Raw genomic sequence first — 72,089 nt, 5'->3', positions numbered from 1 at the left:
TAAAATAGGAGTCAGGAAAAACAGTACTAAAGCTTGTAGAGTATTTCAGTTTCCTTTTCTTTATATTGTAATTTATAGGCATATAGTGCAGATGTCTTCCTGTTGATTTAAAATGTTACTTTCTTGGGCACACATACAACAATAAAATTATATCAATGTCTTCCTCAAAGGCCGTTGTTCCCCTATGGCTTTAAGATATGAATTGGCAGTTACTTGCCTTAAGTGGATTGGAAACTTCTCATTTTACTGTAGGCTCTGTAAACTGCTCCCTTCCCTGTGTTGTTTTACATGTGGGTTTAAAATTCTTCTCTGGCAGGTATCTTTGTCCTTTTTTTTTGTTTGGATCTCAGCTTTCATAAGATTAAGTTGGTAGTGACTGCTCACTCTGTTGCTCTCTCTTGTTTGGTTGTGAATAAAGCAGAGGATCTGATGCTTTTTCTGAACTTGTAAAATCTTTGGTTCTTTCAGTTGTTTTGTTTCCATTGTTGTTGTGTCATTCCCTTCATATTCTGCACTCTGCCAAGAGCTATGATCTGTGAGTTCCACTTGGTAGCTGTCTGGGGCTGAGTCATGTTGTCTTGCAGTTCATCTGAGTACAGAGCCAGCAGGAGCAAGCAGCTTGGTTCCTTACATCCCTCTGCATCTGTATTGTGTTATTAAGAGTTCCCCAGTTCGATGGGGAAAGTGAGTGGTTTTCAAACAGTGTTTTTTTATGGCTGATGCTGTACAGTAAGTACAGATATTCTGGGAATTGCAGTCAGCGGGTCATGTGAGTGCATGTTGGAAGGAAGCCAGTAGGGAGAAGCAGGTGAAAGAGATACCTACATCTTCAGTATCAAGGCTATTAAAGATGGGTCAGGCTTTTTTGTGCTGTTTTGTGGAAGGACTACAAGATGCAGCATTGCTTTTGTGGTTTTAAGCACACATGGTGACAGGGCTGTTTAGAAGACAGCTGAGAGGTGAGGGTGAGAGAGGAGGAGCAAACAGCTGCTCTGTGAAGGTCAAGGCATGTGTTTCTTAGCACTGGAGATTATAAAGACTTGGCTTTCCCACTGGATCCATGGGGTGCATAAACATAAAGGGTGGTTGCTGAAGATCCTGGCCACCTGGAATATTTTGGTGCAGGCCAGCAGCAGTATGTTAATGTAGATGTCCAGCAGAACATGTGAGGATATTCCTACTGCCTAGCTTCAGGCTCTCTAACACGCTAAATTAAGGAGCTAGTCTGCCATGAATAGGTGCACTGAGAGGCCACAAAGTGTTTCAAAGCAGAAACCTAGGTCAGGTTCTTGGATTCTCTGAGAAAGAGCATCTTGCTGTTTGGTCTATATGCAAGGTGCATAGGTAAGTTTTGTGTCTAATTAGGCTCCAAAATTATATATATACAATTAAAATGCCTCCACAGATCTCATTTACTTATAAGCTCTCCAACTGTTTATTTTACTTCTCATTATAATAGAGAACATGACAGTTTGGATCTGTGTTTTATTCACTGTATGAAAACACTACAGAAGGGAAACAAGGTAAATCTGAGGCAACAGATTTTGAGAATTCTATGTTACATGAGACTGGTCCTCAGCCTAGTTAAGGTATTAAAGAGTCATGTAATGATGACATCATTAGGATGTCATCCAGGATTTGGTCAAATTCTGTAGTAAAATCTGTGGAGTGAAGGTGATTGTGAGTCAGGATGTGATAAAGGAATCAAGACAGTGTAAAAGAAGCCTTGTTTTGAACTCTTTAAGTCCCTTTGTAAAGTAGGAATTTCAGATCTGAGCATTTTAGTGAAAGGCAAGATCATGTGACTTCTTGAAAACCCCAGCTGCTTGGTAGGGAGAAAACAGATACAAGAGATTAAAATTGAAATAAGTTACATTCATCCATTGCAGTATTTTCCTATCTGTTAACTGGTTTGGGGTTTTTTTCCGGGGGGAGAGGGGGATAGTTGTTTGTGTTTTTGTTTTAGTTTTTGTTTGGTTTGTTTTTTTTTACTTTCCTGGTGACTCATTTCTCTGGAGTTCTTAGACAGCCTTATGAATGAAACTTCGTGTTGCTTCTCTTGAATGAATTCCATCAAAGAGCAATTGACAGTAGTTGGAAGCAAGAGGGATGTTTTGGTTTGGTTTTCTTTGTTCACCAGCTATTAAAATATTACTGATTTTCTGCAGTCTGTCAATACATGTGGTTTGGGAGCTTTTTTCATCTGTGTGTGTTTTTTGCTGTGGTACAAATGACTTTTTGCCCAAATACACTGAAACATAAGAACAATGAAGAGGTCAAATGTAGGTTTTATTTATAGCAACATAAATAAGATAAGGTTAATATAGTATACGATGTGCTGAGTTAAGGGATGTAGTAGCAATGCTTGTAAAAGCTTAAGTCATCTATTTCAAGGTTTGAATGGGAAGTGACTTCTTGCTAGTTTTAACACAGTAGTCAGGCTCTCGCAGCATCCTAAAAACTTTTAAAGTAATTTCTTTGTGTTTTGACTGAATGTGTACATATGTGATGAAAAGGCAGCTGTTCATGGGGGTGTAGCATTCTGCAGTGTCAGGCAGTGGTTTAATGGCTGAGCTCTGACAAGGTCACCCTCTTCTCAGCACCTGCCATCCCCAAGCAGAAAGCAGCTGGTCTCTCTTTGCTGGGAAGCTGAGACTTGTAAGGGCCACTGGAACCTGCTGGCATTTTGGTGCCCTACCTTCATCTGTTCTGTGAACACTTCAAACAAAACAACCAAACAAAAACAACAAAAAAGGAACCCACGTTCCACAACCCAAACAAAAAAAAAAAAAAAAGAAAAGAAAAAAAAGGAAAAGCTAACTATTGTAACAACAGATCTAGGACTATTTGCTTAAATACATTTTTGCTAGCCCATTTTTGATATGTATGTCTTGCACACCCTCTTCCCCTCGTATCCAATTATTTCATAGTCACCTGTAATAGTTGTTAAGAATATTCAAGTGGAGCAAATGGAAAATCCTTTCATGTTATTATTTTACAGTGCCCTCAAGGATGCTAGGCTCTTCAGATCTAAAAAAAACTCCTGTTGTTAAGCTGCAAGCCACTGTCATGGGTAACTTTTAATGTAGATTGCAATGTATTTACCTTTTTTTATTGTAGCAAACTGAGAGACAGAAAGCAAAACCAATCACCTGTGGCACTAAGTATTCTCTTACTGATAATTTAAGTTGCTATAATAATAGATGTTTTTCTTGCCTTAGTGGATAATTACTTACAGAAAATTGGTAGTAACAGTGGCAGTTTGTTGTCCAATAATTATCTGGTTAATTTGGCTACCTTTAACTATGTTTTCTCCATTTATTTAGCTTCTGTTTTTCATGGTCATCAAGTAGTCAAGCTTACTTTTGAAAAAATTTTGTTAGTAGTTTCTAGAAATGAAAAAATATTATTTTCACACGTGAAATGTGAATAGTGTAACAGTTTAACCCACTTTGCTGTTGAACTACTGTAAGAAATAAAAAAAAACATTCACTGCTTTTCAAAGTTTCCATACACTGTAAAAATCCATAATTACTCCAGCAGGCTGTTGTGGTACAACTGATGCTAATGCAGTGTTGCTGCGTTAGTTCCCTCTGCTGAGTAATTAAATCCTCCTTTCATCCTTGATTTGGAAGCTAAATTTAGCCCTGTCTGTACCTGTAAATAAAATGAACCAGGCTCTGCTCTCAGGCCCTGAGGCCTGGCAGGCTGGCAGAGGGCTGGTGGCCACCAGTCTTACTGAAATTGCACCACCTTCACCACCCCCTCACACCCCACATCCAAAACACCTGCATCCAAGGAATGACCTGAACCTCCCTGGGATTTGTTTAGGAAAACACCTGCTAACATGGGCCAAAACTGCTAGGGACTATCTTAATGATCTATCACCACATTCTGTGGTGTGCCTGGGTTGTTGTGGCTGTAGTAACCACACAGGTATAGTTGGAGTGCATATGAATAAACACGTGTGTGCATACACAGTGTAATAGGGGACGTTTCATCTTCATTAATTTTGGTTGGGCTTCAAATAATGAAATTATTTTCAACTGGCTTCTTGATGAGTGAACCCCTTAAGGGCATGCTGGCAAGAATTTTACTGACTAGGGCTCTTATGCTCACGTTTTCCAATCTTTCATTTGCACTAGGAGCAAATCAAGTATGATATTGTTTCCCATGCAAAATACAGCACAACCATTTGCTTGACTGTGAGTAATTAAAAAATGCATTCTCTGTTTGCAGAATGAGTATGAAAACTAATTGTGGGGCCAGGCCTGTGTTTGTGTATACACCTCACTAATGAGTTTGTTTGCTGTAAACTAGATAGCCCACTTCAAAACACATCTCCACCCTAATATATTGTATTAAAAAAGTGTGTCAGCTTAATTTTAAAACAACCTAACCCTCAGGGAGCAATTTTACTTGTGTTCTTCTGTCTCTTTTCTGTTATTAATTGCATCCATCTGCCAGAGCAGGTGCAAAGGCTTTAACTAAGTCCTATCATTTTAGCACTACCTCTTGTATTTACTTCATCTGTGTGATAGCATAAAAAAATCAATGTCTATATCTTTTTTTCTTTTTTTTTTTCATTATTCTCCTGTTCCTTTCAAGTGCAATGATCTTGGTTCTTCCCAGTCTTGATCTCATAAAACAATAGCAGCAAGCATTAGCTCCAACATCCTGTATAATATCCTGCCAGAATACAACCAGGTTTTCTTGTTCGACTTGAGAATTAGGAGGTTTTTGTTTTATTCCATTCAAATAGCTCTACTTTCTCCAAAATCTCTAAGTTTTTCAAATTGGGTTAGTGGTTGTAAAATACACCCAGGGACTTTGCATTGCCATCTTTCTCTGAAGTAACAGTTAAGCTTTGACAGGAAACAAGCCTGTATCTATGGAACACAGTTCAGCATCGAAAACACTTCCTCTGTGCTTTTGCAAGTTGAAATAACCTCAATTAGTGGGTTTGAACTCTATTACTAGCAGCTTTAATTGAAATAGTCAAATGAGATGCTGTCATGTAGCCTTTTTTTCAGTAAGCAATGTTTTCAGACAGCGTCTTATAGTTAAACAGGGAAATAATGCAGTGCGCAGAAATTGTAGCTTAATCATGATGATTTATTTCTTAAATTACTTTTTCTGTGACACTCGTGGTAGCTTCTAATGTTCTTGTCCATCCTTCTAAAATAGGACAACTTTTTGTGCTATAATCTGTTTGACTGTGAATTTGTGGTGTATCTTATTTCCTGTGTACTTCAAGGTCTACCAATATTGTTTGTGAGCAAAGACAGGAACCTTTTGTCTTTGACTGGTAAACATGTTGGATTTTTTTTTTCCCTCTGCTTACTTGCCTTCATTTAAAATAAGTTATTTTTTTCCATATATGCTTTTACGGAAAGTAAACCATATGTTTCGTAAGGCAAGTCTCTATTTTAATAGAACTGAGTAATTTTTGACCTTTTGCATAGGTCATTTGCAAACACAAACTGAATGCATTTGGTATTTGTAATTATTTTCTGCATGCTTCAAAGCATTCAGTTATTTTCAGACTGAGCTTATAAGATTTTTGCTGTTGCTCATTCTGCATAATGCAGTTGGTGACTGTATTTTGCTACTTCATTACAAGACTTTTTTAAAGAGGAAAATGAAAACAGTGAATCAGACTTCTGGGGAGAGGAATAAGTGATTTTTGCCTTTTGAAAATGTTCATTTTAATGCATCAAGAAGTCGTATTTTGAGCAACAGTGAATGCTACATCAAAATGTGCTTTTTCATTATTCTATTAATTGTGTTGTGTGAGAGAGTATAACATTTGTTTCCATTAAGTTTCAGATTAAGGCACGCTGTGTCAAATGAAATAAAAAGAGGTCAAAGTAAAGCTAATAATGAAGTGAAGCTTGAATTAATGTCTTTAGCTGAATTTCTTTCATTTTTCTGTCTAGTTTTCAATGTATCCAGTTTTACATGGATACATTGTAAACATTTACATTGTTTAGGCAGTCAGAAATTGTCAAGCAGAACACTGTGAACCTTGTATCAAAATGCACAAAAGTGGTTTTAATTAATAGAAGTGCGATTTTATTTTGGTTTGGGGTTTTTTCCTGTGCAGTTTTATTTACCTGTGTTTTTATTTTGTTCAGTTACCATTCACTTGCTGGTAAATGCAAAAGCAGCTACACTGGCTCACAAGCCTGTTGTGCCACTATTTTCCTCTCTCCTTTCTGTTATTCTTGCTTTTTTAGAAAGGGTCTGGTATTTTACAACTTTTCTTGAAATACTGTAGGGGACAAAAAAATGTCTTCTTATGTAGTTCAGTTCTTCTCCAACTCTTATTTCATCAGAACTGACGATGCTAAGACAATTTCTCTACCTATCCGCCAGTCATCCATGTTCAATGACAGCTCCTCATAGGCTTTATCCTGCTTTTGTGCAAATTAGCCAGACTGTGTTCCAGTGCTCACATTTTAAGGAATGAAGTACTCATGATTAAAGCCTTATATCTCTGAACAGCTGTATAATTTTGGCACCAGGTACAACACACGGTTGGTCCTCACTTTGCCACATTAAATGAAAATTTCTCTTCAGTTTTTCTATGTAGATATGAATAGAAGACAGTCTTCATAATATTTCCTATATTGTCCCTCATTTTGAAGTTTGGCTTATTTTTGTGTTTTTCTCTTTGTGAAAGAAAGAGTCTAAATGCCTTTTTTCACAAGAAATATTGTTAATATTCTTACATGTCAGCAGTGTGGATAGTGTGTCAGGCTTTACTTAGTCCTGTTAGAAGAGAACATCAGCTACTGAGTTTTTACTGTTTGATGTCTTTGTCCAAGACTACAAAGAAAGGCTGGAGGAAATAGGAAAGTCCTGTGTCTTGGAAACTTTTTTCATGTGTTTTTCTTTTATCTATAGCCAATGTATCCAGAATTTTGAAAAAAATATAGTGGTCTGATTAGATGCCTATTCATGAATCCTTGAAAAGGCAGGCTAAAAGCAGATATTTGGTAATTTCTGAAAATTTATGGTATTTCTCTTTTTGAAGGTGCATTGAGGTACAGAGTTGCTTGCTAATTCTAAAAACCTTGAATGCTTTCATCTGCTTGTGCCTGGTTTTCTGAAGTTGATCTGGAACAATCACTTCACTTCTGCCATAGGTACATCTCAGACTGTGTATTTTTCACGTGTAGCATGCTTAAATTTTGTCAGATTGAAGGGGAATAATATTGGCTCATTAACTCCTCAATTCCTCTGTACTGTATGAATTGGCTTTGGAATTGTTCTGTCAATAGGCTTTTGGATTACTCTTTCTAACTCAAGGCTATAACTGATAAGTGATGACATGCTCAGGGAGGGCTCAGTTGCACTGAGTGCTGGGGGGGTTGGGTCCATGTGCACAGAGCCTCAGCAAAACTCTCCCCATACTGTTCATGTGGATATAACATATTTGCTCCTTCCTTTGCTGTCTGACTTCACTAATACAGGTGAAGAGACTATATAGCTTCCAGGGGACAAAGTCCATATATTGGAAGGATTGATTGAAGCTTGGCTTTGGCTTCCAAAAGAGAACTTTAAAAGGCGTCTTCTGAAGAAGACAAATGCTTTAAAATAGAAAAGTTAATATATTCAGAGAACTTACTCCTTCTGGTGACAAACAGAGGCAAAGCGTAGTATTGTTCTTTTTTTGTACAATCTCAGTGCAATTTTTTGAGATGTATGGGAATTCTTACTACCTTTCTTCTTAGCTCTGTGGTCAGCTAAAGCAGTATAATGGCAGGAGTAATTCGCTTTGTAGACCCTGAATAAAGGCACATTCTGCTACTCCTAAATTCAAAGCTTTTCAACCTGATTTCTTAATCTTGCACAGCCTGATGACATAGTAAAGTCTACAGAGTTGCGCTGGCTTAGTTCAGCAGAGTGTCTGTTCCTGTACAACTGCCATATCTCCTGCCTGTGTAGAATATCTGTTTTAACTTTCTGGCACTGGAATTATAGGTTGTTGTGACTCTTATGGAAACTAGGCAGATCTGCACTTTTAGAAAGCAGAGCATGGTAGAGTGTTTGACAGAGTGCATACCAGTTCAAATATTTTAAAAATGTGGAACACTTTGTAAAGGAAAAAAATCATAATATGCATCTCTTTCTTTTTTTTTTCCTTTGGTCAAGGCTGAAAATATTCTCTTTTGGACTTACTTCCCTTGACTCTTTTGCTTTCTATATTTATTTTTCTTCCACTTGGCTAAATTATGCCAGTTGGATTTTAAATCTACCAAACATGATTATTGAGCACTGAAGCCTATGAAGAGTGTAGTTGGTTGAGCTGAAAAGCAGAAATACAGCAGGTAAACTGCTCAGAAATAAGATGATTTGGACAGTAAATAAATATTTTTAAAATCTTCAAGGAATGTAGTGATTATATAAACACTCTCTTGGAAAAAGTGTTCAATTCCAAGTCCTCTTGTGCTCCTGTGTGAAGGCAGAACTTTTATCTTCAGATGCAGTTGTACCCATGACCTCTGAAGGAGGATGAAAGGAATTGAAGATGGGGCAAAATAATGGGAGAGAGCCATCAGAAGATGCTCTAAACATCAAACCAAGATTGACATCTCTAGAAATACAGGGTTGTGGCTGTAGTTAAACACCTTGGTTTCACTGCCATTGTCATACGAACATCACCCTTGGGTCTTCTTCCAAGTACTCTCATGTGTTCATGATTTTGGATGAGTTGAGGGTTCCCTTCCACAGCCAGATGAAATGAGTAGAGTTGTCTTCAAATAAATGACATAGTATTTATACCAAGTACCTGTTCCTTATAGAGGTGTAGGTGAATAGTTTATTACAGATCAGCGTTGTGCTGGTAGCAGCAATGGTGTGAAAGCAGTATGTTGTGGAAGACTTCATACGGTTAAATCAAATGTATTTGTTTATTTTGTTTTCCAGTTTCTGAACCCTTCCTGGTAGGTACCACAGATAAAGCTAAACTGTATATACTAAGGTGTTGGTTTAATAAGATACCTATTTCTGTAAGAAAGAAATATGTGTTCTTCACTGTTTATGCAAATAGCACTTGATCTATTTCCAATTATTTCCAGCTTATCTGTCAGTCAGTTCAGCTTCTTTTACAAGATACTTTACCTTGATGCACTCTCAAGCTTTCTGCATTTTCACTTTGAGCAGCTTCTCTGGCATTAGAGAAGTCGCAGTTTACTTTTAAAGAATGCTCGGTTGCTGAGATAGCAAAATTTGATTGAATACTGGAGGCAATGCCTGGGAAGTGAGTTTTGAGCTCAAAAAATTTTATATTCTTTGTGAATATTTGCCTATAACTCCTTCATCCACTGAGTAGAACAGAAAAATGTCATGAGATTTTTTTGTTTGTTTTTTTTTTTTTTAATTGGGCCTCCCAGCCAAAATTTGAAATATTAAAATACTCTGTATAAGCTGCTTACGAATAAGAAGTAGAATAATAATTAGTCAGAACCTTGGCAATAGTTTAGAATCTAATCAATTAGCTGCAGTTACAACTCTTCTATGAAATGGTGTACCCACAAATGCAGTTGTTATGTGAAGCCTTGTTTGGATCTTGCTTGCGCAATTTTATTGTATTTTAGTGGAATTTTAATGAAATCATGGAAATAATCATGTCAGATTAGTCCAAACAAACAAGGAGTATTCTATTAGGTGGAGTTACTACAGGGTTATAGGAATACAAGTACCATTTGGTATTCACTCAGCTGATGTTCTTTTTCAGAACGATAATATTATAGAATCAGCATGAAAACCATTGCTACTAATTGCAACTACTATTTCACTGTATTGCATGAAGCATTTAAGCACCGTGTAGTCTGAGAGATCTAATTTTACATATTCTCAAAGCTTTTTTTTTAATGGTAGTCATTTTAATTATAAGAATATAATGGTACTATGATATTTTTAAAATATATTGAGCCTTTTCCAAGAGAGATATAAAATTAGAGTAAATTAACATTAGTGGGACTGTCTTAGTTTAAACCAAAATGTTAAATGTAGCTCTCCAGATCGTCTTGTAAATGGTCAAGTTTTGTGGATTTATGTCTTTAGCGGTGCTTAATCACTTTCTCTGTGTAGTGTTGTATTCATTGTCTCATTTTTCAGCTACTTATGTATGCTTAAGCTTCATCTGTATCCAAGTGTGTTGTTAAAATAAAGCTAAATTTTCCAAGGTGGTTAGCAGCATAAATGTAAAAATACATGTTTGCAAATTCTCAGTTGTTTGGGTCTCTCTGTCCACGTATGTATATGTGTGTGCAAGGTATAGAAAAGCAAATTTAGGCAACACCAAACATCTTGTTCATACAGGCAGAACTTTATCCTGTATAAAGTGGATATCTTTGGTTTCACAGTTTTTCCATGGATGAGCTTGAATGAACTTGCTTAAATTCAGCTTTAAATCTTGACTGCTTGGTTGTAGTTCTCAAAGGACATTTATAAAGTGGACACCGAGGACTGCCTAAAAATAAAACTAGTTCAATTTCTTTGAATTTTTTCTCTTTTTGACTTAAAATTTATCCATAGAGCCAAATAAGACAATTTCACCTTCTCCATGTACAGCAGGTGTGACGGAAAGAAATGATCTTTTTAAATAGCCATGACAGTCATAGTTATTGCAAAAGAGTGAATGAGGCAGAAAAATGAAAGAAATTAATTGGAAAAAAGACTAGGAACAACAATGACTAGTAGCATGATAACTTACAGTAAAGAGAAAATTACTTAAACCATTATATGAAAGCCATGTACTTATAAAAACTTGTAGTGGTAGTGCCCTACATTCTGTCCTTGCTCTACGTTATACTGGCATGAGAACTCAAGTCTGTGTTCACCATTAAAATGAAATTAAACCCCCTTTACTTATCAGACCTAACATCAGATCTTTGACACTTTTTGAAATCAAATTTTTTACTCACGAAAAGATGAATAAACCTTTTTTATAAATATACAAATCATGTAAGAATAGAAATCATCACTATGCAGATCTTTACATCTTGTTTTTAAGATGAGGAAGTTTACTTGTATCCTTAGGGTGCTGTATTCCTGTATTTGCCCTTCCTGAGAAGCCCAGTGAAGTCTTCTCCATAATGACTTCACTGATTATAGGATCATGCCTAGTTTTTACACAGATCAGAAAATACCATATTTCAAGTGCATCTAATTTTCTCATATGCTTTTGAACTGCACAATTTACTAAGATCTTGAGTCTGTCAAATTCCCACCAGCATTCTTAGTTTGTCTTGTTCATTATTTTAATTAAACCTATTTTTCATGACAATACAAGGGACAAGGGGGAAATAATTGCCCATCAAAGTGAATTTTTTTTAAGTAGTTAGACTCAGCAATAAATAATTAAACTGTTTAGAAGAGAACTTCAGTAAAAATCTAAATCCACTTTGAAGTATTGGAAAAGGCATAGAAGGAAGGTCTGCCCTTTGTTTCTGTCACTGTTTGTTCTTTTTTTCTTCTATGCCCTTTTCTTCTCGGCTCCCCAGAGGCCTTTGCTTACAGTGTGATGGTGACATTGTGTGTATCACAGAAAAGCAAATACAGTAGTTCAGTTGTAATCTTTGCTCCTACTGCCCACGCAGATTCATGAGCTCTCTTCCCTTAACTTTGTGTATTCGTAACTGGAAAGCTTGGAAGGACAAATAAGATAGAAAAGGAAGCTATGTGCCATATTGAGTGTCTGATATTCCTTGTTTTTCAAAGGTGACAAAAAAATGTAACCCTCCCCCATAAAAACAGAGTTGAAATGGTCCCTGCCAGGTTCCTAATGATTTTTCCTGGAGAAATGTTCTGGCTTAGGTTTTACTTCTACTCGTCTGTTGTCTTCCTGCCTAGCCCCCCTAATCTCCCACATCAGTCATAGGCAGAAAGTGGTGAGCTTTCTGTTCCCTGAACTGGATTATGGAATTATGCACCTGCTGAACAGGAGGTACTGTATTGATATTGTTGAATAGGAAGCAAGAGACTCAACTATGACTAAAGGCATTTCTGTGGGTGGGCTTGCCTCTGTGTCTTCACAGGGCTTTGGATTCCATAGCAGTATGTCTAATGAAAAAGAAGAATAAGCAGGAGAACTGAGCTCACTTTTCTGCAGAGCATTTATCTGGAGCACCTTTCTTGGGTGAAGCCCTGCTGTGGGCTTGCAGCTCCTAGGATGCATGCTAAATGGTGGTGGTCATTGGTGGTCAGACACAGTGTGAGAACTTCACTGTGCAAAACCTGCTGTCTCTGATTGTTTCAGATCATTTTGGTATTAGTCAACTGGCTGTTCAGGACAACTCAGATAGAAAATCTAATCTGCAAAAGATGTTTACTGTAACATCCTGGGAACCATCTCAATGCCCAACACTTAGTGCTTTCTTTTTGTGTGTGGTCAAAGTTTCCAAAATATATGGGTCTCTTCAGGGGGCATATATTTCTATCCATTATTTCCTGGTGCCAGTGTGAATGCTTTAGCTTCAGAGGGACTGAAAAGCCTTTTTACCCTAGTGGGTGACATTTTCATACAATTGAATATGCAAAGCTGAGGTGTTGCATTGTACAAGAGCATCTAGATCCACAGAAGTCTGCTGGAATGAATAATAGAGCATGTCCACTGTGGACTGTGATGAGACAGTTGCTTGTTATTGTGTGAGACTGGATGTACCACTTTCTCCACTATGAACCTGTTTACTAGGCACTTTAGGCATCAGAAAGAAATGCTATAAGCATGATTGCAAACTGTCACTGCAAAGTGTCTGTTAGAGTCCAGAAAATAAAATTAGAAAGAAATTTTCTTCATGTTGAAGGCAAGGGCTATTGAAATTCATATAATGTAACCATTCTAATACACGTGGTTATTGAGAGAGAAGGATTGTATAGTCATGCTATTTCTAAGCTATTTTCAAACAAGTCTGTCTCCGTTTCCTGACTGCATGAGTTTGAGAGAGCCTGTAAATAGGTTGCCTGAGGTGGGGTGCTTGTCTTGTGTCTTTTTACTTGCTGCTTTCACTGGTCAGTTTAGCTGTAACCCTATGAGTTCTTTAAAAACAGGAACAAAAAAGGGCTCTCGCATCTGTATCTGCAGTTCTGCACTGTCTACCTCTGCCGCTCCAAGGCCAATACAGCTGGCCCATTGAGAACTGCTCCAGGGAACTCTTCCTCTAATACTCTGCAGTCCTCAACCAGCATGAGTTCAGTATTTCCTGAAACAAAACTTCTTTGCTCATTTCAAAATTAATCTGTTTATTTTATGGGTGATGGATCTTTGAACCAACCGCAGCTGATAACAAAAATGAAGAAAGCCCAGATACTTAGCATCATATTGCTGGTTTGCTGTGTATCTGTTCCTGCACTTTTGAAACACATGAGCACCTTCTATTCACTTAGCCGTGGTGAAATTCGCTTCCAGGAGAGACCTTTCTCACTTCCTTCTGGGCTGGCAAGAGTTTCTGAAGTTACTATCCTCAACACTGCTGCTCTGTAACAAAGGCAGGTGTGTGGGTGGCTGACTTCTGTGAAGAGGGAAGCAGCCCCTGGTAAGGTAACTACGTGTGTGCTTTCAACTGGATGCCCCTGGAAGGCATTCATGGGACACTGCCTGAGAGTAACCTGCTCCATATACAGGCAGACAGCGGGGAATGAGAGAGGTGCTCAGTTTTGTTGTTTAACAGTGTTGTCTCTGCCAGTTTATGCAGGAATAGAACAGAAGGTTGTCTTGAGAGAGCTACTTTTTCTTCAAGTTTCTATACTAAGCTGAACAGCTATCTTTGATTCCAACCATCTTTTTTTTTTTTTTTTATGACACCTAGAGATAAGGATAAAGTGCATTCCCAAAACAGAGGAATTGTGCGGTGCGTGTTCCAGAGCTGTAAAATTTCTTGAAAGCTTTGGGATGCTAACCTTGTGAAATCTCAACTTTGGTAAAGTTGAATGCAGGAACTTGCCAGCATTCACTTTTTCAGTTGTTATTGCTCTGTTTATTGATCTTTTAAGTATTGCATATTGGATGCAATCTGTTTAACTTTTAACCTCCATGGGGTATGATAGTGTTTAAATCGCCCAACTTGCTTAACAGGAGGACAAAAGAAGAGAGGGGAAAATGAGCTTGAACAGCAGGGCAGGCATGAAGACAACAAATTTAGCTGACTTCTAGAATTGCAGCTGGAATGTTGTGGAATTTGATACAGATGGAAAATAGAAGTCGAAAAGCACAAAATTTCCAGTGTGGGTGCCATTTTGAGTAGGCTGTGTGGGTGGAGAATGGTGCTAAATGCCAAGCAGGCAAGTAGAACCGAGAGTCTTTCCAACTAATAACAGACAGCTAGCAATGGGGGGAGAGGGGGCTGGGGAAGTGGTTTAAATATCTCAGTGCAGCTGTTTTGTCATAAATCACTAATACTTACCGGTAAAGCTCAGCTCATCTGCACTTGCTACTTTCTTGTCCATAGAGTTCTTTTCCACAGTAGTTTCAGCATTATTTTTATCATATCCCTGTTTAATGTCTTGCTGTGTGTAACCAGATGGTTCATGTGGCTCTAAATCTTTTTTTGGTCAGACTGTATGACATACAGCAGGTCAAAAGTGGGTTTGAGTATTTTGGTTAACTACCATTCTTCAGTATGAAAGTAGCATTACTTTTAAGAATGAAGTGCTGTTCCTTACAGAGTGGGCACATAATATTAGTGTTAGTGGACATCTCTGTTCCTGCTTTGTTCTCAGATTGTCGGTCCAAGTTCTGATGCTTTGTTTTGGCATCAGGCCTAGGTCCAGGAGCAGATATTTTCATTTGCTCCAGATGTATTTCCTGTATGTTCACGTGACTCTCCTTTAAAAAAAGAATGAACATGCAGCAAATAATTCATAATTTTTAAAAAAGGTTTTCCCTCCAGTAACTTTTAAGAGGCAGTTCCCTGCCTTGAGACACATGACAATATTTAAGCTGTCTGATACGTTATCATACAGAGGAAAATGAGAAGGGCAAAGTTATTCTGCTTGATAGTCACTAAGTATTGAGAGTATCCTTGTCTACCTGTCAATTAAAGATGGTTCCCAAATGACCTGAAAGAATCTGTTGTTCAAAATGGACTTGTGCCTCTTTGATGGCAGAAATCCTTTGTAATAAATGGTCCAAAACTTTTCTTCCCTCATGTTAGGTTTTAGATGAAGCTGCAAAAGGTTTTGAATATTTGTATGAATAATAGTTCTGGATCAATTTGGAACTAAGTGAGGGTCATTATTAGCAAAAAAAGTGTTCCTTAATTTTTCAGAAGAATCCTACTGATAAAATGCAGAGCACTTCTGTTGTAATGCAAACAATTTAACTCTATCTGTGTGTGTAGGAAATGGGGTATAAGGGTTGTAATCACTTGGTTTTATCATTCTAGGAGAACCCTTTTGTTAGTTTCCAGCTTCTGAGAGGAATGTTGTAGTTCCTGCAATCCTGTCCTCTACAAAAGACTACAAGAATCCCACAGGGTAATATTTAAAAATCTACTTTCAACTACAGCTGGAAAATACTAACTTTTTGCATACTAAGTATGCTATATGTAGTGCATACCAAAAGTGGAAATGACTCAGTTCAACAAAGTTCCCAAGTTTTTTGGTGGTTCCCTTCAGAGAGAACTGACACTGCAATGTATGTGGTAATTACCTCTGTGAAAGAAGCAGACGTGTTCTTGTGTTTGAAATTTAGTATTTGAGAGCAATGTTGGGTGTGAGGTAGTAATTGGGAAGCTATTTGGGATGCAAAAGCAGGAAATGGGGATGTCTTTATATAGGTAGAAAGCATAACCATGTGTTGTTGTTCATAAATAATATTAACATCAAGTTTTCATTTCACTGAATTTTAAATTATAACTAAAGGGCTTCAAGAAAGGAGGTCGTTTCTTCTTTTACCCTACACATATGTAAAGGATTTGGAATGCAGTCCTGGTGCTTGCAAGTTTTCCCACTGCAGCTGGGGGAGAGACGTCATAATGCTGATGTCTGTTCACAACTGGTTGTGTTTTGAAATCATAGCCCAAGCAAAGGGAAATGCATAGTTTTACCACCTCTCCCAGCCATCGTCACAAGAAACACTGACTAAGACACACCTGTGAGTCAGAATTCCTCTAACTTCCTTCCTGCAGCCTCGTAGTAGTAATTTACCTCTTATTTCACCTATAACCTTTACTGCTGTTCTCAACCTCTGCATTGTCTCTCTTAATCTGAACAGGCAGCAGAAGTGAAACTAAGCTATCTCTTACTGTCCTCATCCAAACCATCTATTCTGAAAAGAGGGCAAACAGTCAGAAAAGTACTCTGTTCCTCTGTGCTTGAAGGCAAAATTTGAGTAGACAGTAAAGAATTATAAAGGGACTTCTCTTTTTCTCTGAACTGATAAGTAACCAGGTCATAAGCTACATAAACAGGAACTGTACTGAAGAAAATCAAAGGTCACAATGTTTCTTAAATGCAGTGGAGAATCTTACACAAGCTGCTTTGCTGAAGGATAGTCCTGTGGTTTATTTAAATTAGTTTCCTTCCCTCTTGTTTCACAGGCAGTTGTGCTGTTGACAGGGCCTCTGTTGTTGCATTACAGTTTTACTTTTCAGAACATGATCCACTATTGATTTTTAATATCCTCTTAAAAGCAATAACTCTTTCAGCTTATTTTTTTTCTAACATGAGCCATTTATTTTGGTGGTTTTCTTTTTTGGTTGTCTGCCTTGGTTCCTCTGAGGGGCCTGATAGAAGTGCTGAATTACCTGTTTTGCCGAGATGTTTCAAGCTGCATAACTGAAATAAGAGATAATTTCAGAAGAAAAATAACATCTTTGCATTGATTATTGCAATGGTAGAATACCTAATTAGACATGCAGACAATAATCTCTAATAAGTGGAAAAAAAGTCCACTCTACAATATGTTTAGACATCAGTAAGAAATGAAATGAGTTAACAACAGGAGAAACAAATGGTCTGTGGTTAATTCAATCACTTCCTTTGCTACAGAAAAGCAATCATCATGTTTTAGAAGGCTTATTCAGATGTGACGGGGACAACCCCTAAGCAACAGTAGCAGGAATATCCACCGCTAACCATTTCCCTTTGCCAGTTTTTATTCCAGTCCTGCAATTGTTCTGCTCACAAAAAGGAAATATGAAAGACTGTTTTGTTTGAGCAATGACAGTTGGACTAAATGTTCAAAAGTACAGCTGCTGAAACTTCTTAGAGATTTAAATTTCTATTAAAAATACTCTATAAGAAAATGCAGCATATGTAAGATAACTGGCAAACCTTGTGCCAAAGTTGTCTTTTGCTTTTCTGTTATTAAGCACAACCTGCTTCAAGCTGGGGAATACTGGAATAAGAAGTAAAGGTGTTAAAATGCTAAGCACCTTTTGTTTTAAGAGAACAGTGGGACAGAATAAGAGAATTCTAGGCAAGTTTTGGTTTCTTAAAATTCAGCATGGTTTCAGCATCCATAACATATGGATCTGATTTTGAGTCAGATGAAGAGATCAGAAAACTCAGTTAAAAAAAAAAAAAGAAACATTTTATCATCTAACCCAAAATCTAGTAATTATAGTCTGAGGGTTTGGTCCTGGCAGATCTGAAACAACTCTGATCCTGTTTCAGTATCAAGTCTGAATTTGGCTGTTGTTCAAAATACAGATTAAGAGAGTCCATCTGTGGCAGATTTTTCATTTTAAACAGCTTATTCATAACTTGATAAGTAGAGTCATTATTTCCTCTTCACCCCACATGCCAGGGGTTTTGTATTGTGTGGACATTTCATTGTGCATTAACTTTTTGGACACGAAAATGTCCTGTTTAAATTTGTGAATTCACTATGCAGAACTGTTCTTTCTCTTTTTAACCAGTTGAAGCATCTCTGCAAGCATTTAGGAGTAAAACCTTAAACTGTTTTTCTTTGTAAACACTTAACTCTTAACAGCTTGTTGAAAAGTTTGGCATTGTTGAGCAAACAATTCTTCGATATGTTCTGCTTAGGTTGAGAGACAGTCTGCCTGGATTAGATATTAATTCAGGACTTCTTGCCTTCAAAGTCTTGTCTTCCTGAGCAGTTGATACAGTCTTTGCTTACCTGATATCATCATCAGTGGGCAAGAAATTTTGCAGTAGGTGATTGCAACCCATTCACCAATGACGCACACTGAAGTGGCTCAAGAGGAATAGACCAAAACTACGCAGTTTTCAAGGTAAAAAGGGCAGAAGAGTCAGGGACTAGGAATCCCAGAGCAAAAGTAGCTTCTGTAATGCAACATGATGTCTACTGCTGTGGTGCTCTGTCAGTGGATACTAGTCACATCTTTATGACATTTAATGAAAGTTTTCAAAGAAGCCTCTTAATCTGATTACTAACAAAAGATCAGCACTTTTGCTAATGGTAACAGGCTTTCAGTGTAGCATCTATGCACTGCAAGAAGAAAAATGCATTGTTCGGTAGTCTGTGTTATAGATATGTATAATTAGCTGTATTTCCATCTTTGGACAGAATTTGGATCTTTATTCTCTTTAATCCCTCTACGAGATATTTTTGCCAGTTACATTCTATGATGATTTATGATAAGCTTCTAGCATTTGTAGAAACTCTTTTCTTAAGCACCTAGTTATTGTCTATAGTTAAAATGGTTTGGTTTGGTTTTGGTTGGATGTTTTTGCCATAAGCCATGAAAATCTGCTAGGACAGCTACTCAAAAGCTGTGAAACAGAACTAAATTCAGGGGAAGAAATAGAGTAGTTTCTGGTTTTTGGGTTTTTTCAAGTTACATTTAATTTAAAGGCTAACATACCGAATCTCCAAGTGTAGGTGGAAATACTGAGGGCAAGTGACATGAAGTAATAGATCATTATCATCTATAATCTCTTCCAAGCACATCTTCTGTCAGGTGAGTAATGAGTTTGCAAGAAGTCTGTCAAGTGCAGCATAAACTATGAACATGGTTCAGTTAAAAGGAGGTATATTGTATTAAAGAATACATTTCACATGGGTATTTATAAATATATTTATCAGATTATATTCCTTTAGTAAGCTATTTGTAATAATTCATCTTCTATGTTATTGCTGTTTGTTTTATTAACAGACTGTCTCTACACCTGACCTCATACACTCTGTTAAACTGAATAAGAGTCTGCATTACTAGCAGCAGGAGTGGGATTGATAGTCCATTCTCTCTCTTCCCCTTTTTTTGACATTTACCACTAAAATTTATATGTTTTGTAAGCACCTCAGATATAAGTTTTTGACTGCCTTCTGGCCAGTCTACTTTCAAATAAGCCTCACAGGATCTGTAATCCACATTACATAGACCATTAATGGATGGAATTCTTTTCAGAAGCAGGAAATGGTAGCAGCTGAATAGGAACATATTTTTCACTATACCAGAGGTTCAAAGCATACTTTCAATGCCCTAGCATGTTTTCCTGTTTGTATTTTTATTTCTGTAATTTATTTACATGCTTTTGAAATGAGCTTGTGCATGATTTTCTCCAAGAATTGAGCCACCAACTATTTGGGTCAAACTCTTACCTGTAGAAAGTATTTCATCATGGCTGCATCCTTTTCAGGATAGGTATATACAACTTAGCAGGCAAATGTTTAAAAACCCTTAATTTTATTGCATTTGGAAATATAAGTCTCTGTGAAGGTGACTTACAATCTCGAATGATTAGAAAGTGGCAATGGTAATCCACTGAAAGTAAGTGTAGCTCATTTTTCTATATATAGAAATTATATATATGTAGTATTTTGATGACTCTGAATATCTTAAAGTATCTGACAACTGTGGAAATCTTGTGGTTTCTTTTGCCACATATGTTGGACAGTATCCCTAATGAGGATTGTAGTCATTGCAAATTCATGTTCTAAATAATTTAATCAATCTCTAGCGGTGTGGCTTCATGAAGATCTTAACTTAGATTTTGAAAGATGCCTGTGGTTACTTTTCAGAAGTTGACTTAAATTTGAGAGCCTCAGGTTGCCTTTACAAATAGGAGTTAGAAGCCCCTATTGTGTCCTTTCTGTTAGGTGGTTTATAGGAAGCCATGCGTGGGTGTTCCAAGCTAACCTTATAAAAGAATTTTCTATGATGTATTCCAACTATGTGCATAAGTTTGGACTGGGACACTTAGATGCAGGAAATCACTGATGTGTTTGCAGGATTGACATCTAGAGGAAACAAGAAAATTGGGAACATATGGTGAACATAGTTCTAGCTCTTTGCTGGATCGTTCCTGTGAAAGATTAATATGTCAGTGTTATTTACAGGGAAGAGAGTGTTGCCAATCTCTCTTGGTCATCCAGTAAAACAAAGCATGTCTGTCTCTGTGCTATAGAGGTGAGTGAAGGAATTTTGCAGCCTGCACCACCAAACCCAATCCAACTGCAATACTACAAATCATTTCCACTGCTAAAGTCTTTGCTTCTTTCAAGGACTCTGTTCCAGTGTCACCTTAAGCATAATAAGGCCTGAAAAACATAACTGATTCTTTTCCAATAAAAATGTCTTGTTGTCCCTTTTTTGGGAATGCTATAAGGAAGTATGCTGTGTATAAAAGGACTTCCTTCCAAATTTAAGCAGGAAGAGAAGTACAAGTTTGTATACAAGGATGGAATTAACTGCAAACTTTCTTTTCCTTTCTTCCTCCCCTTTGTTTTTTGTTGTTTTGTTTTTAATTCTGTAGCTGGCATCAAAATGGCAGCAGGAGCAAACACATGTTTCTGTGTATTAAGAAAAAGGGAATGGGAACTTGAGGCATCAGTGTACATTCTTCATAATTTATCAAGACAAAGATCAAGGCAGTTTAAGATCTGTGTTCAGTCTTTAGTGCTCTTCATGAAGCTGCTTACAAAGGGCTTCCTTTTGTTTTGCTGCAGTATAATTTTTAATGCTGCTGACACACTTGGATGCTGAAATTCAACCTCTGGTCATTCACAGAGCAGATAGACAGCTGCAGTTGTGTTTTCTTGAGACTGTTCCAGAAGTTATACTTCTCCCTGACCTTTGGGGACCACTTATTTAAGAATGTGGAGAACTTGGTGTCAGTATTTATACAATCCTTGGACTCTTTTCTAAGGTTATGCAAAATGTCTTGGCAGCATTGTCATAGCAGCCACCTCTCACTTGGAACTGAACAATGATCATCAATTTTACACACAGCTGCTTTTTCTTTCAGACTTGTAGAGATTGGAACTGGTGACCTGTGGGTAGAAATGCTTTGTATGCCAGTATTGATGTGCTTATCTAAAAGGTAATTTTATTAGAGTATAGTTGGCAGTGGCAGTGCAGGGAGGTAATTTCATGCTTAATTTTGACAGTTAAGTTAGGTGCCTATTTCTTTCAAGTCAGGTGGGGAGGGGAGCTGGGCTCATTAATTTAGTTTTCTGAATTGTAACAAAGAAGTTGAAGGTAGCTTAATCCTCTTAAATCTGTACACTGTACAAATCTGTAGCGCTTGTGAGTGAAGGTGCAGCATAAAGAAGTCACTGAGTATCTATCTATGCCATCATCACTTTAACTCCTTTGCCATAAGTAAATGTGCAGTCACTTTGACTGTAAGTTCTTGAGGATTGGGAGACATTTAAATATTGGTATAAGTATTGGCATATTTTTTTCACTTTAGGCCATATTATTCCACTTTTGTTGAAATGCAGGATCTTAGAATCTGGTCTTAGATAGTGAACAGGTATGAATGCTTATGGTGCTCTGCAAACATTTGATTTATTTAGTAAAGGAATGCAATTGAATTGTTTTAGCAGTATTTATAGTTTTTAAGAGCTCCTGGAGAATAATAGGTGAAGACAGGAGAAATTAAGGTTTTACAGTAATCGTGTTCCTTCTTGAGCACTTTCCTTATCATCTATACTAGTATATTATAAGTAACCCTGTATGTATTCCAGCTCTTAATGAATCATCCTGAACATAAAAAGTAAAGCTTCCACTTATGTAGAAAACTGAGTAATTTCTGAAACTTTTAAGGGTTTGGAATTGTCCAACAGTGTGGTTAATTCCCATGTGGTGTATATTTCTATTCCTTTTTTTGGCGAATGAGTATATTTTGGTTCCTCCTTAACATTTACAGGAAAAGGAAGCAACAATGCTATTAGTGCTCTGAGTCTGGCTTTTTGTTTTGTTCCAGACAGAGTTGCTAGCCATGAGAGTGAGTATGTCACTTGGCAATTTGAAAGGCTTTACCTCCTTGAAAAAGTACTTACTTGCAGCACCCTATAAGGACATGAGTTCTTTCTTGTTGAGCAACAAGTTTTTGCTAATAGGGACTGTTATTTTTGTCTCTTGGAATTTTCAAGTTTTACAACTTTATACTTTTTTTCACAGCACTTTTGTGTACAGAGAAGTTGGGCTCTTCCTAATCTGAAAATTTAGGGATCAAAACTGCATCAGTAACAGAATAGGAAGCAGCTCAAGCAACAGAAGTATTTTATCATTGCCTCTGTAAAACAAAACAGTCAAACTGGGTTCATTTCTAAGCTGTGTTAGGTTTTAATTAGTGAAAGAAACTAGTGATTTTCATTCTTGTTTATTTGTCTATAGTTATTTACTATACTAAACATGCATAGGTACATTTTAGGTTAGACTGTCACTTCAATTCTAATTCAGTGTTTACAGTTTTTCAAGTTTTATTTTATTTTAAAAATATATTTCAACTAGTATCAGTAATAAAACCGCCTTGATAACTAAAGTTTTCTGTCTGAATTAATCACATCAGTGTAATAAAAAAATATAGGGTTTATTTACTTAAATGCCATTCCATCCTTTAATACAGCAGTTTTTTAGTAACATCTCAGCAACTATATTTTGTTCTAGGGAGGTTCTGAAGTCCTTTTTCCCCCTCCGCCCTTGTAATATTTCTTCTTTCCCCTAAACTCAAAGGATATAAAAAAATAGATTAAAAAAATTTAAAACAATCCCTCTGAATCATCCTTTGTCGGACAGTGACTCCATAGTTCTGGTTTTCCCCATTTTAAAATTACTAAGGACCATATCATACTGTCCATTGCAAGGAACACTAATGAATTTTCAGAAACCGCGGCTAATTGGTGTTGTAAGAGGAAGGAAATAGCAACGTATGAAGCATTCTGTCTTAGTAGAAATCATACCACATTTTCTCAATATAGAGAGTCCTGTGTGATTGAGGGGGGGGGGAGGTAGATTTCTGCCTACCTATACAAGGAGCAGCATTGTCTTCTCTCTAAATTTTATTACATGTTCTATAATGCCTGATGTAGTTACCTGTGCTCTGAGGTCCAGCTGTGCTGATTCGTGTGATTACCTCGGGAACCCCTGAGTTCACTGCTAAAAGAAGCTTCTGTCACAACAGTAAAGAAACACCTGAGAAATGCATCTCCTAATCACCCCTACAACAGAAGTCTGTTCATTCTTGCAACTGATTATTAAAAATGGCAGCTTCAAACAAACCTCTGGTAGTTGCATGTTTGGGGCTGCCTAGGGCTGTCTGTTCTGAAACAAATAAATTAAACCCAACATAGAGGTTGAGATGGTTACTTAGAGACTTTAAAAGTCAGGTGGCCACAGAGCCTGTATTTCTTAAACAAAGTATCTTGCAGAGCCTAAATTTGGTCGTGCATGTCATATCATGAGCTAGAGATTGGGTCTCAAACTCTGATTTCAGCATAGCTGGCTCAGAAAGTTAAAAGTCTGCAGAAACATGCTAAAGGGTGACTTACATGCTTTATATCTCTGCATGCCTAGCATGTGGTGGTTTCAAAACAGTCTGCATTGACAGCAATACCCTATAGAAACTAGTTTTGTAGCAATGCAATGAATTTTTGGAAGTTATCTTGTCCTTTTATATATCCACCTCATACATTCCCTCACTCTCTTTCCCCATTAAAAGGAGACATTATAAAGTTTTTTGGTTCTTACTTACTCTTTTTTACATACTTTCTATTTTAATATGAACAAAGGTTTTTCCTCATGGTATATGATTCAAAAGAGCAGTCAACTGTTTCTTTAGCTCTAAAGTTGTTAAAATGGATTCTGGGTTAAAAAGAACTGGTTCCCAGCCCATGTCTATAAACAGTTGCTTCAGGCTAAAACTTGAGTTTCCTTTCTTGAAGGAGCCCAGGGGAGGGATCCTTGTTGCGGCCAGATGTGTTACATGATTATCTAATGAGGCTCACCCTCTTCCCTTCTCAGTTGAGTTCAGTGCTACCTGGTCTCAAGACTCTCAGCACTCAACCGCAGGCTGTCATGTTTTGAGAGTGACTGTGTTCCCCATAAATTATATATGGATCCCATTTTGCTGTCTCAAAATGGGTCAAGTGGTGCCAGGCATTTAAATTGTTGCACAATGTGGATGCTCGTATCATCCCCCCGATGATACGAATAAAATGAAAGCCATGCTAATGCCATGAGCCACTTTGTCTTGCTTTTCTTTTGTAGTCTGGTTGTTACTAAATGCTACGTATTTGGTGAAATGTCCTAATAGAACACATTGCTTTTTAATTTAAACAACTGAATTTTTTGTAAGTCCGTCAGTAGCTATTTTTATTTTTATATGCACACTGGATCAAGCAAATTGCAGCTTGAAGTGGTTGTTGAAGTCTCTATGATATCAGCAAATGACCTAAGTGTAACTTTGGGAAGTTTTTTGCACAAGTTCCAGGAGCTGAAGGGCAACTGAAGTAATAAGTAATGATGACTCATAAGGAATAAAAGGAGCTGAAGCAGGAAATTACGGGAAAGACTGTAAGCTATGGCTTTTCCCCTCTGTGATTTTAGGACTATTTTTGTTGGAGTAAAGGAAACTTTTGCATGTCTAGAGAGAAGGCGAAATGACCAGGCAAATAGACATCCTTAGAGAACAACGTAGGTGAATGAACCACTAATGACTCCCAAATTCTGGTGCAGAAAGAACCAGGAACTGGCTTTTTTATTTTCTTTTCTCTTTTTCTTTCTCTCCCCCTTCCAGTAATCAAATGCACTGAGATTAGAGTGCATCCATACTGCCTTCAATTGAAGTTATTGTTAGTTTGCCACCAGATTCTTCAAATTAGAGCTACTGAAGGAGTTCAAGCTGCCCTCAGTATGACTGGACTGTGAAAGACTGTGAAATCTGGCTTTATAATTTACTGTATCTGGGGTGAAAGATGCAAAATGTTATGACCAGTGTCTTCCTGAGCCCTGTTACATATAGAGATATGCAAAAGCTCTTCTTGAAATTAGGATAAAAGAAGACATTACTACTTTCAACAAAACAAACATAGAAATAACAAAAGCAAGCTAGATGTAATTTCTCGTTAGTATAACATGTCTTCCCTTCTAATATCTGTCAGATTTTCAGAAAGCTCTTTTTGAGATGGGCAGAACTGCTCTATATAGCTGGCTGAGTTCGAGGTGGATGTCTGTGCTTGTGCATCTGCAGAGACCTAGCAGCCAAGAAAGATTTAAGCATTTGAAAGACAGAATGAAAAAAAAAGTATTTTGAGGACCCTCATAAGATAATTCTTGTATTACAAAAGCTCTCTTCCTGCTCCTCACTGTGAAAGCAGCAAGAAAACATTTACCTGCACCTTCCCTGTGCGTAGCCTGTGTTAGCATAACTCATCCACGCCCGCAAAGGCACACAAAACTGTTTTGCTTTGTGCTGGAATAGTGCCATCCAGGAGTAACAGCCAAAAGAAAAAATTCCTTTCAGTGACATTCATTGCCCTAAGCCAAAAACAAAGCAGAAAGATACACTTTTCTCTTTACCGCTTGTGAAGGTAGAGGCAGTGCCAGTATAAACCATGACTGAGGCTCTGGAATGATGCAAGTCCATGTCACTACTACAGTGCAGTGATGCAACCTGAGTTAACATTACTAACCTAAGGATTCAATCAGTTTAAAGCTTTTGGATAATGAGAATTATCTTAAAGTATCTTACTGGTTTGTTTTCCTCATTAACATATGTTTCCTACCCACGTCTCATTCAAAGCAGACAGTCCTGGTTTGCTTCTGTTTGCTCTGTAAATTTGCATAAGGACCATTGTTTGAATCAGCACTCTGATCTAACACTATAATGAAACACGTTGCACTCCCCCTTAGAAACTGGGGAGGAAAATACTGATATGTTCCCATAATATATATTGATATATACTAAATTAACTGATGTTAACCTTTTAAGGTGGGGGAAAAAAAAAGCTTATAAAAATGAAAAGCAATGGGTAATTTCTATGTCATCTTTGGGGAGAATGTGCTGTTCTGTATCTTGCTTCTCTACAAAGTGCTCAAACTTTTAGAGTTATGATGTCAGTCATTAACCGCTCGTTCATTGCATTATGTGTTCCCCCCAAAATAGATTAAGTACTGAGCATGAGACGAGACAGGGAAATAATGCTAACATGTCAAATTAACTTGTGAATAATTTTTTTGGCTGTTTTGTATGTACTTTGTGAGCCCTGCTGTACTTCAGTGAGAGGAATATCTTTCAGCCTGGACTGGAAGACCTACTACAGCATCTCCCTTTTTCACAATACCTTATGGACACCAGAAGGAATTGCAGATTTGTAGTTAATACAAAGGCTCTTGTTCTTCTCCATCTCCCCCCTTATTTTTTTTTTTTTTTTTTGCCATGCAGTCTTAAAGTGAAGATCACACTTTTCTGGCCTTTAGCAGCTTGCATGGTGTTCTGGGCAATTGGATATGGAGAGCATACTGGAACATCACTTGTGCTGTCATCTGGACAGGCTGGATTGATGGGTCGAGGCCAATGGTATGAGGTTCAACAAAACAAAGTTACAGGTCCAGCACTTGGGTCACAATAACCCCATGCAGAGCTCCAGGCTTGGGGCAGAGTGGTTGGAAAGCAGCCCAGTGGAAAAGGACCTGTGGATGCTGGTTGACAGCTGGCTAAACATGAGCCAGCAGTGTGCCCAGGTAGCCAAGAGGGCCAAGGCATTCTGGCTTGTGTCAAAAACAACGTGGGCAATGAGAGCAGGCACTGGTGAGGCTGTACCTTGAGTCCTGTGTTCAGTTCTCAGCTGCTCATTACAAGAAAGACATTGAGGTTCTGGAGCATGTTCAGAGAAGGGCAATAGAGCTGGTGAAGGGTCTGGAGCACAAGTTTCATGAGGAGAGGCTGAGGGAGATGGGGTTGTTTGGCCTGGAGGAAAGGAGGCTCTTTCACTCTCTACAAGTACTTGAAGGGAGGTTGTAGCAAGGTGGGGGTCGACCTCTTCTCACAGGAACTTGCGACAGGACAAGAGGAAATGGCCTCAATCTGCACCAGGGGAGGTTCAGGTTGGACATCAGGATGATTTTCTGCACTGAAAGGGTGGTTAAGTATTGGAACAGGTTGCCCAGGGAAGGGACGGAGTCACCATCCCTGGAAGTGTTCAAGAAATGACTGGACATGGCACTTAGTGCTATAGTGTAGTTGACATGATGGTGTTTGGTCAAAGGTTGGACTTGATAATCTTGGAGGTCTTTTCCAACCTTAATAATCCTATGATTTCACATTATGTATATTACACTACTTATAAATAATTTCATAATTATAGTATGCTGCAGGCTCAGAGTAGTCTGTGCCTCAGGTACTATGTTTTATGCCTTTTTTGATTACTTCCTTGTAAAGCTTCAAAAGGGAAATGAGATTATGCTACAATGAAGGAACACTGCCTACCTCCAGATTTTAGGGTCTTGTACTTTTCACTCAAAACAAAGGTAAGAGTCTAACTGACTTGAAGAAAGGTGTTTTAATTTATCCCAGATGGTATAGCAATGAAGAAACAAGAGAGATGTGTGTCTTTGTATCTGAAGAGAAGGCAAAAGAACAGTTAATTTGAGGAAAGTGAAAATCAGTTGGGACAGAGAATTTTAAACTGTGTCTGAATTTGGAGACTCTGATCATCTCAACTTCCAGATCTGGATAAACAATAAACATTTTATCTGCAGTCTAACAGACAGGTGCACACAAGCCAGCCAAACTTCCCATGGCTTGACATCAGAAATGCATGCACAAATTCAAAAAAAAGCCTTAACTTTTATCCAGGTTCTTGACATGAATGATGAGTGAAACAGGAGCCAGAAGTTTATACGTTTGTATACGAACAACTGATATGCAACCTACATAAATACTGTGGGTAGAGGTCATGGAGTCAGATTTTGAAAGGTTCATGATAGCATTTGTCAGCTGTGTTCATTCACCTAACTTGGAAATTAATGCACAGACACTGCTGAGAATGTGGAGACCTTTAAACACCAATAAACTACGATTAGGGTAGCACACAGCAGGGGAATTTGATTGGGAATGCTGATGTAGGGCAAACGGTTGCAGATCAGGAAAAGTAGCACTGACAGTCACTAACATGAAATAGTAACAAAAATTTAAGCTGATTTCAGAGAGGAATGAGAAAATATTTAAATTCATACATTTAGGAATTTAAAGTAGAACACTTCACAATGAGAACTATTAAATGTATTAAACCAGAGCTGGTCTGTGATTTATGTAATGCTTATTTAAAAAAAAATAAAAAAAAAAATTGGTCTCTCTCTTGACAAAATCAAAGCTAACTGCTTTTTCTTTGTAGAGTTGTCCACTTTTTGGCTAACTGCATTAAAGATAAAAGCCAAGAAACTTAAAACTTATATTAATTCTCCAAGTAGCAATTAGGTCACTAAGGGGAATGAAACTGCAGATGCCTTTGTTCATTATTTACAAATTTGGTTCAGCATCAGACCCCTATACTATTTCTAAGTACCTTGATATTCTTCTCTGAAAAAATATAAAATTGCATATGTAGCATTTTTCTATTGCTGAATTAATTCCTTTTGGTTGGATTTCTTGGATAATATTGATGCTGCATTTTTCTAAGACCTTCATCTTGTTTTATAAAAGCATCCACAGTTCAACACCAGTGAATGCAGCCTCTACAATCAGCATGTAATCTGAGAATCTGGCCTGTCCTTTTCAAACCAGACAGTACCTACTATCTCACAGCACATTTCTGTACATATTCGGCCAGCTCGTTATAAGCACCACAGCTTTTTTTAACACTGAAAGATTTATGGCCTAGAAGCCATAAAAAAACAGAGGCCACAACTGTGGCTTAAATGATGACTTCCACCTGGGGCCACTGCAGAAAGCAGAGGAAGAGTCAGATGCAGTCTTACTCCCCTTTTTGCTCTGGGTGGTTGTTCTGGAACGTACCTACTAGAGAAGGTACAAAGGCAAAGTTTTAGATAATGTAACAGAGTAACAACAAAATTATCCTATGAGTTCTGGCCACAAGGTAGAGAGGAAGACTGTCAGAGAGAGCTGAACCTAGAGAGTTTCTTCAACTCCCTCTTCCTAGCCATACATTCTAATTGTCTCTTATATTGAAATAATCCAGAAGAAGTATGAGTTCTTGTCAAGTTCATGCAAATATTAATTATTCTCTTTGGAAATTAATTATTCTCTGTTTGGAAAAAATCCAAACAAAGGCTTATTGGTGGAGAAGATGCAAGCAAATTTTATGTTTTAGAGGTATAGATCACCCCATGGTTCTACCTCTTGCTGATGTTATTCTAATGAAGACATATTCAAACTACTGTCTTTTCAGGTGCTTCAGCAGCTAAGTGAATTTTAGTATGTTTGATGATATACTCCACCCCTCAGAGCTGCCAAACACTCAAACAAGGTGCTACATTGAGGAGGGGGGGGTCAGTATTTTTTTCACAGGTGATGTAGAATACACCACATTTGCAGTAATCTGCCACCTGCACCTGTTTCTCTCAGTTGAATTTACCTCATCCTCAACTTTAGAAATTTATGTAAATAGATCAGTATTCTATTCCTACAGACTAGCTATTTGATCTTTCAGATTTTGTCTCGTTACTAACTTCAGTGAAATACTTTTCCTACTAACTTCACATTATTTCTTGCCGTTTCTGTCATTTTTTCTCTAAGTAGATCTCTGGTTCTACGCTATAGGAATGCAAAGAATATTCCCAGTCTCACAGCAGTAATTTCAGAAAAGCAAATCTAAATAACAGGAATTTCAGGAAAAGTAATTCTAATTGGTATCTCATTTGTCTGTTATTCTAGCAGAGGAAAGCCTGTGATGATAATTTTGCCATTCAGGTCTCTGATTTGCCATAGGCTCAGAGCTTAGGCTCAGTGCAAAATTTCATTACCAAGTGACTAGCAGAAGTATGACTCTTGTGTACCTTTTTGTAGTGAAATAATTTTGTCAACTTTAACCACTAAGCCCCTTCTCAGGTTTATTTCTATTGGTGGCAAAAAGCAATCACTCAGCCTTGAATACTTTGAAGCTAAATAGATGGGCCCATTCCCAAGGTATCTTGGCCCCACCCTTGTTAAATGAAGTCTGCTGGGACTGGCTCATCTGACCTTTGCCACGTAGGAAGCTACATAGGAAATGTGAGAACATGGGGTTTATTAACACCAGTGGAACTTGAAGCTTAAATTAATTGTTTTGTGGGTTTCCTTCTGTGGTGAAATGATCTCAGTACTCTCTAGTGGTTTTACTCTTTCCTCATGCTTTCTCTAGGTGCTGTGAAATAGTTTTTGAGTCTTCACTCCATTATGCATGGAATGTTGGTGTCTTCCAAGTGCAGCAAGATGCTGTTGGTGCCACTTAACTCTATAAACTGTGAGCTTTTTGGAACTGACAGATGTTTGAAAACTGATAAGTAAGTATTCTTATGTTCTGCAATTGTTGTTGAGGAGTACAGGCTTCCTTCATCTTGTCTGTTTTCAGGAAAATAACTTAGATTGATTCTGAACTCTGTCCCCTAGGTTTTCTTACCTCTGAAAAAAAAGTTCCAGTGCATATGGGTAGACTTGATCCAGAAGAACACTGTTAAGTGTTTATTAAGATTTAACAACTCCCTCTGTGAAAAATATACCTTCATGTGAATTCAGTGTTTCCCTCATGTCTGAACTGAATATTTGGATCCATCCTTGAGCTTGAATGCATTTTTAAAGTAATACCTTCTTATTTGAGACATGTTAATCCTCTCGTGCAGCTAGATTACTGTAGGGAATGAGGAGACAAATAACATGTTGGGTTGAAGGAGGGGAGCTAAAGTGAATGGGGAAAAATGTAGAGCAAATTCAACAGTTTACAAAATGCTGGATTTTTCTCACTGTCTTTGCAATTTGTTTTCTGAATTTACTGGTTAAGGGATTTAATTAAGTCATTGAACTTGTTTCCCTGTTGGACAAAAAATCTTAAGTGTATTTTTATTTTCCCTGTCTTTCTCTTTTTATATATCCAGTAGTACAGACTTATGAAGTACTGAATTTTTTCTTTTTTTTGAGCAATGCCAAGTAGGATTATCACATTTTCTTTTTGGTTTTGGCAATTATAAAATATTCTTTTCCGAAATAGTAAAGGAAGTTTAGAACATATGGTAAAAAAAAGAAAGGGTCATTTGAAGTCATACCTTGAAAGTGATGAGAGATGTGTCATTTTAGGATTTTTATCTTACATCATGTTCATTCTTAAAGGATCTAGGATTTAAATGCTGCTTTATCAGATTTTTTTGTCCCTTGCTAATTTTGGAATATGCTAGTTTGAAGTGACAAATCTTGAATTTTTTTCAAAAGTTTTTTTCAAAATTTGAATAAAAGATATTTGGTTCTGAAAGGAAAAAAGTCACAGTCACTGTTATTGATGCTCTTGGCATTTTTAGTAGAATGTAGAAGAGAGAACATGCTAGAATTTATACTTAGTTTCAAAGTCTCAGATAACTGTATACTTATCAGTGTGAACTTCTCAGACCACAACAGTTATTTCCTTAGTAGTCAAGCTGGTTTCACTATCTTTACAAGCTGTTTTCAAAGATTTGGGATAGGAGGGATACATCATCTGAAATATCTTAAATGCAAGCAAGAATCTCACCAACTGTTTTGAGCTGTGAGTAGCAATGCTTCTGGAACATTAGGTCGCTTTTGCTTAGCTGCTTAGTTGTGATAGAAGATCTAGTCTATGTTTACATGGTTTTTTGTTTGTATAACATTTAAAAAAAAGTTGCCATTAAAAAAGTAATGTAAGGATAGTAACTGCAAGGGCCTAAAAATTACTGATTTCTGATGCGTTACAGTGACAAATCCTTTCTTTCGTTTGAGGGAATGAGTATAGACTTGGGGAAAAAGATTGTGTTGTTATTATATCAGACTGTGACAATGCACAATGGTTAGAGTGAGTATTGCTTAATTAACATAATTTAAAGGGTAATAGTCCAAGTCTTTTATGTTTAGCTTGATCTGTTGTGTTAGTGTGTATTCAAGACATTGAAGTGTTTCTATTTTAAATTCCTTTACTTTGTAGAGTACTCCCCTCAAGGGGTGCTCATGCATAAAGAATTTGTGGTTAATTTCTAAAGTAGTTTTTTGGAATTAAAGTGTGCATGCAAATCCTTGTAAGTAGAAAGGAAATTGTTGTTGTACTTTATTTAATGTTACTTTCTATGGGATATACTTCAGTAACAAGTTTCTGTGAGTCTGTGTATGTGGCCTTAGCTAAGATTTACCATTCTTGCCTTACCCTAAGAGTCTTGTCAGACAGAAGGAGTCTTGGTAGAAAGGTGTCATTTAAGGGGATGCCTTTTGTTGCCTTGCAGAAAAATAAAATGATCTAGTAGTATCAGTACAAATAAATGTTTCATAAATTTTGTCCTAGCAATGTGTACACAAAGGAAATCCTGTGCAGAACTTGTCAGAAACTTGTCTTGATTGCCCAAAGCTAATGATGGTAGAGCAATGCAAGCTCATGCACAGGGATAACTGTGGTCTTGTGTAGTTTCTGTGACTGTGTGGATTTGCTTCTATTGTTACCATCTACACAATTTGTTGAGCATGGAGTTTAGTTTTCGTATCTATAATATGGGAATAATCATCCTCCCCATTGGTAATGCACATCTTATGATAAGTAGCTGCTTGTTATGTTGAACACCAGCTGCAACCTATTTTCATTTGTTGTCTTTGGTGTGATTGATCACAGCAGAAGCAGATGTTAGGTCCTACGCAGAGGGGATAATTCAGGATGTGCATCCTTTAGAGCACTTTTTGTTAAGCCTGGGAGAACTGGCAATAGTAAATTCAAGCAGAGTTGCAGACCAGTAGCACACATTGTAATATGCTATTCTGTACTTAGAGCAAATAGGTGCATTAGTCCCAGGATATTGCATGTTTTAGACCATTAAATAGCCATAATGGGGTGATGTATTTGTATAATTACAGCTAGTGGCAGGAACAGAATTTGGAACCTGTGCCTGGGCACTTATAAGGGCTGTGCCTGAGGCGGCTGAATAGAACCAGCTACTTAAGACTGTGATAGGTACCTCAACTATACTTTTAAGACACCTCCAGCAGCTTCTGCTTCCTACTGCTGCTGTTCTGTCAAAAACTGCTCCTCTGGAGAGCAGTGGTTCCATATTATCTTGTTTCCAACTTCTTAAAATTCAGATTTAGTCTTTGCTTTTGAAACTGGTAGTTGTGGTAGTCTGTAGTGTTATATTGTTGATCTAAACCACATTTTGGGTCTTTAAATATCAGACAACAAGATGTGTCTCTAATAAGCTGTTTGTTTTTTTTTTTTCTTAAGAGAAAGAAATAAAATAACCCCCAACAACAAAATAAAACCCCTACAACTGAATACAGAACTTAGCAGCACAATTTTCCATTTATAAGTAAATAATGGATATCAAAAATACTATTGCATACTTATTCCTGACTTGGTCCTTTTCCACTCCCTGGCCTCTAAAACTGCTCACTGCATTTAGTCTTTGCTGAGTGTATACTTCCAGTCTCAGTCACAAACTGTATTTGGACAAGTGGGCTCAGAGTGTGCAGATCTGGTGGTGAAATACCAGGTGAAACCATAATTTCTAGACTAATTAGATGTCATTTCTAAACATTCTCTTTTGGTTTCTCATTCCCCTGTTGGTTTTAAACCTGGAAGGTGAACTGTCTTTTAGAGCTAGTAACTGATCTGTAGTGATTTTGTGAATGTCTGTCTGGAGATTATTCTCTCATAGGAAATCCCCTCATCTCCTTTAAAATTGAACTGTTTCCTTGGACTAGATACAAATGGGTGGGTTTGGTATAAGACTCAAGGGGACATTAATTTTGTATGTGTATGTGTTCCTGTTGCAGAGAGGCTGGGAGGTTATTATTCATACTACTATTGTTTCTGCTGCCTTTGACAAAATAGCAGCTGGTTCTACTAATGAATGTTTAAGGTGCCCATTTTTTCTCTCCAGTCTCATCCATGCTGCAGGGAAATATACTCTGAAGGGAACATTTCATGACACAATTATTCATGAAATGACAAAATAGTTCCCCAGGTGTAGTACCTGCTTTATTTCTTTGACAGAGGTCTTTCACTCTTTCCTTCTCCTGTGGTCAGCCTTGTGAAGGATAGGGATGAATAATGATGGGAATCAAACCACCTTGAACTTTGGACAGATTCACATCTGAAAAGGAATAGTGTAGTTTCCTAAATGCAGAGGAGGGTTTGCAAAAATCATTTGGTATTCCTCTTAGCTTGCCATTGGAAAAGTCAGTAGTAAAACTCCTAGAGTTTAAGGAAAACCTAGCTATTGCTAACATTTAACCTTTGTCATTCAGGTTAGAAATGGCTTATGTAATAAATACGTATCCATCCAGTATTGGCCATGATACCAAATTGTTTTCTTGGTCAGTGCAGGCTGTTGAAATTTAAACTGTTTCTAAAAGCAGTTGACTGGCTGAAGTATTAAAAACTGAAATTAATTTCTTTAAAGTAGTCTTATTGAAACTGTAACTTCTGGTAATTTATAGGCTTTTGATTTATATACTGTGAAAACAACAGTTACTTACAAACAGTACATTCACACACAATTTCACTTATTTTAATGAAAATAACACAAAAGCTCCCCTGGAATAAATATAAAGAATAGATCACTGCTTTAAACTGCAATAATTATAACTTCACAAGTTCACAAAACCTAGGTTAAGAAATAAACACTCCAATAAATTATTGGTTTTGACTTTTTTTTTTTCTATTGCGTTCATGCTTTAACATTTTTTTCCAGAGGTCTTATTCCTTCTACTTTATTTATAAATATACAAAAATATTCAGTTCAGCTGTGTGATTTGGTCAAGATTTTCTGAATATTATGTTACTACTAATGAAGGTTAGAAAATCCGATGTGACCTGATACTTATACCTTCCATTACAAATTCATTCAGTATCTTTTGAACTTTTGTCCTGCTTGCTCTTATGAGTCATGTTATGGTAGCACCTGTAGGAAATCAAGTACTGTATTAGGACTTTGTACTGTAAGAGAACACCCTCTCTTAAACTGCCTGCCAATTCCAGTGTAGATTTACACGGTTAGTTATTGTTTTCTTCTCTCCTTCTCCCAGCTGTCACCAAGAGCTAAGAATTTAGGTATTGTTTGCTTATCTTTGGTGTAAAAAAAACCCCAACCAAACAACCAAGCAGAAACCACACCAAAAATTAGTTTATCATAAGGGATAGTATGAATCAGGGAATCAGAGGGAGATATACTAATAAGGAGGTATTGGCACTTCTTTGTGTGGCATGTATCTCACAACAAAGCAGCAGGTGAAAGCAATGACACTGCCACCATTGGCCATCCATTTCTTGGATGTATCTAATGGTGATGCATAGTTTGAAACAGGCCTTACTGGCTGATAAGCTCCTGAACCACTGCAGGTGATGCAAATGATGCTTTTTATTTGAATGAATGCCTATGTGCTTTTCAGGTGTTTTTGGATCATCTCTAATTACCTACAGCCCTTTCCCATTTTGCCTTCTTTAGTGCCTTGCTAAAACCAAAAGACCTAGAGGATCCATTTTCATGGTCTCTCCTGGAGTTTCCATGCAACAGAGACACTAGTAATGGAAGCTGCTTAGCATTATCCATCTCTTAACACTTGGAAGCATTGGTTCTGGGTTTAGTTTCCTTCCCTCCTGTCCACCTTTCACCTTTTTAAAGGATATGGTATCAAAACAGGTAATGTTCTTTTGAGTTAAAATCACTGATGGGATAGAACAACAATACAGATTTTTCATGATCCCTTCCCTGAAACGAAGAAGTAAAAGGAGACGAGGGGCTTATATTACCTATAATAAATCTGCAGGATCCATAGACATCTGTACTGCTTTTATGAGCACATGTGCAATCACAAACTGAAATTAGAGAGAGTTAGTAATGCTGTGCTATACAAACACCTCTCTCCTTTATCATTTTCAAAGCACTGTGCAAACACTACATGTAGCTGCAGTGGTCAGTGGTAATTTTACCTAGCTCTTTGTTTTGCAGTTTGAACATGCATTTACCTATTTTATTGATCCATAAACGCAAGCTAAAAGTGGAAAAAAGCCCAAGCTATCTCTACTAAAGCCAGTGGGGAGGGTCTCTACGTCTTTTAGAACAAATTGGGTCATATTATGAGCATCTTGCCTGAGGCCATGTAATAAATAGTTTATACAGGTAGGAGTGGAACAAAGTCACCATGTCATCCTATAATAATGTTCTAACTGCTCAAAATCAAAAGCATAGTGTTAAATGTGTCATTTTTTTAATGTCAACTGTGTATTTTTCTATGAAGCAATCATATTTTAATTTTTTTTTCTTTTGGTTTTCTAATATTTAAGAGATTCTTAAAGATATATGGTCAAATTTTGTCCTTTGTGCAGCTGAAAATTAGGTGTGTCCATAAATGGAGTAATGTATCATGCATTTTCCCTGGTGTATCAGAGAGAAAAGTTTGCCTCTTTTGATGTTACAAAACCCTCAGGTTCTCTTAGATGGCCGTTAGACTTCATCCATTTGTTTATTAGTGGTTTTAATGCTGAGCTGTAGATTTGGAAAGAGTAAATTATTCCTGATTTCCATAGTGCCATAAAGTAAGTATTTAAGAAAAGATAAACAAAAAACAACACAAACCCCCAAATTTTTTTTTCTTCTTTGTATCTTTTTTTAATCTGCCTGTGAATTTTAGAGGAAAGAACTTTAGATGGTAGGGATGATTTTGTGTTTGCTTGTGACAGCCAAAGTGGGTTGAGCTTTTGATTCCATCTTTAGACTCCAGCAACGTGCCTGAGGCAGCATGAGTAGGAGATGGAAAAAGAATCTCTTCAAAAAGATTCAGAAATCATTTTGATAAGTCTGTATTTCCTTGCTTGACTTGACAGTTTTATTTCTTTGTAGTGCCACTGGCTATTGCTCTCTTTGATTCTTCTAATTCAACATACTGCAGTAAAGCATTTAATACCTTACAGAATCTGAAATTGTTTTTACTAAGGCAAAGCCAGGGGGGTGAGGGTGGGGGAGTGGGCAGTGAGAAGCAGCAAAGATGGTGGGTTTAGTAACAGCTGCAAGTAGCTCATTACAGGGCTTTGAGTTTTGGTTCCTGTTGGATCCCTGTGGTAATTCAGCTTTAGGCATCAGAAGTCTTGGGAGATGGTGACATGGAAGCCTCAAGGAAGAACAGGAAAACAAGCTAAAGCAGGTTAAACAGTAAGAAGAAGCATGATAATCCTTGTCTACATCAATATACTCATTGAGTGGGTTGGGTTTTTTCCTCTCCAAAACCACATATAATTATTTCAGGTATGATACGTGGCTTTTGATGCCATGTGTTCAATTTGAGCTGCTCTTTTTCCGATTGCACAGTAGTGTGGGAAGTACTGTATCAGAGCAGCCAGACTATGTCCCTCTCTTTTAAAATAGTTTGCAAGTATGTGTAGAGTCCTGGTTTGTGCAAAGGAACCAGAATAGAAAAAAGTGCTTTCATTGTTAGTTTCAAGATCTGTACCTTCTGACTTGTTCCTTATAAAACGAACCAACCAACAACAAAATCCTCCTCAGAAAAAAACCCAAACAACAAAACCCAAACCAATAAAAAACCCTAAACAAATAAAAAACCCCAAACAAACAAACAACATACCCCCCCCAAAAAATAACCAAACATAGCAAAAACAAAAGCACCCCAAAACAAACACTTGTAAGTCCTAGGCCAAAAGGAGGTGGTTATGGTAGCCATGAAGCTGGTCATGAGCAAAAATAGTGGTAGTTCTTTGTTGCAATGGTAACTATTTGTGCCTGGAATTGCTGTTTTCTGTATTAATAGAGGGATGCCCTCCTAAGTGGAGGTGGTGAAAGTAAATTATTAGTTGCTTTCTGGACTCTTACTGGAGTTTATGTATGGAAAAATTTAATGGAATAGAAATGTGCTCACTAGGCTTTGGGTTTTTCTATTTTTATTGAAATAAGAGTGAAATTTTATTTTATTCTTCCATCAGCTCTATATTCCTCAAGGAATCAGGAGAAAGAGGAGGGGCACTAATTTGGACAGAACAGTGGCAGTGCTGGCTGTATGGATATTGCTCATATGCTGCTTAAATTTGTACATCAGCAGTTTTGACAATGATAACTGGAATGGGAAAAGTCCTCACATATCACTGTGCTGGTGGGATGACAGTCAACAAAGGGTTGCAGTACCAGACCTTTTTATTTTCTTATTCTATGTGTTGAGCAGAGAACTACGGGGTGTGTCCAAAGCTTTCTGAGGAGCTACTCCTGTGTCTGACCCTGTTGTCTCATTTACATACTTTTTTAAGAGTTTTGGCAAAGCTCTTAATAAGGTTCGTGGCAGGGTTGGAGAGGAAAGAAAGTGAAATTCATGAAACAGCAGAAAAGGCAGAGAGGCAAAGCCTAGAGGGAAGAAAAATATGCCATTTGGGGATTTTTGAGACAAATGGCCTTCTGAGGGAGATTGTATTCATCACATGCTTTGCTCAGTTGCTTATAACTGAGAACTATTTTGAAACTACTAGCCTATGTCATATGCCTGTGCATACAACACGTCTGCCCTGCTGCACTTGCGTTTACTTGAGGGTCTGGTCACCTCCTAACTAAGCAAAACACATGAAAACAATGCAGCTAGTCACCACTGCCAAATAACTGTAAGTTTTGAAATCAGCCCATATCTTCTCTGTAAGTCACTCTGATTTAAACCTCGTGCACCACACAAAGACATAGCAATGCTTCTCTTTGCTTAAATGAAGTGGTCCATTAAGTGGATCTAGCTATGGGTCTAAATCCAAGCCTACAGTACTGGGGCAGTAAATAGCTTTGGATTTCTCTACAACCTGGTAAAGCTTTAATTGGGGGGGGGGAGGGGTGTGTTTCCTCTCTTCCATGTGGGAATATGGACTTGCAAGTATGCTAGAAATCAAGATGACACAAACTTGCAATTGATTCCTGTTGTGTGGCCTCTCACCAATTCTCTTGGTGATATCCACAGACTCTTCTGCCAAAATCCTGACAATTACAAGCTGCTGAGACTTTAAAAAATGGAATTCCTGTAGTTAGTCCCTGAGTCACTAGGTACCTTAAATGCATGTAACAGCCAAACTTTAGATATGAGGGCATTAAAATTCATGCTGCTATTTATTGCTGTCAGTGTGTACATATGTGACACGGGATATTACTGAATAGCTAGAGCAAGATAATGAATTCTGAAAAGTGCTAGGATAAAAACATGGGTGCTTCCCTGTTATCTTAAAAGCAATCATAACTTTTGCCAAGAAAATAGACTTTTCTTTTAGAATATATCTCTGCTCTTGGAAGTAAGAAGAGAGAATATATAAACTATATATAACAGTCCAGGGGCTTGATAATCAGTTTTGGTACAACAGATTTGTAAGTGGTGGGGAGTGATTGGGGGGAACATTCTGCTGCTTTTGCTGTTTCAGAGTTATAACTTTGGAAAATGAAAAACTTTATTCTTTTTGCTGTAACGCTTTTGGTGTTGGCACTGCTGGGCAAGAGTAATCTTCACTTACCTGCTTCATGCACCAGTGAAGTTTTTCATGGCACTGTGTGTGCAATTAGATAATACTTCTGAAATCTTCAGTGTCCACTGGTGGGACACAAGGGAGAACTTGTGAGCTTAAGAAGTGCAACAACAGGTAGAACCCCAGTAGATGATCTGTGAATTAGAGAAGCAGTTTGACATTCAGATCAAAGGGAAAAAACAGGCAGCAGAAATGTGAAAAGCTTTTCCTCTGAGACACTGAAGTGAATGAAAGCTAATTTGAATCTCTTCATTAAAGTAATGATTTGCAGATGACATTCAGCCTTCTAGGCTATGCAAAGCTTGATATCAAATGTAACCATGTTTGATTCTGAAGAGGTCTTGGATTAAAGGTCCTGCCTACAGGAAACTGTCTGAACAAGAAGGCTTCAAGCTATTCAGAGGTGGTGATTGTCCTGCAGGCTACCCTGTCAAAATAGGACCAAGAGAGAGACAGAAAGTGAATGCTTTGTGTCCTAGAGCAGGGGGAAGGAGAGAAAGAAAGGATGGGAAGAGATACAAAGGTTTGGGGAGGTGTTGATGCAACCACTGCTATAGGTACTTGTTTTTAAAATGAATGCCTTGGAAGGCTGGAGGGAGAACTAACAGAGAGTGGGTGGAGAAAGGAGGACTTGCTGTTTTCTGTGGACAATACATCAGTCATTCCTCATGACCTCCGCATTTCCTTGTCCTGCCACTTATTTTATTTTAACTGAAATGACTAAATGGCAGTTACCCAACTGCTTCAGGAGTGAAATACTGCCAAAGCAGGGGAAAAAAGTATGGTTGTGACATACTCACATCCATTCATCTGGCAAAAGAGTGTGACAACCAGTCTCTCAGCTGCTTCAAAGCGGGGTGCTCATAAAGGCTGACGAATATAAATTTTCCAAAAACTTATGAATATGTCTGTACCCATAACATAAGTTAAAGATTCATTATGAGAGATCTGATATATTCTTTATGCAGTTATTTTTCCCCACCCACATTGGGACAGCTTCTGCTGCTTAGAAAATGAAAGTGAGAGTGGCAGGTCAGATGGAAGAGACATTTTATATATCTGACACCTAGTTAATTTTTCACATCTAAAAGTCATGTACATGTTTTGAGTGCTTTATTCCTTGAAAGGTAATTCATCAGCTAGGCTATTTTAGTAACTGCTTCCCACTAGGAAGATTTAATAACTGGTGCTTCCCACCACCCCTACTCCCCACCTTTTGTACCCAGTGTACTTGGAGGTGACAAGTCACACTCTGTGCTCAGCCTAAAGTTTGAGTAGTAATACTGGGAAATGTCTGTTTTATATAAGGCATGGCGAGTGTCTATGAACCACTCATAAAAGGTGCTTAGGATGTAAAGCAAAGAACCTTTTCAGTACTGAATACTACCCCGTGTGCCTGTCAATGAAAATGCTTGCATTTTCATCCAGGCAAGCAGTCTAGAAGTAGGAAGAAGTAATAGAGGCCTTCTTAGACAACTGAAGCAAGCCTCATGTTTCAGGCCTTAAACTTCATGGGAACTTTAACCATGCTGACATCTGCTGAAAGGTTAACCTAGAAGGGCACAAGCAGTCGAAAATGTTTCTGGAATGCACTTATGGTAACTTCCTGATGCAGGTGCTGAGGGCTCTAACAAAATGTGGCACTTTGCTGGGTCTGATACTTAAAAATGAGGAAGAACTTGTGAGAAATAAGAATGTCAGGGCAACCTTGGCTGCACTGAGCATGGGATGCTGGAATTCAAGCTCCTGAGAGAATGAAACAAGGCAGGATTACAATCCCTAGACTTTAGAAGAGCAGATTTTGGCCTTTTTAGGAGTCTCCTTGGAAGAATGCTGTGGGATACAGGCCAGCAGAGCTGCTTGGGTGGTTTGTTGTTGTTTTCTTCTTAAGGATTGCCTCCTCTGAGTTCAAGAATAATCCATCCCAACATGAAAAAAAATGAAGGAGACTTGTGTGGATGAACAACAATCTCCTGATGAAATTATACATAAACCAAAAGTGTACACAAGGTTCAAAAGGTCAGGTGGCCCAGGAGGAGCATAGAGACCAAATGTGCAGGGACAGGGTGAAATATGACCACTACAGGAACCAGAACCCCACTGAAGTCTCATGAAAATGTTACTAAATTATAGCATTTGAACATAAAGTTATAAATAAAACTAAGTGATGGGTTTTCCATACTTTTACAAATGAATACGTGTTCTGAATTTTTCAGTCAATAGCTGAGTCACGATGTGTGCCTGTGGATGGACTAGTGAACAGTTTGCAGAGCTAGCAACACTGCAACCACTTTGAAGACAAGAGAGAAAAATTCCCACCCCATCAGAGACATCCTACCTTTATCAGGGATTTTTTTAATCTAACTTGTAGCTACAAGGTAGAAATTCTCATTATAGGCTTTTTGAAGATAGTAAGAGAAGTTAAAATAAAAGAGTTAAAACAGTGTATCACATAACAGTGATACAATAAAATAACTTTTAAAATGTTAAACACTTGATTTTTTTTGTCTGTGCATCATGGACCGAGAACTGTTTGATATGCACATGACACTCTCGTATGAACTGAAATGCTAACATTTTGGTCAGCATGGTCAAACTGGTGATGCTTGTCTTGGGTCTAGTCCCTGGGACTCTTTCTTGTGTGTATAGTTTTTCTGACAGAAGGTAGGAAATGGTTACTTGGGCAACTAGCCCATACTGCTGGGTTTTAAATGCCTGGCCACATGTAGACAGAGATATTTCTACATCTGTGGGGTTTGAGAGGGGGAAAGGAAGTGGTATTGTAGCCAAACCTCTTCTGTATGACTGCATGAAAACATTGTCTACAAAGAGAAGTGACTTTACTTGTCTAGATCCTTTTAGTCATGAGACTCTTCTGTGTGTTCTTCTACCTCTCACAATTATGATCTCTTCTGACATTCCCTTCCTGTGTATTTTCCTAACTCGAAAGCTCCTATAGGTGTAAGGTAAAAAGGGGAAACTGAATAGTGGGCACCTCATGTCATGGGAAAAGTTCTACACTTTTCTTTTATGCCTCTACCACTGTCACCAATACTTTGGCTCTAAACTATTTCATCCCCATATCAAGTTTAAATATTAATGCCAAGTTGGTTTTGCTTTTTACTGGCTCATCTGGCTATTGATTTGGTTGATTCTTACTATTTTTTGCTCTGGCAAATCTGATCAGCTGGAAGGACAGGACACGTCTTCAAGTCTGAGAGGGGCACCTATCCTCTCCACATCTGGTTTTAGGGAACTGCTATATAAGACTGAACTCATATATTTAGTAACACTGTTTGTGTGGCTAATGCATGGTTACATATAGTAAATTCCCAGTTATCCAAACCTCCATTTATAAACAATCTCTGTAATTCCATCTTCTCTTGACTGCTGATCGTTTGACCTCAGCTTTATCCAAATACACTGGATAAACCAAATGTGGTTTGGCAACCAGGCTTCTATTACATTTAAGCTTGATTCATAATGTGGCAATAGTCTGGTAATGATACATATCCACTTTTCCATAACGTACTCACAAACCTGTGGATAAAACATGACTGCATAAATGCTAGGACTGTTTTGCTTCAAATTACAGTGGTGGGAGAAGAGAATGTATTTTTAAGATCACACAAAAACACATTTCCTGATTACTCAGTTACAAAGGACTGTAAGAAAGGAAGATGTCTCTTCCGTTAGTGTTCAGCAAACCTCTTTGGGACAGAAATGCACCTTTCAGGCATGAGGAGGAAACTAAGAAAGGAAAGGTGTACCTGCCTCTCATGCAGTTATACACAGCTCAGAGCAGGTATCAGGAGCAGGGAGGCTGGTGGAGTAAAAACCAGGCCTCGGAGATGGGGAAAAAAAAAAGAAAGATATTTTTCACAGAGTCCTCAGGAGGACTTTACAGAGTTTGCTACAGCAAAAAACACAAATGAACTGATGGCTGGAAAGGGAACACACCTGAAAAAAAGGGATCCTTCCTACCAGCAGACAGGCATATTTTGTTACAGTATGTCTATACTGAGATTTTTTTTGGCGTATATCTGTATCACGTTTTGAATATATTGTTCTATTAAAGACTTGTGGTGTATTTTGAGGAGTTCAGCTTGTGGGAGAGGTTCAGGAGGATTCACTAAAGAATCCTCTCTGATGATAGTGATTTTGAATTTGAGTGGGTTTACAAAAATTCCTTCCCGAGGAAAGTGAAACTTTAAGAATTCATGGGATTTTTGTTTGTTGTAGAATTGATTTTTCTCTTATCTAAAGCAGAGATACAAAATTCTGTGAGTATTTGAAATTTGAATACTTTCAGGCAAAAAACCTTGCGCAACTTCATCTGTAGCCTAGATTGAATTTCCACCAACAAAGAAATGATTGTGAACTTACTGGAAGTACCATTTTTCCATGGAATGTCACCATTGTCTCATTTAATGAGAAGATCCTGCCTTTCTAGAAGTTGTATTGGCTTACTGGATTTTATTTTTTCTGACTGCTAGAGAAATTCCTGCTGATGACAAATTGTCTTTGTATGAAGTGTGAACCAGACTCCCTCTGACCAGTTGTGGTTAGCGAAGTTCCCACACTATTTTTGCAATAACAGTGTTTGCCAGAATAGTCAGTCCAAAATTCTATTAACATTAAGTATGCTTTGCCTAATGAACCTACTCTCCCTACTTCCTCCCTTTTCTCAATGCAATTTTTAATGGAGTCTAATATAATTCCTTTTACCTTGTCTAAAGCCTTGGCATTTATTTTTTTTTAAGTAAAGCACACAGATTCAGAAAACTCAGATTCAAAGTGTAGTTTCACTGCAAGCCTTCATAGCTATCACTTGATGTTCACATCACTTTGTGTTGTGGAGCCTCAAGTGTTTCTTGACTTTAGGTAATTGGAATAGACAGAGCTGAGTCTTCTTCTATCCCTGCAGTTGAGAATGAGCACTTTGGTTTGGATTTAATGTCAAGATTCCTGTTGAATTCAGAAGGGAATGGCTGAATATCTAGAAATGACTGGTGGATCTTTGGTCTGTCAAAGATGTGGTTAGGGAAATCTCTCATTCTCTCACTCCATTAGCGTGTGACCTTCAACAAGTCCTTCCACTTCTGTTTTCTCCATTTTCAGTAAAGGATGATAATAGTTACCAAATCTCTTAGGTTTATTGTGAGAATTAATTGACTAATAATTCTAGAGCCCTTTAGCTCATCAAAAGATAGTTCAAATTCTTATTTTTTCCCCTTTTATTAATGACCTAAGCTAGGTTTGAGCTAATGAATAAGAGGTGAAAATATATATCGCATTTATAGTTCCAAGAAACATCCAGCACTTCTAAATCATAGAAAGGAAGCACAGATTGTTTGGCAGGATTTCCAACTCTGGCCATGAATGATTCTTACTGAAATTGCTGACTCATTTTTCACAATGTTTTATGTTCTTTAAAAATCTGCATGTTCAGTAAATCACCCTGAAACTCCAATCTTACCTAAATTAACAAGTGAGTTTTATCAGGTCATTAATTCAGGTTTTTAAATATTTTATACAGCTGCTATAGATTTGTGTGAAGTATTCAATATGGTTGGTCATCCTGCATTGATTTTAAAACTCAAAAGTATCAGCCTGAGCATTAACAACACCTCATTGGTTTGAACCTCCTTTGGCTTAGTGGCCTTAATTTGCTTTAACTGACACATGTTCAGTGAGGAAAATTTACAGACTCAAGTAAAAGTGGTGAAAGGCAACAGAATTGTACAACAGCTTTAGGAAACAAAGGACGTGGGATAAAGTGGATTTGGGCACAGTCCAGTTGGAAGAGATACAGATCAAAAGAAACAAGTATACATGATGCTCCCAAAAGCCACAGGTAACTTGTTGCCATTTGTGCCTTTGGAAATCTAAAGCCTTGGTTCTTCTCCTCTTGAATTCAACAGCAAATCTCCTGATGATTTTGTTGGAGTGAGATCCTCTGTTATCTTGGTCAGAAAGTCCATCTTTCCCAGTGATGGGCTGATGCCTGACAGGTTACTGTTATTCATGTTCCTAGAGTTGATTGATTGTGTCTTTTTAGGGATGGATACCTGTATTGTTTTCTATTAGGGAACTGTTGGTTTTGGAGAATAAGTAGTGTTTTGTCTGGCCCAAAACACAAGAGGGAAGACCAGTACAAAATAGAACTTACAGCTTCTTTCAGACATTTCTCAGTCTCTTTAAAATACCTGCTTAGCAAACTTGTAATATTTTCTCTTTAAATCGCTCTGGAATTTACACATTCCAGGACTAACCTGTGCTTTCCACTCTTTACTTTTACACTTGTGGAAGAAGTAATATCAGGTATAATATTAGTAGCCTGGTTTGCCACTGTACTGATAGAGAATAGCATGGCCACAGAAATGGTACAGAATGGTTGGATCTTGGAATAATGTCTCTGATTGAATTTTGTTGTCCTTATTAATCACTATTATCTTTTGTTAGTTGAGAGCAGAATGATATCTTCTGGAGGAACTCGCCTTTTTTTCTGTCCATGACATGGTGCAATGCTGAATTTATGCACAAACATTTGGATAGAATCTGTTTCTTGTTTTGTTAGCATATCTCTGTAATTCGTGGTTCTGACAAAGGAATTAAATGTTTGTGGAAGCAGGTGCTTTTCACGACTGAGGAGGAGATTGATGTCTGGTCTTAAAGCACCATAAACATGATGGTGGGTCTTTAGAAGTTGCATTCTAAGAACAGGTGGGCTAATTGGCTCTTTCACAACTCTGACAGAGAAAGCTGACAGTGGTTGCTGCCCCTGTCATCTTTCACGTGTAAGGAAAATTCTGTGATCATACTGATATAAGCTAATGTCTCACTCTTATTGTCTGGGAAATCAGGAACAATTTCTAATTATGTTTTTCTGTTTTGTTTCATGGTGTCATTCCAGTGAAATATTTCATAAATGCACTCAATTATGAGGTTTTCTTTAGTACAAAACTTGTTCGGGCCAGAATAGAAATCCAGCACTTGAACAACCTGAGACCCTACTCTTGCTTACTCTGCAACTAGAGAGATGCAGATGGAAATTCTGTCTCTATAAAGGGACCATGTGGAAATACTTCTTCACTTTTATGGAGAATCCAGGTTGAAATCCCAGTCTGAATTTCTACATTATGTATTCTCTCTGTTTTACTTTTTTTCCCGTACTTTCCCAAGTAAACTTCCAAGCTTTCAAAACCTTTAAAATTCCCCCGGTCCCTCCCATTATTTTGACAGAGACTATATTTTGGTGTGGTTCTTGCAACAATAACTGGCATGTATGATCAAATTTCAGACTGATAATAGTAAAATATCATTTCATTTAATACTTTTTGTCTGTCAATATTTTTAGACCTTTTCATAAAAGTGAAAATCATTTCTATGCAGGCAAACCATGCAGTCTTGTGGTGGACCATTGTGTTTCATCAACTTGGGGGGGGGCAGAGTTTAAGAAAGGCAGTAGCTGTGTGATGGTTCTTAGGGGAAAAGAAGAATTTTAGTATTTTTTTTAAGTAAATGTTCCTCTTGAGCTTTCTACACTTACTGCTCTGAATGAGACTCCAATCTGGGGTAGTGCTGAGTAAAGCTTGGCCTACAGACACACTGTGGACCAGTTTCCAATGGCATTTTGCAAGAAACACCATGGCAATAGACTGGCATGTTTGTCCCATGTTTTCCCATTTGAGGGCTGTTGACCTATGGCCTTTAGGTCAAGGTCTGCTGCTGCTTGACTGTGACTGTTGAATTTGTGGGCAGCTTTTCAGGTGACCTGAGGTAGGGCGCTGTTTCTTTCCTGTTGGAGAGCAACAGTGAGAGCTGCTTTGTCCTTAGATCTGCAATGCTGAAGAATCAAAAAGTTCAACTTGCTTCCCCAGGGGAGGTTGTGAGGGTCAGACTCCATCCCTAGTACTTTAGTCCTTATTATGATTCAAATGTCTAGAGAAAATCATTACAGATCCATCTTCCTCAAGTCTCAGAATCCTGTCCACTCTTATCAGCAGAGTATGAACAAAACTTCAAAGTACTGAAGAAAGAAATAAATCTAGAAAGAAATAAATCTAAATGCCTGATAGGACTAGACTATCTTACAAGAGGCAATGGAAATGTACCTGCCAGGGGAAAAAGGTCATTTGCTCAGAGGTAGTATTTCTGTGATATACTTAATTGGGAGAAAATTGTTTCTTCTCATTGCCTTTTGTATTCAGGGTACTGCAGATTGCTGTGCAATAATGAATTAGGCTGCAACATGTCTGTAAGCAAATGTAGCTCTAATTATACATTTGGTAAAAACTTGCATCCTCTCTAGAACAAGTTGAACATGTTATAATACACAAGCAGCCCACACTTCTGTGATGTCTTGTGTATTCTTCCAAAAATGTTAATAATTTAATACCTACTCTTAAGTAAGATACCTGGACAAATTCATTCAAAATCCTTAAGAGAATATTACTTATGCTGGACTTTGAGTAAATAGGTATTGTAGGAAAGAGTAAAATTTATTCAATGTTGAATCAACTTCAAAACTATTCACTTGCCAATGAGGATTTCCCTCAAATTTGGCAAATGTGTTTGTTTGTTTGTTTTTAATAAAAGATGAATTTTTAAAAGAATCTTCCAACCCACTGCTAGAGTAGGGTTAGCCAGGCCAGGTTATCCAGCTGGACATGATTATCTCCATGGCTGGAAAGGAAAGAGACTCTGGAGCCTCTCTGGGCAACCTGTGCCACTGCTTGATTACCCTCACAGTAAAAAACCAATTTCTTCTTTTTCCAAATGTTCATATATTTGTTTTGTTTTTTTTTTTAATTTCAATTTGTGCCATTTGCCTCTTGCACCAGTATATCTTAGTTTTGCTGTACTTTCTCTGATAGCTATTACAGTTTGTATCTGTAAAAGTTATCAAAACAGTTATTTTCCAAGTTTTAATTTTGAAAATGTTCACTTCCTAACACCCCAGTTTCCTCAGGGAAAACAGATTCCATAAAATTGAAGACATTAAAAAAAAGGTCAAGAGTGGCATCAGCAGATGCAAAAAAGATCTTTTTCTAAGTAGACAAGAATGATTTAATTTGCTTCTGTTGTGATTGTGCCATAGTTATAATAGAGTTTGTGGTGTGGTGAAGGGGAGATAAAAGACTTCCGAAGTAGGAAGAGCTTTATTCACATGATTCTAAGTTTTTTCATGTAGATGAAAAAACCGGTGGATCCCGTAAAATCATAACTTTAAGAAAGAATACCATAAGAATATTTGTGTGTGTGTGTGTCCTCAAGAATGAGGGTGTTTCAAGGTTTGTCCTTCCCCCTTAGGGTGAGATGATTCAATTTTGCAGTCACAGCAAAGTCACTCTTCAAGGCAAGGACCCTTTCACTGTATGGTTCATGACACTGAAGCTCAAACTTGGCCCTCCAGAGATTCAGGGCAACAGGTTAAAAATGTCTTTTTTTACGCTACCATATTTTCTGTGGCTCTGTCTTGCTGTGCCTCCATGCTGTACCCTCTTCACGACTCTACTGAAACTGTTTAGTGATGTTGGTGGGGAAAGAAATCTGAGGGAAAGTATGGCTGTTTTATATCCACTGGTTATGATCCCCTCCCTCCTGGCTGGCAGAACCAAATGCAGAGTGGGGCCATGGCTTTTCTTATCTTTGAGAAGTAAAATACGATTTTGTCTATAATGCCAAAAGCTTGCACTAGTCCTAATCTTAACTATTAGCACGGAAAAGGCTTCTTCCCAGGCCATTGCAGTAACAGCCAAAACTCAATGCATAACCTCAATTGTTACTCCTGAGCACTTCAGAGAAATGCATTGGTTAATTACTAACTGTTATTACTGTCAGCTGGTACCTGTTTAAGTCTGCAGTTTATTTTACTGCAGCCTGCTGTAAAATAATTCTTCTGTTCCATGATATGCAGATGTTTTTCTTAATTCTGAGCAACTCTAGGTGGAAGTAAAAACACTGGTTATTTTTAATGGGAAATTCTTTTGTGAACCCTTATTTCTCAGCTATGTTTCCCATCTATTCTGTCACCTACCCATTCTCACACTGTGAACTTACTGCTACATTCTGTGCCTTCATTCTACTACCTACAGGCAGCAGAAGTTGTTTCATACTCTTGCAGAGGTGGCATCTCTAGGAATATCTCCATTTAGTGATCCCCCGTTATTCATCCTTGCAGCAGTAAATGCTAAAAATGCAAACCCTGATTATTAGCTATACTGCTATCACATAGGAGCTCTGGTTTACTTATTCAGTAACTTTAAAGACATCCATGCCTTTCATCTGAAGGATATCAGTATGATAATAAGCCTATATGAGTAATAAGTTATCCAGTTTAGTGGCCAAGTTGCATTGGAATAAAATAATTTCAGATCTACCAAAATCTACTGTTTACCTCAGTCTAAAATGTTTTGGGGTTTTTGGGGTTTGTTTGTTTTTCTTTTTCCCTAGATTACATAAAATCTTTCTTCTTAATTAGGAATTTTACTTCTGTTTTTAGAACACAGCATTTACAGTTGTAGAATATTTTTTTCTGTTGTAATTCTCTGTGGGAATTGCTATGGTAAACTTCTAGCTGACAACTTCAAATGACACTTTTACTAATTTCCGTAATATGTCAAGTAAAGAATTTACTTGGTTTTATTATTTTGTCTTGTTGCAAGTGTTTATTTTGATCATCACAGCCATATTTATGAACTATTTAGAAACAACTTGGACCTGACAGAAATCTACTAAATGGATTCAGTGTAACAAAGGCCCTTCTCAATTTAAGAACTGCTTTTCACCTTTCTGTTGAGGACCTCAGAGAGGTATAGTTTATCATAACACATCATCCCTTAACCTTAGAGAAACTTATTCACCTTATAAAATAAATGTTTTATAATGTAGCAGTTGCTAAATGAATTCTTCTAATGACATAACATGTTCATAGTGGCAATTTAAAAAAACCTGTAAATATATTTCCTACAACAGTTCAGAGAAAGGTGGGGGACAGAGGCAAAATAAATCCACAAGAGCTTCTAGAATGAGGTAGCAGAAATTTTGACTTCCAATTTTTTGTGAAGTATAAAAAAACAAGAACAATACCTTTTCTGTCTCCCTCACTTCTCTGCCTCCCCCCCCAGCTCCCCCCCTTTGACAACCCTCAAAGCATTAAATTGCTTTCTAGTTTTATGTAAACAAAGTCCTAATTTATTACACAGTGGCAAGTAGAACAGGGGATACAGTGAAGCTTTAACTTTAATACAAGACCCAACTAAACAAATCTTATCTCTATGGCTGTACAGTTTTGTGTGTGTGTGTCTGTGTTAGAGGATTCTGTGTTGGTATTGGATTGCTAAACTGTTCATAATTGAGCATTTATGTGCACTTGCTATATACAGAGTTTCTGATTTATTAAATGGGCCTAGTGGTCAAAAGATATATGATTCATATCAGTAATATATGTGTCTGGTGGCATATGATTTATTAATCAAGTGAATGATTTTCCAGTCAGGCAAGTGCTTTGTGAGTATGACTGATTTATAAGTGTAGAAAATAATGGATAGTTCATGTACCTGATTTATAAGTAGTGTTACTGTCATACAGATGGCTTGGAACTCAATACTTTATACTTTGGATGTAAATATCTGTTTTATTAATAAAAATAGACTGATTTATGTGACTGATTTGTAAATCTCGATTCTAGATTTTAGCAGAAGTCATGCTCTGATATGCTTTATTTCTCAAACAGGCTATTTTCCAAGGTCCAGATATTGTTATCACAGTTTAGTTTATTGGTATTTACTTTACATTCTTCTTGGTTTATGTTCTTACCAAGATGAATTACTTTCTTTGTCCTTTCTAGGTACAGCCTTGATGAATGTTGTATATGGGTGATTTTCTATCACTTCACACCTTCCCTCCTAGTGATGCTTTCTGCACAGCCTTCATATTTACCAATAATTTCTCACCTCTGTTTTTGTCTATGCCACTTCAAGAGCATGTAGTGCTTTTTCTTAGTAGCTGCATACAAATTACCACAGCAAACAAACTAATGAATGGTTAGAAACTGTAGCCAAGTGTTGATAAAACTTCACAAATCTGTTAGAGGCTTGGGAATTGGAGCTATAAACCAAGTACTTTGAGGTACTTTCAGTTGCATAATTAAATCAAATAGATTTGTTCCATCTGAGATCAAAAGGAAAAGAAGATACCCGTAAGGTGGATCTTTCTGCAGTTTTCAATCAGCATTGGATTATACCTAAAACTTATATTGCACTATTTAATCTTATTTTTTTCTCTCCGTAATGTTTCTCTGTTGAAGACCCTTACTCAGTTTTTACTGAGGTCTGTACCCCCAACATATTCTTGTTACCAGTGTAAATCCTGAATAAAAAGCAAAAATCTTTAGCTTTTAATTAAAAGAAAATAAAAAAATTAAATCAAGTTTTAAGGGAAATGATGCAGCATATTTGAGTCCATTTTTTTGTATAACTTAAAAAATATTAGTAATTTGGAAGCTTACAACTAATACTTTACACAAACATTCTCTGATTGAGCTATTGATAGTGGGAATTTAGGTCATTATTGAAATGCTTGCTATTGGTCATCTGTTTTTGTTTGATGACTAGTGGTTTAATCATCATACAGTCTCAATAAACTGCTGCTAAATGAGTTGTGATTACAGTTATTACAAACATATGCAGTAACAACAACTCAAGCTTACTGATTTTTGGAGAAATCCTGTAGATGGGTCAGGAAGATGGGGGTAAGTGAGAATTTTCAGCCTGGTTATATATGTGGCATTGCAGCAGTTTCTAAGACCCTGACTTAGCGTGTCCCTCATTTTTCAAGGCAACTGTCAAGGAGAAGGAAGAACAGTTTATTTCACACTAAAGTTAGGGATGTATCCCATTACACTATAAATAGAATTGCAGCATGCCATGAGAGAGAAAATGGGAGCCATGACCCCTTTAGTCAACGGTTAAATCCTTGACTGTTTCAACAGACATCCCAGTAAGTACAGCAGCTTACTGAGAATTGATATCACAGTGGAGGTAGGACATGATCAAGCAAGATTGCCATGGAATAAAAGCAAACAGAAAGGGTCAGAAATACACAACCTTGCAGGAGCAGTCAAATGTCACACAATCACATCCTCACTTTTCATATCCCTGATCTGTAGAGCTTAAGGTGGATAAGATAAATTGATGGGGATGGAGACGAATTCTGGAAGGCCACAGCAGTAAAGGCCAGAGACAGTGAGAATGAAACACAAATATCCCAGTCCTGTGATAAGTGGATGGTTACATATTCATGAATGAAACTTTATTCATATTCTCCTTTTCTAGTCTTCTGTCATTTCATTTCAAACAGCACAAACTGGAAAAAACTGTAAAGGGTTTTGCATGGCATAAACTTTAGCCAGATCTTGTGTTAATTAGAACAAGCTTGAGTAGCTTCAGATCTTGTGAGTAGCATCATTTTTATGATCAAATTCATGTTGAAGATATTCTCTAACAGCACATTAACTCACTAAAAAATCTGATAAGGTTTCGATGAGCTACAAAATTGACTATACTTCTTGCAACATTAGTTATAATTTAAACTTTAATATGCTTACAACTGCTACTTTTAGAATAAAAGGACAATTGAAAATGACAGAAATGTTAGGCTTTTATGGATTATAATTCATTTACACTACCATATTTTTAAGTTATTGTGAGATTAAATACTGTAACTTGAATTTATAGCTGCCTGGAAAATTTCTGAGAGTTTTTGTATAATGAAAATTTGCAGCTGGAGAAAATATTTAGCAATAATTTTCTCAAACACTTTGAGAAACTCACTCTGTGCTGTGAAAACTGAAAAGAAATATTTTGATCTGAGTGAAGTCTGAACACTTGGCCTCACAAGTCACAGAAAACTGGAGTTTGGTACTAAACTGGTCTCCAGCTTAAGACAGTGTTAGAGCTGTCTGCAGCACATAGACAGAATTTTGTTTTCTTGAAAGTCCTGCTAAGCCCATGCTTGGGGCTTTCTCTCTGAACTACAATATTCATGACCCTTTGTTTCCTGCCTTGGCCTTGGTCCTATCTGCCCTTTCACGTGTACACCAAAGCCCTATCTATTGACTCTGAGTCAGTCAGAAGGAATGGGCAAATAACATCAAAATACGATTATCAGACCTAGTGCAGTAGATGTGGTGGAGGGAATTTTGTGTCCAGTTAGTTCAAAACTTCTCTGTTTATTTTGAAAAAAAATCTTTTAGTTAATTTTTAAATGCTAGAATAATTTTTATTTATGTATTTCTGAAGATATTCTGTATTTTCACCTTTTCTCTTACCTGTATTTCAAGTTTACATTCCAATTCATTAAAAAAATCTTAGAATTTCTTATAGGACAAAAGCAATTATTCAGAGTGAATTTCACCTCTAGCTGTTTCACTAATGTTTGAATAGGCTCAAGGCTTTGAATTCATACATTCCTTTGAGGGTCTTGAGGATCTTAATCAGTACTTGTAGTAGGTTTCTTCGATTCCAAAACTGAAAAGACAACAGATTGTATTCGCAGCTGGTGTAAACTATTGCTGACTGGAGTCTCCCATCACCTACATCAGCTCTTTGTTAGTCTCACTGTTTTTGCCTTCTCATTCACCCTTTACATACATGAACACTTTTAATGGTGTTATGTAATAGCCTAAGCATTTTTGTTTACTTACCACTTTTTACTTTTAACGTTTCTAGAAATAAATGCACACAGTACATGTGACTGCCTTCTTTTCTATCCTTTTCCTTAAAAGGATTTGTTTACTTCCCATCATCAGGTTATGAATATGGCCTATGAATTTATCATGAATTCCAGGATGTTCCTCACAGCTGTAACTCCTGCATTCTGCTCCAGTACTTTTTGTCATGAGCCATTTTTAAGATGAAATTTAATGAAAAACATCCGTGGATGAATTACTCAGTTCTGCGTGTGTATGAATTACTCAGTTCTGCGTGTGCGTGTCTGTGTGCATCTCAGGACTTGGGAGGAGAGATCTTTTGGAAATATCTGTTATTGGCAAGCCATTAAATTTCCCACTAACACAAGGAATCCTACAAATGTGACTAACAAGTGAGCGTAATGTTTGTATAGTGCGTCATCAAGAGATATACACTCACGTCATGTGAACTTGCTTCCTCTGCCATAGAAATGTAGTGACTGTACTATTAACTCTTCTTCTTCTGACTAAAACTTTGTGTAGCTGGACTCCTGTGTTTAGACTCTCTTTTTAAAGTAAAAGCCTATTGCAGCTTCTGTGGTAACATACCAGCTTCGATAAAGAGCGCAGAGCCACTGGAAAGAAACAAAGCAGGCAACCAGGACATAACCCCCTATGTGTGTACTCTCTCATTTGAAGGCTTCACCTCCTTTCCCCTTTTGAATCAGCAGGTATAGAGATGCATGAAAGTAAACCATGAATACTGTGATAGGAATGATCAACAAAATTGTGCTTGAACCTCCAACGTTCAGCTCCTATCTAAGGCCAAACACAGAAACCAGATTTATTTCTGTATTTTACCGAAGCTGTTTGCCCATTTTTCCTCTACACATTTGCTTGCATTTTGAACATCAAGCTGAGCACATAAGCAGCAGGATGCACTGCATTGTTAAACTGCATCACAGTTACTTGGATCCAAGCACCAAGCTCTGCAGTGGCCACCACGTTGCTGAACGAGCATAATGACTGATGGAGTTTAAATTACATGGCTGCTGGACTACAGTGTTACTGTGGTGTATGCAATTCCAAATTCATTTCCAACAAAGCTGAACCCCAAACAGTGTTGAGATACTGAAATCTTACAGTGCAATGTGTTGAGCTGCAATGGAAGTCATGTATTTAAATATTCGGATAAACATTATGTTTAGGAGCTTTCTTGGAAAATTCCGTGACTATAGCAGTTAAATAGCTGGCTTTAGCTGTGAGAGATAAAAATCTTAAAGCAGTACTTAGCACTTGAAGGAATATGATGTACAGTAATGGTACTAATTTGTTATTGTCTGATCAATAATACCCAATTGTTTCTATTGGACAATGTAGTGATACCTGAGACAGCTGAAGTTTGGGGTGGCAAGTTTCTTATTTAATTAGTTAAGTTTGTGTGGGAGTTCCTGATAATGATTTACTCATGCTAAGAATGCAGGGTGGACAGCAGCACAAGCAAGAAGATGAAAGATCAACAGTGAGGCAAAATCACATTTACTTTCTGTGGCTTTGAACCACTCCTGTGATGATATCAGAGGCTGGTGGCTTGCTACTGTCCTTAAAGCCAGTGAGATTTCGTAGGGATTTCAGGAATCAGTGGAATGGGTCACTGAGTAGACCTCAAAATTGTGAACTGTTACTGCAGCTGAAGTTGCCTTACAGCTTTCATGTAGGGTTCTGCAAGAGGTCACCAGGAGGCTTTAGCTTCAGGTGCTTACACTAGTCCTCTGTGACAGACTATCAACCCCAGGGTATGTTTAGCACAATATCCTCATGCCCAACTCTGGCAGCTTAAAAATGATGAGTTCAACCTAAGATGCCAAAGCATGAAGTGAAACCATTGAGATACATGTATTTCTTCCTATTGTTCTCTAAGGATGGGTAGACTGCTCAGTAAAATGATGTTGTAAACTGCAAGAGCATGATTTGCTAGAGCTCATCTGTTAAATCCATCCATTTCATTTTAGTTACAACTCCCTGGCTTAATTCAGAACGCAGTCTGAACTGAGAGCAGGTTGGATGCTAAGTCTGTGAGATGGCAAACCAGGGAAGAGCTTGAATAAGATTGTTTCTTTAAGTATTCTAGGTTATATTTGTAGCTGCACTTTTGTTGTTTCTACAAACAAAGCTGCATATTTTGTTTGTTTGATATAAATTTGTTTGTTTGTTATAAAATATAAAAAGGACTGTTGACTTGTTAACATAGTATTTAGAAGGCATTGTGGGCCTTTTAATGACCTTGGTTCCACATTTGGGTTACTAAGAGTTGCATTGCTATGAATTTACTATAGATACATGTTTCTTTACTGTTGTAAACCACCAGAATGTGTCTGATTAGAGGTAAATGTTATAATTTTTTGAGAGTTGAAGGTCCAACTGATGTTCGTGTTTATTTGCATGTGCCAGTCAGTGGAATAAGGAGCATGTCCAGCAGATCTGTTTGGGACCAAATGTTGTACCTGATGCTTCCTTTGTTAAAATTGTGTGGGGAATTGAAAAGGGGGAAGGGCTTGGACCATTATTCATAGAATTTCTAATGATGTCTGTGATCATTAAGCAGCAGTGTTCTGGAGAAATCAGCTTTTCCCTCCCTACTTTGAAATATTAAAATTGGTAAAAGTCAAATACCTGGCTTGCATCATACCTTTAGTATTTGATTAGACTACTGTCTGTAATAAAATTCAGCTTAAAACATAAGTCATAGTTTATAGAAGAATGATGAACTTTAGTAACCGCTGTAATAATCCTCATGCTTTTTTTGCCCACAAGTATACATATGTAGGTTTGATTTCTTGTCCCTTGGTATCCAGGAACATGAGCTTGGATGAACATTGTATAGCTGCTGTGGTCCTGAAAAGACTTATGTGTTTGCTCACCTTTACTTATATGATTTTGATGATTTTGCTGAATTTATTTAGATAGACACGCTCTTCATTCAAGGAAATGAAGCAGCAGCTGTTGTTTGTATAAAAATTTTATTCAGCTAAGGAGGTGTAAGGCCAAAGCAACATCCCAAAATAGTGGAATACCTTCAATTGTTAATACAACAATAACCTTTCAAAGCTGGTAACACAGGTTTGTGATTTCCAGTGCATTTTAGTGTTATACATTTTTTCCTGTGCCAAAAACGGAGAGCAGATGCTCTGGATTACTGAAGCTGGCAGAAAATAGTGAGTGGTTGACTAGTGCCAAGATAAAACATCTGTAGGACAAAAACTCACCACTGAAATCTGTGCTTTTGGGGAGTAATTTGCTTAAACAGCTCATATTTATGTCAGCAAAACCCTCAAGAATGTTTATCGTTAATTGCAACAACATAAATGTTGATAATCAAGGACTTCAGGAAGCATTTACAGAGATGACAGTGTTCTCTAACTAAATTATTAAACATCATATTACTTTCACATACGAATCCCAATGAGCTTCTGTACTAATGTGCCTAGGAATTACTTGGCACTGATTACAGGAAAAATAATTCTTTGTGAGAAGGTGATGAGTGAGGTTTTGAAATTCAGACTTCTGAAAAATTAGTGACTTTCTTTCCTGGTGTTTGCTTAAAGGGAAAATGAGGCAAAAATAGTGTTGCTGAAAATATTTTACAGTAGAGTGAGTTTCAAGACAACAGGATACCACTACAGTAATAATGGGGGAGGAGGGCGAGTCTGGGGACCTGAGTGGGGACATCCTTTATTACATTCTTTATTACATGAGCCAGATTGTGCTCTGCTGCAGGGGTGTACCGTAGAGTCTCCTTGTAAAATCCATGGTATCCGTAAATAACAGGAGAGAGAAAATTAAATGTCTACTGGTTAATGCTTAATATTTTACCAGCCCATCTTTCCAAGAACAAGATTTAGGGCATGCATGTGGTATGAGCTGCTTTTCCTGGAGCAAGGGGGGAGAGAGGGAGGGGTTAAATTAGTCTTTCATGTGTTATGTGGTGCTGAGGTATGGGAGAAGGGAAGAGAAATGACATCTGGCACTGATCTCGAACACCCACACAATGAGATGAATAGATCATCACTCCATCCTTAATTCGTGTTTACTAGGAATTCCAGTTCTTTGCTGGAATTGTGTCACCATACAGAATAAATCAGTATGCAAGTCAGGTTATGGTACTTATGGTACATTTCTTTAATGCAGAAAGTGAAGAAACAAAAATGCTTGTATTTTTAACTTATTTTAAACTGAGTTAGAAGAAAGAAAATTAAACTCGTCATCCTTAAGCAGCACCTCATCTTTTTATCACATGCTCAGCTGTCTTAGTAGATTCAGATCTAGAAGAGGATTTGTCTTTGCTGGCCATCATTTCCTTATTCCTGCTACATAACTTAGAATTTTCTGTTATGGTAGCTCTGTGGGGATTAGCTTTTAATTTCTATTTGAAGTCTTGATCGCTAGGTAAATGTTTTTGAAAATGGCAGGCTTTGCAGTGTATTTCTAAGGAAACCAAGAACAACCATATTTTAACCTCTGAATGTTTCACAACTAAAAACTGTAACTTAAGAGTTTCACATGCCTGGTCTGGTTCATAATCCAGTGCTTTAAGATATAACTGAACAAGTAGTGATGACTACTGATCTACCTTGCTTGAGGTTTAGTTTGTTTCTGCCAGTTTATGGCATTATGGGGGAGGATGTTAGGTGTTCTGAGACATCTGGAGCTTGAGATCCTTTTACTCAGAAACATGCATCAGTGCCCTTTTACCCCATTTATTCTCACTGAGGTTTTTTTTCAGTTGTTTTTCTTAGCCTCAGCATGCTAACCTGCATTTTACCAGCTGAATTTGCATCCTCCTTTTTTTCAGACTCCTCTTTTGCTTTTTTTCTGGGATAATTTTAAATTCTATTTGTATCCTCAGCATACTGGTAATTACTCCCAGCTTGATGTACCTGCAAAATTAGTAATCTTACTGTCTTTTTCATCAGCCAGTTGATTAAGGGAAGCATCAAATAGTCCTGTGCTTAGGATAGGTCCCTATGGAGCCTTGTGGCATGTATTCCAAAGATGGTTTCAAAATCAGTTCCCATAATGAACTATACATATTGGCTAATAAACCTTTTGAAATTACTTTTTATATTGCTTTGGGAGCTCTAATGTGTGGTTTTCTCATAAATTTTGTGGCATAATATACTACCTTAACAATTAGTTCTTGAGTTTGCTTGAGTGAAGAAGTTTACTTTGACTTGTTTTGTGTTTTTTTTTTTCCTTCTGAGAACACAACCAACTGTAAGATTGATAGCAAGACCCTTTTGGTCATAGGGCACTCTAAGTGAAGGGAACACTTGAAGAAGCACGCTGCTATCTGTAAGAGTGACAATGCAATTAGAAAATTCCCTAATATCTGCAATTATACATGCTGCATCCCAGATGGTAAGAAGATTAGTCTGATTTATGGTCATCTGGTCCCATAGGCTGCTCATGATAAAAGTGTTCATGACCCTTCTTTGATGGCTTGGAACTGCTCTGAACTTGGAATAACTGTTTTACAGAGGGATCTTTCTCTTACCTTAGCAGGGGTCCTTATGCTAATAAAATTTCTTCAGTAAGTTCCAGTAGTTGTTATGGATAGGAAGGATGTTATATTTACATTTTTTTTACTGTTGTGCTCAAAGAAGCTCAAGGGAATGTGTTTTCAGGGGCCACAGAGAAGCAGATAGGGAAATAATCACCTTGCAGAACTCATGCAAGGGGCCAAGTTATTGACTGCCAGAAGTCATACAGATACTGTAAAAGGTGGCATAGCATATTCTTCAAGACAGAGAACATTTGATGTAGTAAGTCCATCCAGTACTGTGCAATATAGAGTTACCAGTAAGGGTCTGAAAGCAGTGCTGTAAATTTTATCTATTTAGCTGGGCATGGTGCCATATGACTCTCAATATCTGGACCCAGGCTGGTCGTTTCCAACCAGTTTGGATGTGTACACTGTGCTTTATTCATGCTACTGTTTCCAAGGTTTCCAGAGCAGTCCACAGTATTCTGGTTTGTCTGTAGTCAGCAGCATACACGTGCCCATACCCCATATGTGCTGACACTGTCACATCAGTTCAGCCCAAGGCAGACTTCAAAGTTTACCTTTGTTTGCTGCTAACATCTCACTTCTTAGCTGAAAGCTGATATTTTGGTACAATCACAGTTTTGTCACCCTAGATGGTTTCTAAGTACAAATCAGAAGAAATGCTGGAAAAGCAGAGATTTGTTTTATCTTCTAGCCATTTTTGAGTATGGTGTCGGCGCAGAACAAGTTCTGTGTCTGGATTCAGCCCTATACCAGCCTTAGCCTCAAAATATACAGAAAATAACTTAAGGGGGTGCTTTTCTGCATTTTATTAAATGTCCTGCAACCCCTGTTAATGAAAACTGGTATCTGCTGCTATCTGCAAGTGGTGTTGTCATGAAGAAGGGAGTCCATCAACCTCACCCAAGCTGGTAGGTCTTTGCAAAAAGACTTGCATAGGTTTGGATGGATTGAGAGAAAGAAATGTCATGTACTTTAAGCAAATAGCAAACGTCCCAAGCGTATGAAGTATCAATGGCCAACAACCAGGTGTTGTGCTCACAGGCTGTAATATTTTGCACCTCTTGGATCACTGTCCTTAGTGGACCCTAAGTCCTGCTGAGCATGCATCAGGGCCTTTGGAGGCCTCTTGATGTTGAAATTTCCTGTTGCCACTAGAATGAGGACTTAGCTTCCAAACTGGTTACAGGATATCAGACAAGCAGCAATCTCTTATGGTTGCATGAATTTTTTTTTGTGTTTTTTAGCGATCTGTGTCACTATCATATTTGTGTTTAATAAGTGCCTTAATAAATAAATATTTGATAACCAAGAAGCATCTCTGGCACCAACAGTGAAAAAGCACCAGTACAGGCATAATGATACATTCCAGCATTTGAAAAATGTCCTCCCCTGTGCGGTTTAAGACTGACATTTAGTAAAGGTAGTTTTCATAGCTGGAGACCACCATGGCTATAAGGGAAATTTAGTACCTCTAATTAGAGAAAATACTGCCTTTCACTGCAAACCTGTCCTTAGTAATTGAAGAATAACGTGTTAAACCATTATGATCATTAAATATGTGAAGAGGAGGGTACACATTTCAGTTTCTCTTCTAAAAAATGGCTCATTAATAATTTAAAACCCTTTGCTTCAGGGTTTTTAAACACCTAACTAAAAATTAGACTCCTAATTACATGTTAATAGTACAGTGGCAAAATGGGAGGGAAGAAGAGAATCATAATTACTCATTCTCCCTGGCCTTATTTCAGCAAGTCATTTAAACACATGGTTTGAAACCTGTAGTCAGAGAAGAAAAGGACTACAGGCACTAAGAAGCATAAAGAAAGCAATCACAGGAAACATGAAACTGCGGTGTGCAAATGTTGTTCTGTAGCGCTTACTCTTAGAAATGTGTGAAGGGTTGAGGTTCTGTTTGAAGAGAGGTTCAGAATTTGGAATGAAACCAATATTGGAGTGAACTGTCTTTTCCAAAGCAAAATAGAAACAAGCATACTATTCTGTATGGGTAGAGATTTATTAACAACAGAGTGAAAATAGTTCATTTTGAAAGGTGACAGGAGAAGGCTGTCTGGTGCACTGGCTTATTTCCGTCTTAGATATCCATATGTGCTTTTTGGGAAAGGGAATGGCTCGTGTTCCTGAGATTTAGTCTTGGATAAATATGTGTACTGAATTGCCTAAGATGTGGTCACTGACAGATAGAAGTGGAAAGGGTTCTTGCTTTTTTAAGGTTTCTTAATGCAGTGTTCTTTTCTATGAAAAAGTGGCAGCTTTTGCTGTTATATTTCTAATGAATGATGTATGTGCTAAGTACTGGTGAAGTAGTTTACTGCTTTGAATTGCTCCTGCTTGCAAAATACAGCATTTTATTAGCTTGTAAAGACCTAGAGAAACCTTTTAATTGACTTAGACAAATCAACATCCCCAACTTTTTTTATGTCATTAATGCTCAGATTTCTGGTCAGTTTTCTTCATTGTGTCCAGGTGGCCAGAAGAAAAGTGAAGTATAAGATCAAAGGTAGCAGAAAATAAGAGCACACCCAGCTATATTTTGAGTCCTCCTCTGACATGTTCTTTTATCGTCAGATCATCTTAGTGATGCCCTTGCATGTGAAGGATAATACAGACCTGTGATGTGTCTGCATATTGCTAGTCTCCTGATGAATGTTAACCGACCAGCTCACCTTAGAGTTGCTGAAAAATATTGTAGGCTTTTGCAGGCTTTAGAATTTGCATTGATGAATCTGTGATGGAATCAGGAGATTCAGACACACTGTCTTTTGTCTCAGAAACTAGCATGTCTCAGCTCCCTACTTTAGGAGAGATCTTTTCTTACTATTGTTCTACGAACTCTAGATGGATCGAATGTTCTTTATCTTGTTCCCCATAAATTCTTTGGCTAGTTTCAGGAAGACAAGTCTTTAGCTTTTTTATGGTCTTTTCACCGTAGAAGCAAAATGACAATATGTTCTATATTGTTCTACAGCAATAGAACATTTGTAGGCTTGTACTGTTTTTCATGTGAAAGGGAGATCTAACAGCAGATTCTCCATCTATAATGTTACATATTTTGGTCTCCGAAGGTTAGAATTTTCCCCTGGCTCATGAAATTTGTGTGTGACCTTGTTCCATCTTTGTGACATGTTCTTCTTTCAACAACATTGAAAGCAGAATACCATCATTTTCTGTAATTCAAAGAGGTATTAGCAGATTAAAGCTTTCAGCCATACAGGCAACATTTAATTTTACTGCCACAAAGATAAAGCTCCTCTTGCAACAGAAGACATGGCAAATGAGAAAGAGAAGAAGGGAAACAGAGAGGAAGACTTGCTGCTCTAGTCTTTAGGGTGGTATGGTGAAGTTATTAAGTGGTGCTGGAGGGAGAAAAGCTCGTTACCCCAGCAGTTTTCGTTGCCTCACATACAGTGTGTTCTTGGAGGGACGATGCCCATAAGTTCGGTGTTTTATGCAAGTAAAGGCCATGGAAGCATGACCGTGTCACAGTCCACAACAGTTTATGGTCCTAGACTGCAGCATATTTCATCAATTTTAGGGCTGATCTTGCTTGTAAATTAAATTAATACCTCTTTCACTAGAAATGTTGGGACTGAGGTAATAACTAAAAATAAGAACCTTTTTCTTTGTCCACATGTGTTGGTTTTGGTGAGGATTTTTGTTTTGGTTTGGGTTCATTTTTCATTTGTTTGTTTTGGTTGGTTGGTTTTTTCTCCTTAGTCTTCCAAAAGATACTGTATCATTTAAGTTTAATTTGACTTTGTGGACAGTGACACATCTTTGCTGACTTTCATGGCTTTGGGCCTACATCATCTGTGATGTGTTCAGAGTGGGACTGAAGGGATGTATCAGGACGCTCAGTAACGTAGAGAGATCATCTTTGCCAGCTGTTCCCTGTGTGCTGAAGGCCTGTATGAGCTGTGTAATTTGCCACACGCTCCCCCTGGGGACAAAGCACGCTGATAACGCTGTGTGCCTTCCGGTCTCACCTGATATTCTCTGCTGTAGAGCAGCAAGGCAGCGACTGAGAAGCAATTGCCAAGTAATTCAGAGCGCTACAGAGTAATTGGACTGGATCCCGAGACTTACTTAGTGAATACACAGCACAGCAACTCAAAGGATTTCGGAACAGTCCATGTGATTTATCATAATATCCTCTCTTAAGGTTTTTTGTGTTTAAAGTAAATACAATGAAAAAAATGGCATTTCTGGGGGAAGCCAAGTCATCTTATATCCATATTGTATTCAGTCAAATAAGTGCAGATCCTGTATTTTAATATCTTGAATGAAGCGGGGAGTTTCTCTCTGATCATGCCTAGGGAGAGGAACAATGGGGAGAGTTAATCGTTACCAAAGGCAAGTTATTGCTTTCCTCCAGCTTTCTTCCTTCCTTGGTTGCCCAGACTGAGCTGAGACTTTCTTACGCATTACATGCACTTTCTTAACAAATAAGTTCAGCAGAGAAAGAAATAAGATATGCTGTAATTTGGGGAAATAAGTGAAATAACTCTTTAGGGAGAAGAGAAAATACTCTCCACATCTAGTTACCCTTCTGGCACATAAAAATGTTAACCTAATTTTATACATACATTTATCTATACTTTTTACTGGCCAATCTTTATAAACAAAGGCCTGAGTCTGCCAAAAAGCTGAGGCTGAATACACACTGAATACTTACATTTATTGTCATGAAGGCTGCAAAAGTAAGTTTTAGTCAAAAAGAATAAAATCTCTTTTCTTGGGATTCAAAGGAGCTTTGACTTTCACTAAAATTACAGGAGACCTTGATTTTTTTACCTGTGGTTTCTAGAATAATAGTATTTTGTACTTCTACAGCTTTGAAAGCACTGTAAAAAGGTGAATAGGAATAAATAGAGAAGTCTTAGAGATGGAAGAAAGCAGGAACACACAGACGAAGAACTGCATGCCACATCTTAGGGATTCAATTGCAGAGCAGAGAACTGAGACCAAGTGTTTTAATTTCCCAGCTGATACTTGCCCTGGAGTATATCCCACTGGTGGAACTATTAAACTCATCTGTTGCTTTGCCAAAAGAATAATCAGCTGCTTCCCTAGTGTTTGCCCTTCTATAAATGACCTAGGTGAGAAAGAATTCTTGCCATGAAGAATTTAAACATAGACTAAACTCTGTGAAGAGACTCAGGTGATGGATGTAACTAGTTTTAGGACTTGGTGATTTGAGAAGTTTTTATAGGAATTGGAAGTGTAGTACACTTTTATTTGCAATAGGATTTACAAGCCACTTCAAGGACACTGTGGAATCCTCTGATATAGAGAACTGTGAACTAAAACAGTACAAACAGCTATAGAAAGTCTTTAAAGTTTCTTCTCTTTTTAATCTTTACATTAATACTGGAAGTAGAGATGCAGACAACCTATTTTCAAACAGTTCCAATTATTTATGTATCTCTAATTAACCTTTATTATCATAGGTATTTATGTATTCAGAATTCTATAATCCCACCAAAAAAGTTAAGTGATTAACAGCAACAAGTTCTACTGCAGATCCTGTAGTTTATGATGTCAAACACAGATTCTCCATCCTATATTGGTTGTGCAACATGGCCTTGAGCCTTGTATATCTCTGAAGAGATTACTCCAGAAAAGAGAGGCTATCCAATGTCATATGGCAGGCTGTAGGCAAATCATGGCTGAAAAAGGAGCATGAGCAATGTGTGTGTGCTATATCAGCCAACAGCTTGCACTAAGAGAAACTGGGTTGGAATGGAAGCCCTTCCAGTTTTATGAATGTTTGTAGCAACTTCTGCTGACCAGCACTCCCACAGCCCAGCTAAGACTAACGTGTATCTCATTGATATGCTAAGGTGATATACATGAAGAAACAAACTTTATCTAATAGATGAAAGATAAAGTGTTAGAGAGAAGGGAGGGAATTTGGGAAAACACCAAACTCTGTTCTCTCCTCAACCAGACGGAGAAATGTGGTGCACTGACTTCAATTCCTACAGCAGCAAAACTTGAGACATCTACAGTTTCCATTTATTTGTCTCTCCTGCTTCTGAAATAACTTAAAAACAAACAAACAAAATCAAGTCTGTCTTGGGCATAGAAGAGTAAGCTCTTTGCACTCTTCATGAATGCGTCCTCATGGAAGTTACCAGTGCCTCTGCTGAAGGTGAACACGGACATTTTTAAGCACCATTAGGCATATGGAGCAGCAATATTGTCAGGTCTTCAGATTTTTGTGGTGGTTTGAATGAAGTCTCAGGTCTCAAAAGTGTTGTTATCATCTGAAAATCTCTTTCATCTTTTGAGAAACTGATATTCCAGTCCACAGGTGAAGTAGAGACAAAGGTTTCTGTCATTCTCCAGCATTCAAAAGCTAAAAGGAAAATAAGAATGCCAAAGTCATGACTTAGAAATCCAACAGCTTAACTTGAGTGTTTGGGCTTTGGCAATACTGAAACAGCTTTACAGCAAGATGACTGAAGCAGATTACATCTGAATACAGGAAGTTCCTCCTTCTGCTTTCTGTAAGAGGACTTCTTCTTGAGGGTTGTGTTAAAGAGCAACCATAGATTTTGTGTGCTACAAGGATGGGCTGTGCTTTGTTTGGGAGGGATCAGGTGAAATGAACAGTATACTTGAATGCAGATGGAAGTTAGATGGTGTGTCCTGTATGATTTCTTGCACAATGAACAGACAAGCTGATTTTAATCTTGATTGACTGAAGGATCTCTGAGAGAAATCTCAAGGAGTGGAAAGAGCTGTTAGTCTTGCACAGTTTGCATATTTTGGCCATGTATTATTTTTTAGTTTTCCTGGAGAAAACATCTGCTCTCAGATCAGCCCAGGACTTTGACAGTTTTTAGAAAATAAGCCATTTCCAAAGGCTGACTTTGGAGAAAGGCTGACTTTGGAGAAAGACTGACTTTGGAGAAAGGCTGACTTTGGCTCTGAGAACAGGCAGTAGTTTGCTTGAGGGGAAGGGAAAGAATGCACTTGCTGTCTCCTTAATATCATGACTTACAACTGACTCCACTCTCCTTTACATGAGATGATAATCCTCTGAAAGCCCTCTGAGTTCACTGGGATCAAGGTTACCTGCAAGAGGTTTCTTTAGGCTGCAGGCTGTCAAAATGAAAATCAGTGAGGTCTCCTGTTACGGCTGAACAGAGAGACCAGCCTCTCTTTTGCCTCAGGCAAAAGATAATAAGTCTGTGCTGGAAAGCAAGTATAATCTGCTTTTCTGATATTTAGTGGTGATAATGTCCAGGGATAAGGGCTTTACTGTGCTAGACACTGCTAAGTTTATCTCTGCCCTGCAGAGGCCCCGTTCATAAAGACTGCAAGACACAGCAAGTGTTAGTACGGAGCCATAAGTACAGGAAAGCTGAGTTTGTCTTTGCATAAATTAATAATCATAATGATCTTAATTGACACAAGGGAGGCACTGATCTAACCAGTGCCAACCAGCAGTAATCTGTCAGCATCAAAGCAGCTGTGACTCTGGTTCAGCTATGGTAGGGTGCAGACATATTGTCTGCTCTGCCAATGTAGAACCTCAGGAAGAGGAATAGCGGTTGCTGCTGTCTCAAACTCCTTTTTCTCCTCCCTTTCTCCCCTCTTTCTTCTCTTTCTCTTTGCTTTCTCTCGCAGCTGCAGTCTGCTGCCACTTTTGTACAATTGGACAGAAAGGATCGAGGCAGAGAATTGGCCCTCTTACAGATGGAAAATTCCTGTTGGTGTGTGGCTGAGGGAGGGGTCAAGGCCAGCCAGCTCACTTTTAGCCTTTCCTACCTGTCTCTTCAGGCAGAACAACACTCCGTACAAGCAGCTTCCCAGTGGCATCAGACCCTATAAGGACACTTAGTCTGATGATCTAAATTATCCTTCCCTTTAAGTTCACTAAATTGCAGAAAGAGCAGGCAAGCTAACCAGCTCCTTATGGCTTCTCAGCTTGCCTAGATTTCAGAGTGACTTTGGTGTGGCTGAGAACTTTCCACTTCTCCAGGCATTTCACTCTTTTCTTCCATTCCTCTGCTATACTTTATTCTGCCTCAGTGCAATCCATGTATCTAGGTTTTCAGGGAGAGAACTTTTCAAATGGGACACTTGTACCTTTTCTCTTACTTTGAGAGGGGCCTGATAAAGCAATAAGTCAGACAATGTTACAGCCTGAAGTCCAGTTGCTGGAGGAACTTTCAAGCTGTGTCAACTTTCTGTGGACTGGCTGTCCTGAGAAACTTGGGAGAAACACTGGTTTGGCCAGCATTTAAAGCAACAGATTCTAATTCCAGTACCAAGGCATTACCTTAGCAATACAGAGGAAAAAATTCTTTCCCTTACTGGGGGGAGCGTGGAGAGAGGGAATAAGAGACAGGTAGATGCTGGGACACGTAGCCAGGCAGAAAAAAAGGGTAATGGCTTGTGAGCAAGGGATTTTGAAACATACAAAAAAAAAAAAAAAAAAAAGAAAGAAAGTATTGATCAAAATCAGAATCACTTAAAAATGTTCATTGCAGAACTGGTTTCTGCTAAAATCTAGTGTCAGGTAGTGTTGCATTCAGATGAAAGCTGAAGTCACTTTGGAGTGTTGTTGCTTCACTAGCCCATTCGTGAGAGGAAGGTCAGGGCTGGGTATTGTTCTGATGGGTTTGACACCTGTTTGTTCTAATCCACTTCCAAAGAGTTTAGGTGGCAAAACCCCATCTTCTTCCCTTCAACAAGGGAAGCCTTTTTTAAATTTTATTTTATTAACAGTAAGTTAAATTTATCAACCTGAAAATAAGGAGAACTTGCTGAATATTTTAAGTTCTCCTTAAAGTCTGCAAATTCTGGTAACCTGTTCCTCCCTCTTATTGGTTTCATGGCCTCCATTCCCTCACCTCCTTCAAACACCTGTAAAAACTCTTGATGAGGAAGGTAAGAATTGATTTGAGCCCATTGATGTTGAAAGTCAAATTTATCCATCTTGTTTTTTCTCCTGCTTTGGCCAACTGGCGGAAAATTGCTTTTTGCTCCTATCAAAGACTCAGAACTACATTTTTTTGAAAAAAATAAAAATAATATGAGTTCATACTTATTGGAGGGACCATAGAGCTATTTGGCTGTTGTAACTTTTATTTGTAGGAGTCGCTCCCCTCAGAAGCACATGAATTGAATCGACTCATAAACTCAATTGATAATGTAAGTTCTGTGTGTGTGTCCTGTGGATAGGAATTTTCCATGTCCCCTTATAGGAATCTTTTGTGATCTTCCTGCACATGACTTGTGCAAGGCCTATTTTCAGTTAGTCTTCCTACCACTGTGCTTCAAACATGGGCAGAGGCAAGAGAGGTTTTCCAAATCTGAGCTGAAACATTGCCAATTTTCTCTGTAGTTTTTACAGGGAATTTAAATCTCAGGTCTTAACCAATTGTAACATTTTTTTCATCATGAGGTCAACCCAATGACTTGCCTCGTCTATGCATACATCTTGCTGACTGTATAGACTTCTTTTGGCATCTCATTTCAAGGTGGCATTTCTCATCATTTCCTCTACTGTGTTATAATGTTTCTTTGAGTGGTTAAATACCTACTGCTTTACCATAACAGGGGCTGAATTTCACCAGTGCTTTGACAATACAATCACAGGACATAGGAGAACATGAGAATATTTGATCCGTTTGGGACAGTGGGTTTAGTGTGAGATGTTTGCCTGTGAAGAGAGCCCCGTGGAAACACTAGAGAGGTCAAGGAGCCAGGATATAGAGAACACAGGACAGAATTAAATTAGATGCTGTGATGAAGGGTAGAAATACAAAATACAAGCAGATCAGAGACTCCTCTGGGGACCAGCCTGAAAGAAAAAAACAAAAGGGACAACTGCTTTTTAAACTGAATGATATTGCAAAAGGTGTCTGATTGTACTATAGGGTACAGATACAAAGAAATTTCTTCCAGGGCAAAGAGGTTATTTTTGCCACTTTATACTGTATTGAAGAGACCATATCAGAGCATTTTCAGAGTATAGATGAGCTACATTTTTAAGGTAAGAGTGCTTGGTTTGCCGTATGTGTGAAGACATATACCTGGCATGGAGATAATGAAACACTCTTTCTTGGGTGCATGAGTTAGACACTTTGTACTTTGAATCTCATCCCTTTAAACTTAGCTGCTTCTATAAAAGCTTAACAACAGAGACAAGCAGCAGATTTGAAAAAGTTTCTATAATAATTTTTAAGAGAGGTTTGGTAAATAAACAAGAATTAGGGTTGACATCTATCTTTATTCTGCGGAAACTGAACTTTATTTATTTTCACTTTGTGTAAGCTACCACACCACCCAAAAATCATTAGAAGACGCAAACATATTCTTTTGGGGCTCTGTGAGCTATCTTGAAAGAAAAGAAACTAAGCATATGAATTTATGATCCTTTGTTTTCTGGGTTTTCTGTGAAATCAAAATACTGCTGTATGTTTATATGTGCATACTAAAGATGAGTAGGTGTATAATGCAGATTTGTGGATTTTTTTTTCTGCCCAGATGCAAGCATGAGAGGAGGAACAATGCTGTGGGCAGGCTTTGCATGCAAATCTCAGTTCCTTAACTCAGTCCACACATCTGTATTACAGCTGTCCTCTACTTTTTAGGAAGCTCTCACTTAGTTTGAGAAGCCAGATATGAAAATGAACTGAACACCTTCATCTGAGAGCTTGAAAGTCCAAAATTTCTTTTCTTTTTTTTTACTCCACAAGAAGCTTGTGGTCTTAAAGGGTTGCTGGATATGCATTCATAAAAAGCAGAACTTGTTTTGTAAAGTTCAGGATCAAAACTGTCATTCTGACTTAAATTAGCTAAAGTTATGGGAGTCTGATTTTGGATGTCATAGAAACACAGACACTGACTATAATTTTAAATCCACGTTCATAATCTCCATTCTAATGGGATGATTGAGTAGCAGCAAGTTTATTGTAAAGTCATCTTTAGTGACTGGTTGATTAATTTCATCATCCCTTTCTTTAGTGTAAAGATGCAAACCCCTGCACAGTGCTTTGGAAGGGGGGAGCTCTGTCTGGTGGAGAGCAGAGTCTTGGAAAGCCTCACTACACTGTTGGAAATGAAGGCAGATGGGGTGTACACACAGCCTGTGAGCATGATTGGAAGTGTTTTGGAGTGTCACTGTTCATTTGTGTGCTCTCACCTAGGTAATATGATCATTCCCAAATGCCTGAGAGACTTTACAGTTCCATCCTTTGTGTGCCGTCATGGCTGCTGTAAGCAGTGATGTCACCTAGACCCATGTACTGTGCACCGATGTAAGAGAGGCCCTGGAGATGCATTTTCAAGTCTGCTTTAAAGTTTTTGAAATCAGCTGGTCTTGTTTTATGTCTTCTAAACACACAGTATCTGTAGATAATTAACTCATTGTAAAAAGACAGTTGTTATGGAAAAGCTAGAAGGCGCATTCCTCCCTCAGGCTAGGTCTGACATGAGGTCTGCTGAAGTCGCATCAGGCCATCACGTAATTTATTTTTAATTTACTGAATATGTTGCTTTGGGGTCACATTATTGCGAGGAAATCTGAGGTAATTTATGTCATGTCTGTGCAATTTCCACACACAAACTTGGGGCAGAAGCATTGTGATGTTGTGATCATCGGTAATAAAAAGGGAGACCCTTCATAAGACTGTGTGTCTCTCAAGCTTCCTGTGCTGAGTGATGAATTACAGGGACACAGAAGAACTGAGGATTCTCTTCAAGTAATTTGTAGAGATTTTCCTTTCAAAGCCGTCTCCTGAAATGTCAGGCAGTAAAACTTGCCTTACAAGAGTGCTGGCAATTTTCATGAACCCTAGGGGTCTTAGCCTGTGGTCACAGGTATTATCTTTAAACAGGAGTAGGAATGACAAAACCAATGAGGTTGAACACCTGTAGTGGAGCTCTGCCTGAAGGAAACCAGAAAGCACCACAGCACAGAACAAGGC

Source organism: Manacus vitellinus, unplaced genomic scaffold (assembly GCF_001715985.3).
Source record: "Manacus vitellinus isolate BGI_N305 unplaced genomic scaffold, ASM171598v3 scaffold_28_pilon, whole genome shotgun sequence".
Lineage (NCBI taxonomy): Eukaryota > Metazoa > Chordata > Aves > Passeriformes > Pipridae > Manacus > Manacus vitellinus.
This window is presented reverse-complemented; position numbering follows the sequence as displayed.